At 39.3% G+C, this 72,089-nt stretch overlaps 3 protein-coding genes across 3 annotated transcripts; all 3 read left to right on the forward strand.

Moving 5' to 3' along the window:
* Nucleotides 1–7,764: 7,764 nt before the first annotated feature.
* pcdh8 (protocadherin 8) lies at nucleotides 7,765–11,293 on the forward strand. The gene is made up of 4 exons (XM_067516418.1): nucleotides 7,765–10,183; nucleotides 10,313–10,383; nucleotides 10,617–10,750; nucleotides 10,882–11,293. Exons 1-4 carry the CDS (start codon nucleotides 7,820–7,822, stop codon nucleotides 11,229–11,231), a joined length of 2,919 nt encoding a protein of 972 aa, XP_067372519.1. The 5' UTR covers nucleotides 7,765–7,819; the 3' UTR covers nucleotides 11,232–11,293.
* Nucleotides 11,294–25,539: 14,246 nt separating this feature from the next.
* On the forward strand, nucleotides 25,540–37,398 carry LOC137133479 (protocadherin-17-like). The gene is made up of 4 exons (XM_067517141.1): nucleotides 25,540–29,137; nucleotides 30,314–30,372; nucleotides 30,525–30,694; nucleotides 36,139–37,398. The coding sequence occupies exons 1-4, from the start codon at nucleotides 26,669–26,671 to the stop codon at nucleotides 36,714–36,716; spliced, it is 3,276 nt and encodes a 1,091-aa protein (XP_067373242.1). The 5' UTR covers nucleotides 25,540–26,668; the 3' UTR covers nucleotides 36,717–37,398.
* Nucleotides 37,399–61,113: 23,715 nt separating this feature from the next.
* slitrk5b (SLIT and NTRK-like family, member 5b) lies at nucleotides 61,114–69,290 on the forward strand. Its single transcript, XM_067517105.1, has 2 exons — nucleotides 61,114–61,580; nucleotides 61,986–69,290. The coding sequence occupies exon 2, from the start codon at nucleotides 62,041–62,043 to the stop codon at nucleotides 64,642–64,644; it is 2,604 nt and encodes an 867-aa protein (XP_067373206.1). The 5' UTR covers nucleotides 61,114–61,580; nucleotides 61,986–62,040; the 3' UTR covers nucleotides 64,645–69,290.
* Nucleotides 69,291–72,089: the final 2,799 nt, after the last annotated feature.

A 72,089-nucleotide genomic window follows, 5' to 3' on the forward strand; every position in this document is an offset into this window, starting at 1 on the left:
CAGCCAGGTGTGCGCTTGCGTTTGTGTGAAACGATAAAAGTGAGGAACGTAAACCCCCGTTAGGTTCCTCGAAGACGTTAAAAAAAGACAAGGCACTAGATAAAACAAAAATGTAGCCATTAGGTTAAACAAATGGGCACCTAAAACCTATGTTTACAAGTGTGGCCTGCATTAATGAGGGAAGACTGATAACGTGTTAGCCAATTTACCCAGGCAGATGTCATTGACTCATAATATGAAATTAATTTAATGCTTAAAAAATCAATTAAGCTAATCTGCCCTTCACAGAAAACAAAGTAGGCAAGGGAAACATAGCTGTAGAGCTGGAAAGAGAATTTCTTAATCTCAGATAATTAATAACTAGGCCCCCATAAAGCACTCATTTGGTTTTGCTCTGGAGGATGTGAATCTCTTCAAATGTACACCAACAATATTCTTTATCAGGCTTGTTCTGTAAAAGCACAGCGCCCATATTCATTTTTTTATGAGAGCTTACAGTATTCTATTCATAGAGCCCTTTAGAAATAGCAAGCATTCATAATGGAGCTAGGATCTGATTAACCTCCTCGCTTGCCGGCACAATGGCAGGCTACCCTGAGACTCAGCCTCGTAATAGAGTCCGCTATCACCAAGCACACTCCAAACATTCTTCGCACCGCAGGACTCGACCACCAGATTGGAATCCTTTAACTCCCCTCTGCACTCAGCACACAGTGGGGAAACAAAACATCCTCTAAGCTGATGCCCCTCACTATAAATCTATCTCTCTGCTCCACTTGTGCACATGTACACACAATACACTGTAGGCACTCTCTTTAGTGCCTTTGTTGCAATCCTGCATTGCTAATTGTAAACTCCTGTGACTAAGGACAGACAAATAAATGTTGTCTCTATACAGTATCTGTAACCACTGCTAGTACAACAAGATCTTGTCTTGATCTTATACACAGTATAGAAAGTGTCTGTCTGGACAGTTTCAAATGTAATGCACTTAAATGTAATAGCTCTTTCGGTCATATGTATTTACTGTGATCATTTTTGGCCATACATTTTTTTTACGAGGTCCTTGTTAATGTTAAAATAACATTAAATATAAAAGAAGACAATAATGTGGAAATATTCTTCTATTATGAAAGATTGGATTATTTCATTCATTTTTTTTTATTAATTGTCATGACTGTTTAATCCTTGCTCGCTTTGTTTAGCCTCTTATATGATATGAGCCGTTACAGGGCTGAAATGTTTCAAATGTGTATCTTCCACCTCGATGTTGCCATCTCCTGGTCTAACAGAATTAAGCAAGATGTTCACACAGACCTTTCTGTTAGGGACCAAATGGAGATAGTGTGCCAAATATGTCAGAGGGAGTGATTACACCCCTCAGTGGCCAGTTGGCCCAACAGTCCGCCCCCAGTGGCCAACCCTGTGGAGGCTGTCAGGACCAGGCAGACTGGAGCTTGGTAAGGAGCCAGTCTTTCGTTTAACAGCCAGCTCCTGCCCAGCCCAAGTGTCATCTGCACCTGCCAATGGGAAACAGTTCTCACCCATCAGATAATGGCTGAGAGGAAATTGCTTCAAGGAGGCGACATTCTAGGATGGCAATATGGAGATGTGAAAAATATTCAAGGAGGAGGAAAGGGATCTGGTCCGTGAAAAGGCACAAATTAGCATTGACATATCACACACGCACCACACACAGAGACACATATAAATACATTTATGCACACACAGTGTTTTATATTTGCATGCACATAAGCAGGAAGGCTATATACTTAATCATCCCTGCTTTGAATAATATAACCATCCTAGAGAGAATCAAATTTATTCAGAGCCTGTACTACCAAGCAAATTCCTATTTTCCTCACCTGATATAGTACCAGCCAACAACCCAGGGGAACATGGATTGTAAGTGTGTACATCCTGGCTGCAGATACACTAAAACAAGGGCTTTTTTGGTACTGTATATCTACACTGACCAGTTGAAGAGAGAGTGGGAAAAAGAAAATCAAAGTGAAAGTTGGATGGGGATGTGTCAAGTCAAATATAGTACGTCCCTGCAATCATCACATGCAGAATATCGCCAGAGGTTAATTTGCAGGCCTTCTGGATCTTTTGGGGCCCTCATCCATGCAGCTTAGGGTGGTGAATTTCAATATGAAGCATGAAATGTGGAGTAGTCATTATAATTGGATTGACACCCATAGTGGATCCTTTACCCACAGAAAGTAAAAAGCAAGCCACAAGGCCACACTTCACTCTAAGAGGAGAGAATCTGTTTTCAAGTAAAATTGTTTGGTTCACTGTTTTGAGGTGTCTTGTCTCTGCTCTAATTAGCTCTGTCAGAACCAAGCATTCCCCCAGACTGGAGCTTCAAATATTGATTTATCATTTATTAGTGAGAGAGTTATAGAGCTGTATCTGTTTTCTGGGGGAAAAAGTGCACATTTCAAGTGTTGTAATTCTGTGGGTGTCATCTGAAGTTAATGTGGGAAAGTTTCAACCTGTAGATGGCACTCTCATCCCTGGTTTTAATCCAAACCTTAAGGGCCGTCTTCCCATTTTGAAATGACTGGCCTCAAACCCCCAAACAAAACTGTGTTTTGCTTTGTTGTTGTCATCGTGATTCCTTGGCAGGTTGTTTTGTTAATGTTGGTGACATTTTGTACATTTTACTCAGAGCTTAAATTATAACGGCAAATATTCTTCCGTTCAGCCGTGGCATACCTGTTCATACATATGGTCAAAGCATATTCAAAACCGCTTATGCATAATGAAGTGCAACTAGCAACTGTTGTTCCAATCGTTCTCAGGCAGCAAGCATTAGTTACACAGTGGGGAATGGTTGGAGTTGAGTGGGGGTAGAGGAACCTCAGCCAAACATGATTTGTCTCTGAATACTAATGCCTCTTTTGATCTGCCTCAGCTTTTAGGAGATTTAAACAAGAAAATCTGTCTTTCCAAATTTTTTAATAGACACAGCCTTTTGTGTCCAACATGAAGAAATCCTAGAAACATGTTTACACTGCATCCATATTAATGTTCTGGATTTGTTTTAAACATGTTGAGTCCAATGAGATCTCATTACAGAAAAACCCTGTATTATTCATGCTTGGCCCTAATAGACTAATTAATTTATCGTAAAATAAGAAGGCATTTTTATGATTTCTTATGTTATGCATTTATTTCCATAATTGATCTTTGTTTTACAAATACATCTTTTTACGTTGCCCCTCACGTGTCCTACATTCAGTAACTTTGCAGAAGAGATTTCATCCCCCCCTGAAATATTTCTGAAAGCACTGATTAAGTTACAGAGTTGAGACAAAAAAGAAACCAGCAGGAAGAAAAAAACAATTAAACCTGATAACATTAAGGCTGTAAGTTCCTCTGTGATTTATATGGCCCTAAAAGCTATTTAGGAGCATATTGTGACAGAATGCTAAGTGTGATTAGGGACAGTATGTTAAACATTTGGCCAGTTGTAATCAGTTGAGGGCTGTGAGGATGAGCTGTGGTTGGGGGGTTATCTGTGCCTGTAATGCCACAGGAGGTGCCAAAAGCAACAGAGACCACTAGCCAGTCTGAGTATTTGGCACCTCCACAGCTGCTGATCAAATGCTTCCACCCTCTCGTCTCACCGAGGGCCAGCACCAAGCACAGGATAATCTTGTTTTATCTGCCTTTCAGACAGTCCAAATGGCTGAGATTAAACCCTCCACATGACCCTCACGGCCAGAGCACTGACATGTATACCCCCAGTTTATTAGAGCACCTAAGGTTAAAGTGAGATGAGGAAACTGATAAGGCTCTGGCTTTAAAATAGCTGGATGAGTTTTCAGCCTTAGCAAAAAAAAAAAGGCTGTGCACATCTAGATTTAATCAATTCAGATTTTGTGTCATGAATACAACACTAACTGGTAATTTCAAGTTTTTTTTTCTTTTTTTAAATAAAAGAACCCATTTAGATATTTATCAGCAGTCTACAGGTTGTTAGGACATACCAGTGAACAGATGATTTTCTATTACTGGAAATAAAAGTTTTATTACGATACTTTTAAAATGGTTTTTAATGGTTTAGGTTTGGAAATTGAACAAGTTAAGATCATTAAGTTTGTTTAACCTTTAACTAAAGCACATGTTTTGCATTTCACATTTAATACCTGGTCTTTTAATTCAGTAATCTATCACAGAAGACTAAGTAGCAACTGAACTCACGAGTTAAAAAAACAAAGGTGTTTTGTTATTTTTTATTCTTTTAAATTTCAGTTTTATGCAGAATAGATTGTTTACTACTCCATTGATGCACATGGTGAAACTGTAGACAGCTGCACATAAATGATGACACTATTACATGGGTTTCAGTGTCTTGTCCAAAGACTCTTCAACATGAGGTCAGACGACACAGAGAATCCAACCACCAGCCCCTGGGTTGAGCTACCAATTGAGCTACAGCTGCCCTTATTCCTTGCTAGTGTATATGTCCAATTTGTATGTTTTTTATTTTTCTGTATCTTCATGGCACTACAATTGTGTCTCCTGTAATTCTATATTTTTGCAGGCATGTTGTATTTATAGTTTAGTGACAGAATAAATGCAGTCATACCCAAACTCAGAAATAAAACCCAGTTCACCTGTTGCTAACTTTGACTTTATGTTTTGACAATGTTCAGAAACCCCACAGTGTAATTCTAGCAAGGTTGAAAAAATTCGAATATAAAACATATAAAGAATAAAATAGGTAAGATGTAAAGAAAATAGCATTCTTATTAAAGCTTTTTTAAGATTTTACTGTATCTCAATACAGAAAAAAAAGGAACCTGGAATCTCAAAAACAACAACAACACACACACACAAAAAAAACCTGGCTGACAATTTTCCAGCACTGGGTGACATGGTGGCTGTTATCCAAAAGGTGGGCCTTTGAGACATTTGGTCCCCTTGGCATATGCCAGGATTACTGCTCCCACTGTCACCAAATGCTTTTCCTGTCTTCCTACCTGGTGGAGAAAACACAATCTTCAAATGGACTTCAAATGATGTCAAAGACTACCATCATTATGATTTCTGACCGTGATTATGATTTCTGTGATGTTGACTGCCAAGGACAGATTAACAATATTCTTACCATTAATTAAAATCACCTTAGTGAACAGAGCAGATGGCCAAACCCATTAATCTGCTGCAATGCACTTACTGTCACCACACACGTCTTAATCAAGCCGTGATCTGCATTAATCACCTGACTTAAGTGACAAACAAGTATCACTCCTGTGTTAACCAGGCTTTGTTTGTGGCTAGACCTCTGTTGACCTTGTAATGATGTATTGATTAGAAAAAAATACCTAAGACATGCGTGGGTAATGTTTTAAACCCAAGCAGTTACACAATGTAGGTTACATTAATAAAACATTAAACAAGGCTGTAAAGCTGCTGTTTTAATCATTAGACCTGTGCTTTAATTTTAGACTGAACTCTTTTTTAATTGACAGCTTCGTCATTGTTATACTTTGAAACCATTGCAACACAATGTGGTAAGTGTGTGAGACATTTGATCAGATTAAGGGGTAATCCTCTTAGTGGCAAACAACTAATTTGGCTAATAATTCAGCAGTACCTTCTGACGCTTCATAGCCATAAAATCCAGGATTTCAACACCCAGCCAGCATGAAACTCTTGTGCTGAAGGCTTTGTGTGTCTGGTAATGGCAGAAAAGTATCTTATGTTTGATCCCCCTCTGGCTCAGTGTTCATATGTTCAGCATGATCTTGCTGTTAATAAAGAATGAAAACAGAGATTGAATGTGAATAAAAATACCAGGAAATTAGTTTATGAGCTATACAAGCAGCATTTCAGGCTTGCATTCCACTGAGCCGAATATTTAGCGCTCAGTGTTTCGTTCCAGCGTAATGATGCAGTGCTGCTGCACTTCTAAGGTTAACGATTTAAGTTAAGTTTTAAGTTAAGTTTTGTATTGGCCTGCCTATAGTCGAAAACACCACTTAATTTAATGATTTGAATCATAATGCGCAGCATAAGTGGAAACCTACTTGTTGACTTGGTGCCTTGTGGATTTGAGAACAAACTCTAAGCATTCACTTCTGCTGTAATGTAATCTGGCTGAGGCACATTCCAAGTTCAATATGTAAATACCGCAGCTCTCGATAGCATACATTATGAATTGGCCTACTCTGTTACAAAGGGTTTTAACAGTTTGCTGCTTTCTGTTAACTGCCTGGTATTCATGCCAAGAAAAGCAGGCACCATTATTTGAAAGAGAAATTCAATTTTTGCATTTGGAATTTAAGCAAACTTGGGTTTGTGTAACAAAAAATCACTTCAAATATGGCAGCACAGACCTCCTTAATGCCTCTTGCTGACACAATATCTCTGGTCTCTGTGGCTCTTTATTGTGTGCCTTTTAACACCTTCCTGTATGTGTCCTTCGGGGGGGCTCTGACAAATTTAACCCAAACTTTTGTGAGGTGTCAAAAGCCTTTTGAAGGACCACAGACGCCTTTTAATCAGCAGAAGCTAATCGCCCATATGTTTGACAAAGGTCTGGTTGAGTCATGCTTCATGGGAGCTGTTACTGGTGTGTGTTTGTGTGTGTTCTGGGGGAGTGCTAATTATTCAGTATCGTTTATCCTTCCTGGCGTCTTTATTCCTCTGACTTCCTAGGCTCTTATTTTAGAACTATTGTTTAAAGGGTAAATTAAATACAATTGAATGTTTATTACAATAGAGATGGTCTTGATTATACAGGCAGGTTTGTCCCTCAAACATAGAGCCACAGTGATATTCTATGTGCAATTAACATTGTGGGTGTCCAACACACAACACTAATCAAATGACACTTGTCTGGCTTTGTGTGTTTTCTGAACGGTGTTACATTGAAATTCCTCCTCCACTGTTTGAACAAGTGAGACAGCATCTGCAGCTGCTCAAAAGAAAGAGACATTTCTTCTTTTGTGCTTATTATGCTGATTATTTATGGCCAGTGTTTACATGAATACATATGATTGAGTGGGGAAAACACTATTAACATAAATATTTATATGGATTCTTATTTTAAAGACTAAATGTCAGAATAAGAGCGGTGTGGTTATAATATATAAGTGCATATGAATAATAATGAGAGTCAGCATTCTCCAAGATTCGATGTATCCCCATTTTCCTATTTTGCATTTATTTACTGCTCTTAACCAGTAGTTGAAAATAACTTTAACAGTGCTTTAAAATAAGTAGTAAAGTGTAGTTTTAGCCACTTGTACTTTTACCCTATATGTTAAATATTATACTTTTATTCTGCTAGAGAAAAAAACTAAAGTTCTGGCCCCCACTCACAGAGAATAGAACAGCTATTTCTTTGTTATTTGGCAGAATATATTGAGAATTGTGAGTTTTATTATACACTTGCATTGACCATTAGTGGTCTTTAGGCTATTCATGGAGATTTCACACTCCTCTGATGGCATGTGGGCATGTTATATGTAGTTTCCTAAGTAATTTAATTAGTTAATAAATTGCCATATACCTATTTATTTAAGTCACATTGTTATCAGCCTAAAGCTCCTAAATCTGTTTATCTAATGAACCATTTGAACGTAAACCACACAACACTTTGGCTGCAGAACCAAACGTTTTCCTTTTGGTGGAAGGCCATTGGTCGATGGGGCAGGATATTTGCATATGCCGGAGCTTAAAGTCCCACAGCAAAGTCAGAGTTTAACACATTAGTGATTTGACCTGACAAAGCGCAAGTGGTGGAGGGTTTGCATCATTTATGAGTATTTTGGGCAGCCGTTTGTAAACCTTCAACATGGGATTTTGCAAGCTTGCAGGAGCGGGTTTGTGCATGGTGCTTGCTTTATTTTCATGCACTGCTGAGTGTACAACTACAAAATATTTTACCTATGAAGAGGATGCGCCCGGGACAGAAATTGGAAATTTATCTCAAGATTTGAAGATTGATCCTGCAGATGACCCTGACACATCGTTTCGCTTCATGCAAGAAAATAACTCCTCTCTGATCCAAATGAGGGAGACAGACGGACTGTTGAGTGTTGCAGAAATAATTGATCGAGAGCAGCTTTGCCCCAGATCTCCCCGTTGCTTCATCACCTTCGACATTGTGGCCTTTTCCAGGGAGAAGTTTCAACTTATTCACGTGGAGATTGAAGTAAAAGACATCAACGACCACTCTCCTCATTTTCCGCGCAACGAGACACATCTGGAGATAGTGGAAAATGTACCTCTGGGCTCAAGGTTCCCACTACAGATTGCTCTTGACCAAGATGTGGGTGAAAATTACATTCAGAACTACAACATTTCTGCCTCCAGTCATTTTGCCGTTGAAGTGCGCGATAGAGAAGATGGGGTGAAGTTTGCTGAACTGGTGCTAGTGAGAGAGCTCGACAGGGAGGTGGAGGACACCTACGCAATTGAAGTTATTGCATCTGATGGAGGAGTGCCTGCAAAGTCCGGGTCAATGACTGTAAATATCAAAGTGCTGGACTTTAATGACAACAGCCCCACGTTTGAACACAGCTCTCTGAAAGTTGAACTGAACGAAGACTCTCCTGTAGGTCACCGAGTCCTCAAAGTGCACGCGTTTGACCCCGACGACGGCATTAACGGTGAGGTGATGTACGCGTTTGCTGACGGGTTATCGCCAGAAGCTGCGCGAATCTTTCACATTGACCCCTATTCCGGGGACGTGACTTTGAGGGCGCTGGTTGATTTCGAGAAGAGGAAGTCATATGAGCTGCACATCAAAGCGTCTGATTTAGGCGCGAACTCTGTCCCATCCAGCTGCAAAGTTGCAATAGATGTTGTAGACGTGAATGACAATGCGCCTGAGATCAGCATTAAACCTATGACCTCCAGCAGTGACGGAGTCGCCTACATCACGGAGGCTGCAGCTGCCGAGAGTTTCGTGGCTCTGATCAGCACCTCGGACAGAGACTCTGGCTCCAACGGGTATGTGCGCATCAGTCTGCTCGGGCACGAGCATTTCAGCCTCCAACAGGCTTATGGGGACACCTTCATGATTGTTACCACCACTGTGTTAGACAGAGAGAGGATCCCAGAGTACAACCTGACTGTGGTTGCAGAAGACCTGGGAAGCCCACCTTTTAAAACTGTCAGACAATATACCATCCGGGTAACAGATGAGAACGACAACACTCCTCTTTTCAGCAAGTCAGTTTATGAAGTTTCAGTCCTGGAAAATAATATCCCAGGTTCATACGTGACCACCGTTGTTGCCCGAGATCCGGATATGGGAAAGAATGCCAAAGTCTCATACAAACTCATAGATTCAGAGGTACCAGGAGGGTCCCCAGTGTCCACATACGTTTCTGTTGATTCAGTGTCAGGGTCTTTGTACACTTTAAGATCCTTTGATTATGAAACTCTTCAACAGATTGAGCTGGTCATCCAGGCAGAAGACAAAGGATCCCCCCCTCTCTCAAGCACATCAACAATCAGGATAAAGGTTGTTGATCAGAATGACAACTATCCATACTTCACCTTCCCTGTCCTCCTCAATGACTCGGCTGACATTCCTCTGCCTTTTAATGCACCTGCTGGATACCTCGCCCTTCGTGTCTCAGCTGAAGACGTGGATGAGGGAATAAATGGTGAGATGTCCTACCAAATTGTACAAGGTGACCCAAAGATTTTTACAATGAACAAAGACACCGGAGAGATTGCTTTAAAACAATGGCTGACAGCTGAAATTGGAGAGGTGCTGGAAATTAAAATCTCAGTGAGTGACAATGGCAGGCCCCAGTTCTCAAGCAGTGGCACTATTAGGTTTGTTGTCTCAGACAAACAGCCCTCTGAAGATCAAGTTGTCATTGTGTTGCGGTCAAATGACGAAGAAGGCTACAGCTTGGATGGCTCACTAATTATCATTATTATGCTCAGTGGGGGCTGCGCATTGTTGCTGATTGCAATAGTGGTTGTTGTTGCCACATGCAAACTCCGCCGAGGGGGCAGAAACCGTAGATTCAAGAGAGATGTTTCTCACAGCCTGTTTGACAGCAGGCCAGTGTCCATGCTCGGCTCCAAAGAGCCAAACATATACACAGGTCAACGAGACTTCTTCCAAGAGAGGACCTCTTCATCTCTGGATGATTCCTGTCTGTATGAGGAAAGGAGTGGGGACTCCGAGACAAAGGTGAGTCAACTACAGGAGTATTTTCTTCATCTTTTAGTTTTATATTCATATTATGATCCCAAGTGCTACCTTGATCTTTGTGCCAGAAATGGAAACTAAGCTCTCTCTCATTATTTTGTTTGTTCTCAGATGTTCCTGCCCTCCAAGCATTTCCAACCAACATCTGTGTGGCAAGGTGACAAATACTGCTTGCAAGTGAAGTAAGAGAGCTAAATTGTATTTTTTAAATACCTCAAATAGGTTATGCTTTATTCACAGTCAAATCTCACTTAGCAGAGAAGATACTTAACATGTACCCTACATGCAATTTGTTGCTTGTGACTCTCCTGTGGAATGAGGTTAGATGGGTAGGATGGAGACAGGCTATGTATGTGAAAAAGGACATCAATAATGAAGCTAATGCTCATACTGTATCTGTTGATTGAATTTGCAGTGGCAATGGCAACAACGACCAGCTGAGCGTGAAGGACAGTGGAAAGGGGGACAGTGACTTCAATGACAGTGACTCTGATATCAGTGGTGACGGAGGCAAGAGAAACTTCAGCACTTTCCATCCAAGGCTAAAAAGTAAGTTTTAAATGTCTGACCTCATACAAGTGAATACAACATAAGTATTTATTAGAATGACAAAAGAAGATACACGGTCTGAAATCATGTTGGCATCAACAATCTCTCACCTTTTTCATTATTTACTTCAGGTTTATCCAGCACTACCAAGAGCCTGTCAGGGGACTGCCAAGGCACCTACTCCGCAATACAGTCACAGAGCTACAAGGCCTCCGGAGACAACACCTACACAATAGACTTCTCCACCGCGCCAGTCTTCAACAGTCCTCATGGCTATCCCTGCTCATGGAAGGACTCTGGTTATGGCACAGATCAGCGAAAACCCAGAAGCGGCATGCAGAACTTCTACAGGACGGGGACCCTTCCTTCTTATTTCCCTCAGCCCCAGCGTGAGGCTGGTGTTGGAGGCGCTGTAATTCACAAGCCGAGTCCAAATATTTTAACTGTGGCTACACCCTTAGAGGTTGCAACTATCTTTTAAAAAAAGGAAAGGAACTAATTGTAGATGTAAATAATTGATGTAAATCTAGTTGTCGCCATATGGTTTGCAGGTGTACATAGTTTTTTGCTGAACTGACTTGTCATTTGTAAGTTTATTCATGTTACGTTATTTAAGATATTTTAATTTCAGTATCTGTGATGCACACTGGTGTTTCTTTCCCCTAATAAAAGTGTGACTGAACTAATGATGACAATGATAAATGTCCATTTATTCAACAATTTACTCAAACGTGATGATTTGACTCATGTAACAAGACAGAGACAATGAGTCACAAGAACTGGGAATTATTGCACTTTGAAGATTAAATATTATTCCCCTGTCATTAGAGCCCTCTGTCACAATTTGTAAACATGTAGAACTCTTCCCCCAGCTTGAATCTACACGATCAAGTCAGTAATGATCAGATGTAAAATCTCAAGCTGCTCCATTACCTGGGAGACTGGCTTTGAAGACTCCTAGGTTCCTCCAATGAGTTTCATGCATGCAAATGAAAGAGCAGGGCTGGTTCTCAAGTGGAAAACAAAGTTTAAACCATTATTTTTTACATAATCATAGGGTGTGCTGTAACATAATCTTCAGCTCTTCCAAATCATACACTGTAGGCATGGTATGACATGTGTTACATTTCTTGACAAAAATCCTGTCATTTGTTGCTCTAAGGTGGAAAGCTCTTGCATATAAATTAAGCTGTTTCAACACCAGGAAATGTGATGAAATATACAAACACTGAAAGACGTGTGTTAATTTAACTCCGCCTTGAATACTCAGTATGTCTTGTTGTCATAGCTACACAACAGGTCACTTTTATTAAGTAACACGACCATGAATATGTAGGCCAAACTGTCTCTGGTCTAGAATGATTTATTGATGAGAGATTGATGAGTTTTAAAACTATAACCAGCACTGAACAAACATCAGTCTGAATGCTGGTTATCAGTTCATTAGAAACGTACACACCCTAAAGTAGAACAGCAACAGGAGTGTATGAAAGCAAATCGAGGACACGGAGCTGCAAGAAACCAGAAAGTGTGCAACTAAATTATGCAAGATAACATCAAATAAATACATCTTTCAATCACAGGAGCCTGTCTGTGGGGAAGTGCATAGGTTTTCATCAACAACTTCAAATAAACAGCCCGACTTTATTATTGCTTTTCATCAACATTTTAGAACTTGTACAAGTTGAGTAGCGGAAAAATAAATCTAAAATATCCATTTAAACAATATTCAGTAACTAATGATTTCCATCTCCTCGTGTACAAGTTTGTCACAGTATTCTGTTCTCATTAGGTTTAAGGTCACTTTAAATGAGCCTCTGTTATGTGACAGCAAATGAGAAAAGAGGAAAGCATTGTTACAAATTACATAATAACCATCCAAGGGCCAGTCCTGAGGAGAAAATAAACACTTTCCAGATCTGTTGCCAAGTAAGAGCTATCAGTGGAAGCTGATGGCAGAATGAGACATTATTTTTTTCAGTTTTCTGTTCATCTGCAGGAAAAAGGGACTAAGAGCTCTGCTCATTTGCATAAGCATAAATACCTGCTTTTGTGGTTTTTGATAGCTGTGATAAAAGCTGGAATAGAGTGGATTAGATGCCTTTTACATAACTATAAAGCATTAAACAGAGTTCTCACACATTACCACAATATGCCTCATGAACAGAGGACAATGCTCAAAACTCATTCCATATTTAGGCTGACCTGATCACCTCTTTTATTTAAAACTTCTCTTCTGCAAACTCACTACAGTTTTGAAACAATTACCTTTTTTAGGCATAAAGTCCAATGATGATCCAAGGCCATGCAGTACAGCCCTAAGAAAGGCACTCATATTTGTGTCCCCACTGATGTGCACCGGTCTGACAGATAACCAATTGTACACAGAGGGAAATGCATTTATCAATCAATACAATATGGTTCCCTTCATCATTGCATTATGTGCTCCTTGTAGGTCAAACACTTGTGCATTGACCAGACTATTTGTGCCACGAGGTATACATGTTCATGTGCACAGTTAGCAATAAAATGTGTCTGTAGGAAAAGCCATTGATGGCAGTCACTGTGTTCATTCACATCCAAATGGACTTCACATTAATGTCCTGCAGTAGCTCTCACAAAATATCTCAAATCTCCCCAGGTAATAGAAAATGAGTGTTTTCAGCTCATCTGCAGTCTAGTGGCAAATGAGTCAGATCTGCATACGTCATTTCTAGCCTTTGCACCTGTTAGTGTTAGGTTTATTTCTAACAAATATCTAACTGTATGACTATGATTATACATACCATCATGGTCTCTTACCATCTCAGCTTTAACACACAAATCCCGATTGCACCCAGCACGCATGGATGCAGCCTCTCTCAACTGATGTCACTTGATGCCACAATGCAGTGTTTACTGTAGCTTCATCGTGTGTGTGTGCGTGTGTGAAAAAATGGCCACTTACCCTCACTCCACCATGTCGTGTAAAACATTAACAACTACTCGGTGTTCAGTGTGATATGCTCATGATAAAGTGATTTGCCGTTATGATGGGATGTGCCTCACAACAAGAGAAGAAGTTGCTTTCTTGTTGCACCCAGAAAATACTGAAAATACTAAGTTAACTTTTTGCATCTCCTCTGGTCAGGTTGCAGGTTTAGGGTTTTGAACTGGTCTTACGGTTGTTACTAACCTAGTCTATTCACGTAGAACTCATTAAGTGGCCTGGATTTGCACTTTAGTCTATTATCATGCAAATATATACATATATTTGTGATAATGAAAAAAAAGTCACAAACACAAGATTAGTCTTTAGCTAAGCCTTTGCCAGCTCCATTTTTGTATTAAATGACCACAGTAGGGTCTCATCTAACAAAACAGCTTATCAGCATATTTCTCATAATGTTGTACAAAAATGCATGTGTTAAAGACAAAGACAACGCATTCTTCTGTTTTCTTGCTCACTCAACTTAGTCAGATCATTCATATCTTCATATTCCAATCCGAGCAGAGAACATTGTTTTCTGGCCATGACAGATAATGCCATATCCTGCACAGGTGAGACTACAAAGCTTTTCAGGTGAGTATCTGGGTCCACGATTTTTTCCACTGTATTATACATCTAACAGGTTACAGTGGTTGTGGTAAAGACATATCGTTTTATATTATTTTAAAAGCCTAAATATATGGTTTTGTTTGTGATGTAAACTGCAATAAAACAAAGTAATTAAAAAAAAATCATTAATTCAAGCATTTACATAATCATTTTGTTAAACTGATATATGCTTTTTGGGACTGTGGAGGGACGACAATGAAGACAACAGAATGCAACTGAATGTACGTTTTTGATTAGTTATTGCAGGGATAATTTTATGAAAGGTTGGTATTGACACATTGAGGTATGTTGGTTTAGAAACATTCTAAAATGTTAACATGTGTTATCATTATTAGCTTTTGGTGTGATATTTGTCAGACTGAATATATTGCTGTTTTGTCCAGTAAATGCTAAACTTTTAGTTATAAATATATATTAAACATAGATGTAAGATATAAAAACCCAAAACATTTCACTTTAATTCATGTTGCTGTATCATCTTAATAATAAAATAATAGTAGGCATATGATGTTACAAGGGTAGAAACATAATTTAGATAAAGATTAAAAATAACCAATCAGATCCTGTGTGACATTCTCTAAAAACATTTGTGCTTGCATGCATTTAAATTCAGTAATTTGCTTTGATTGATTCTGTATATTTATTGCCTAATATGACATGTTAGATTTCTTTCATATCTCAGCTGCCTACTGTCAGATACAAATAATGAAAAGGAGAGAGAAGTGGTGAGATACTAACATCGGAGATAGTAAAAAGAACCCATTTCCAAGAAAATGTTGCTAGAAGATATAATGCGGTGTCTTGCAGCTATTTCAGCTCCCCCATCAATCATTACTGTTTTTATAGTTATTACACATTATATATGGCTACATGCCTCTTTAAAACCTATTCTAATTTATTGTGGGATTTGTTTTGGTGACATAAATCCTGCAAACTGTTTGGCAATCCTCGATTCATACAGTTGAGCTCAAGCATACATGTTCACTGGTAATAAAAGAAAATAATATTGTCTGATAAGTATGTGGATACTACACAATATGTTGCCTATGGCAGCATTAAATTACATTAATAACATGCATCTGTTCAATTTTGATTCTTATACCACTAGGGGGAAACATCATGCTATGCAACTTCAAAGAATTGCAGGCTGCCCTAAAATAATTTCCACTTACAGGCCATCACAGTTGTGTATGTATCCAGCAACTAAAAAATTATTAATCGCTGTTGGGATTAGAACCATAACATCTTTCTCTGCAAAAGCAGGGTAGTGTTATTTATGGGCTCTTGCTATGCTATTAAAACTTTTTTTTTTTGGTTTTCTAATAGCATCAGTCCTGTAGAGTGTCAAAGGAAGCCTGTGTTCAACCATAACATCCAGTAATGTAGGAATATTGTGTCAGTCCGTATTCATTCTCGCTCCCATTACAGATGTGTTCCTTCTTTGCATGCCTAATGCTTTCAGTGACACACTCAACAGACAACACTATTGTCCTGTTTACATAATTCCATTAAGGGCTACAAGTGATTTGAATATCCCAGATAGTGGTGGCATCATCTGGAGGGTTAAGAATATGCTGCATTTAAGTCTGGTGAACAAACAAAATATGAATACACACCAGGGAACTCTGGCAATCAGACCACTGAGTGCTCATTTTTGGCTGAAGCACATCTATGATCTATTCAATGGCACGTGTCCCATGGTTGCCTCTTTTAAATTTATCTTAAACAGAACCAAAAGCTCCACACAGTGTTTACAAAAATAATTCTTATTCTATTTTACCCTTTTTACTGCAAATATTATTCATAATTCCATAGCAAATCGGGAGATAACTAATTGCCATTGCCATTGAGTGTATCGGCAATATTGTAAAATAAAAGCTGAAATCCTGAACGGGCTTGTACTAGATGAGCTGTTTTTTATGTATCTTTATAAATAACCAGTGTTATTGCATGCATCACTGAGAATGTTACCTCAGTGACAGAAGAGGAAATAAAAAATAACAATAAGCATAAAAGATCTCCCTTTAAGCCTCTTTGTAATATGGTGTCTGTATAAACCAGTCCAAAACAGAATGCTTCATCTCATCAGGGCGACAGCCACAGGAATATTAATTTAGTTTATCACTCAGTAAATGTACACATAGAGTATCTGCACCTCAGTAACCGACTGGTTGACCTCTGTCTTAAACAGTAATGACACTGCCTGCAGTTCTCTATCTACAGAGTGTGTCAGCTCACACATAGAGCTTTGGTCCTGAGCTGATGATGATAAATCTGTGCCAGTTGTTCACCAGTTGATTGTGGTTTACTGCTGTGCAGGGAGAGTGTCTGGTTGTGTCAGTGCTGGCCTGCATGGAGAGAGCTGCCAAAGGAAACAGAGCCTTTATACTATTCTTCATTATATGGAAGAGAAAATTAGAGAAAGAGAGAGAGAGAGAGAAAGAGAGAGAAAGGGAGCACAGAATAACATGTTGCATCAATCAGTCTAAATGACTTGCTTATGTAATTAGCTAACAATGTTTTTTATCTCTGGTTCCCTGAAGTTATTAGTGGTTCACAGTTAACCTTGAAGTAATTGGAAAGGCTTGGTTGATGTTTTCCTATCTGTATGGAACTGACAGTTTATTTTTTGTCTCCGGATGGCTTCCCTCCTCTTTCATGTAGCTACAGTATTTATGAATTAGTTTCCTGTCACTTTACAGTACAGCCTAATACTAATTGGTGGTGAGATATATGGGTTATTCACCTCCCACTAGGTGGCATGCTGTTTTCCTTCCTTCCCGGCATTAACATGACTGAGAATTGTCGAAACTAATAACATGGTGTTGCTCTGGTAATATTGCTGCACAAATTACACCTTCCTGAAAATGGCATAATCTCTAACATAAATTTAAACACTAGTGCTCTGCTGCCACTGCTTCTCCAGCTAGTCCCTGACATTTTAATTTGATGCTTCATCTGCAATTAGATATGCACTTCATAGCCAACTGGTTTATTTTTATTTTGTGAGAATCAAACGTTCACTTTTGGACTCCTCCTAATTTAAAAGGAGAGACTGAGCCAGGATAACTGCAGAGGTTCTACTCTCTGTTCTTATTAAGTATTAATATGTTGGACAGTGGTTCACTGTCATTTCACTGTCAGCACAGCTGTCATGGTTTTGATGATCACTGACATACCATAGGACACTGGCACCAGACTGTTGGTCCACTTGTCAGTGAAAAAGTGAAGATGGTGAGTGCATCAAGTGAGAAACACTCTGCTCCTCCTATTTAAAATGATAAAAACAATCAAGACAAAAAAAGCACAATCCGTTCGGGAACATCTTAAAATGTTTATCTAGCTAATGTTATGCTTGGTTTTGTTCCATTGCAATTTCACACACACAAAAAAAATCTGTTCATTTTAATTTTCTGATAGTCCCTTGCCTCTGTCGGCCATTTTTCTGGATAGATATCTGCCCGAGAAGTTAATTTAAATGACTTTTTGAGGATGGTGATTGATCCACTGCATACTAAATAACTTTCCCGGCCTGAGATAAAGTGCCAGTGCAGAAAGAATAAGGAAATGTCATGAGCTCACCCAAATCATGCTGCTTTTGTAGTCATCTATTATCATAGAGTCCATCTAATTAGGAGAGTGTTGTTCATATGACTCTCACCTTCCAGTAATCCCACACAGGATACAGAAATGGAGTCAACACTGTCACAGAATGTATTATAAATTGATTGCACAGTTATGTGTATGTACTCAATCTTTAATACCCGGCAATTTTAAAGGGCGTTTTCAAGGGCTTTAGGCTCATGTCAAATATTTAAAATATATGAAAACAAAAGAAGTGTTTTGTTTGTTGTTTTCTTTAGGATTGTCAAGGAATGTAGAGGCTGAGACAGGTTTTCTTTTGTTTACCCAGCAAGATCACAGCCTGGGTCATATTAGAGATGTTTACTCCTCCTGTCAAAGGATAAGTTGTAAATTTTAGCACACAGGAAATGAAAGATGTAGTGGCATGCTGAGTACAGACACCAAAGTAATGTCACCTTGAGTGAGCATTTCTCTTGTCTAGACTGACAGGTGATATCAGAGGATAAACTCCATTTTGACCTTGTGTTCACTCATCACAACAAAAACACAAGAGCAGAGCAGCACGAAAGAAAAAAAATAAATAAACAGTCACATTTTAAATATTATTGCTTCAGTCAGCTGATATCACCTGGCACGCCCCAGATAACCACACTTCATTCTGTCTGAAGAAACGGATGGATAGATTTGATGTTCGCACTGTTTTTAAAAATGCACACACACAAAAAAAACACCTAACATAATCTTCATTAACATTCAGTGCCAAGAAGGTGTGATTGATTCCATCATCAACCACGTTATTTTCGTGGCCAGCATAGGAACATCAAACGCCATGACCTCCATTATTTCCCCTTTGAAATTGCATTCGCTTTATTCGCCTCCCTGGCTCTCCAATACCTTGAATCATTTCTCCTGGGAGGTGTTTTTTTTTCTTTTCCTAACCTGCTGCTTCTCTGCTGGTCCTAAGAGCAGTGTAACCAGCAATTCTCTCACACTGTATGTGGGACACTTGAGCTAAGAGTGAGACAAGGCATCTGGCACAACCTTCAAGACACTATGCACCAGATTCAGCTCAGTGAAATTCATACAGAGGTCCCAAAAATAAAGTGACACACGTGTTATATTTATCTTGATGGTACTGTATATGACTTGTTTGTAGCACAAATCAAAGTAGTGCTTCAATACTCAGTACTGCTTTGACAAAACTCCTACCTCAAAAACCTCTTTAGTTATAGACTTCATTCTATAATAGGATTGTTAAAGGAACAGTTCAAGGTTTTTGGCAAACGGCCGTTGCTTTCTTTCCGAGAGTAAGATGAGAAGATCAATACCACTCATGTTGTACTGCTGTAAGTGGGGAAGTGTGGAGCTGCAGCCAGGAGGAAATTAGTCTAGCTTAGCATAAAGACTTGTAGCAGGAGGGAAACAGTTGTCTAAATTTAGGAAACATGCCTAGCAGCACCTTTGCAATTAACTCATTAACACAATACATCTTCTTGTTTGATCTCCACACAAACAAAAAATTTAAAACAACCATTTGTGGCTTCACAGAGAATTGCTGTATCATTTTGTTGCAAATGGATAAAGAAATAATTTCAATGTGTGACCCTCAATCGTTTGTAATGTTTACATCATGGATTGTGTATAGATGAATCAAATATGATCAACTGTGATATTTAGTAAGCTAAGGATGTGTAGGTAAACACTTTTTTGAACTCACCTGCTATACTATGTATCACATCCTTATGCTAAACTGATTGTCTTTTACTTCCAGCTCCATGCAGACAGCACAGATTTGATAAGAGTGGCAACAAAATGCAGCGTAGGTTTAGCTCCCTGTCACGCAGCCCCAACTGCACAAGTTGAAAGACAAATCAATCAATAGTTACTAAACACAATTTGCAAATCTGTGTGAAGTTTGTTTTGTATATATGATGGCAGGCCCCATTTTACAAGGTTTTATGTGCAAAAAGCAAAATTAGCAGTTGGATTAATGTAATGTTCACCCATCAAAAATAAAATAGTGTAAAAAAATGTCTAGTGTTTCATATCATAGGGGATTCTACTTACTGGAAAAAACTACATTCACACGAACCACAATACAATGTTTTCTATTTACTGTAGTTATGTGCTCCTCAACATCACAAGCATCCTACTGCTTAGAGAAGTCAGTTAGTTTTGCACATTGTGTGACGTTGGCCAGCAAAGTCTATTTCTTTTTTCGACGCTCCTTTTCTGCACCACAGGCTGTGGGTTTTCTCTTTTTCTCCAAGTTTTGTTTGATAGCACATGCAGTGTTCTGCCTGAGTGTCAGATACCTTGCAGTTGTAGTGGAAACAGCCTTCAGTTAATACAGGTTGCACCAACCCTGTTAAGGCAGCTAATATGGTCTATTGAATATCTATATAGGCTATGTAATGTCTAAGGGTTTGGAGGAAAAAATAAACACATCAGCCAGACTTTGCCTGTAGGGGTGCCAGTCTTCTCTTCTACCTCCTGCCAGGAAAGCAAACTATTCCTTTAAATATCAGACAGCAAAAAGGTAATTCGTTAAATGGCTATATAGGGAGCCACAATTAAAAAGAGGCTGTTACGTGTTGTCTTTACAAAGTGCTGCGCATCACTAGTGTTATTTTTACTTCTGGAAAGCTTGACTGAAGTATAAAATTCATCATAATACTATAATAAATCCTGTTTGTGTTGGAGGCGTTCTCTGTTAAAAGACTGGGATCTTTACTGTCGCATTTCTCCAGCCATTTACTGACTGTTAGTCTGTGACCTGTGAACTCTTCCCAGTTGATGGTGTTTCTGGTGTATTCACTGAAAGCAGATATCTTGTGTGTTGGGTTTTCATTCAGTCTTTAATGTAGGGAGCTGTCACATGAGATGTCATACGCCACTCCTGTTTCTTCTTCCAGGTGGCTCTATCATCAGGATTAGCCAGCACTGATTTTTAAGCTTTTTAATGGTTAGTAACAAAGGGCAGACATGACCTTATGACATGACATGTCATAAATCTGCTGGACAAAAAAATACCTTCTCCTGAGTGGTCATCAATAGGTATAAGCCTGGATCAAAATGTTATCCTGTATAAGATTCGTATCATCATTAAAGACATCAGGAATAATTGCATTCATTAACATTTGTTGTGAGTCTTTTGAGTCTGTTCTGACATTTGGGCTGTAAATTGTTACTGGAGTTCCCACAGCTACTTGGTGGATTTTAGAGTCCTAAAGTCTAACTAGTTAGGACATGAGGTCATTACTGAGATGAATAATCAATGCATATTCAGGAGGGGGTGGGGGTGGGGGGGGGTTATTTTTTCCTTACGGTTGCAAAAGTGTGGTCTTTCCAGCTCAGGCTTTTTACAATTATGTGCCTAATTTGTAATACAAATCCCAAATTCCCCATTAAAAGCCACATAATTAAATGGCAAAAAGTACAGATTTGCTGAAATATTTACGATGCATGTGTTTTGTCACTATTATAATACTGTGACCATTTCATATTTACAACTTACAACAAGAAGCAGAGTCTAACACCTGAATGTAATTGGACTTCTTCTATTGTTATGTAGCGCAAACTAAAGAACTGTGTAAAGAAAATGTCTTTGTGTAACTCTGACCCCTGAACATTACTGTATGTTCAGATACTGTCTTTTATTCACTGCCAGTACAGACACTCAAGGGGAATTGTTAGGGCATCACAGGTTATGGAGTTTGTTTTGTTGTTTCTTATAATTATATTCATGATTTCTGTTTCAAATGTTCAATGTGAATTGAATGTCAATTTTGTTCCAGCAAGTACACGTTAGCTGCACAACCCAAATGCATCTTTTGTTTGGATCAGAGCAATGTAGTACACACTTGCTGTCCAAACTGATTGATGATCAGGTAATTTGTAACTTTTTAGGTGCATATTTGCATAAACCTTTTAAAAGGCACATTCTCAGCAGACCGTCACTCTCCCAGGTCCTATCCTTCGAAAATGCAGATTGGGTTCAGAATTTATTAAACCCATCTTACCAACTACCATCCAAAGCTCCACTGGATGCTATACAGAATGCAAAATTCTTTCAAATCAGACTTTAAGCTTGAGAATTTGGAGTAAAGCTGTCTTAGCTCGTGGAGCTCCAGAGAGTTTCTTTAAAAATCTAATGAAAAGACATTGACTGTTTAACCATGGGGAAACTCTGGAGAGCAAGGTTCAATGCCTGAGTTTTGACTGTTGGAGTATTTGCACATTAACTCCTGACATACAGAAAAATTAGGTGGGATGCAGACATATTTGGTCTCTATCAGAAATTAAAATTTATGATTTATTATTAGAAATGATTAATTGTAACATTATAAATTAAGGCTAATGTTGGTGCTTCCAAAGTCAGGTGAGCAATCCTGCCTGTAAACATAGATGTAAAAGACCCATGTGAGAGTTGTCATCCCACTGAAATGGAAGTATAATGGCCTGAAAGACCATAATAACCTAAAAGTGGACACACTGGGTAAAGAAAATCAATGATAAAAAAAAAACGATCCCATATCTTAATGAAATGTCAGATTCAAATGCTTGCAAGTTGAGCTTGACATGAATGTTAATACTGCACATATCTGTAATAATGTCTTGAAAACTAAATCCTGTACGATGGAACTAAAAATAAATAACATAAAAAAAGAAATTGACAACAGCTAAACACCAAGTTTTACATTTTTTAAATTTTATACTAAAATACATTACTAAGATGCATTGTGCTGCACATATTGTATAACCATGGAACAATCCAACCTATAATTTAATAACAAAGGTAATGAAGATCCTATAACATTTAAGCACAAACGTTTTTAGAGAATGACACTGAAACAGGAATAAAGAGCACATTTGTATGGAATTATTTTCAGCTGCTGATTAATGCACATTTGGCAAGCTAGTAAATTTTGGTAGCAGGATAATATAGGTGTGATTGACTAAGAATAAATAGCAGCCATATCCATTTTAATTAACATGCTACTCAGTGCATTGTCAATATCCCACGACTGACAATTTTATACATCATACACAGAAACTGGACATATTTCATTTGTCGTCTGCCTAAATATACAGCCTTCCAGTACAATATTCACTTGTTGGGACTACAGCATCATGTGTTAATGGTCATATTCATACCGTATGTCTGGGCAATGATTGTGGCCTGATTCAATACAGAAAAGAAGTCCAGAGTGATTTAGGATACAACATTTTTACATTTACCTGAAACCATATTTTTCCTCTGACCTTAACCAAAGTGCTGTAGTTACTGAAATCCAATGTCAGATGAGACTGAGGACTGATCTCTTGTGTAATAGCTGTGTGCAGATAGTGTCAATTTTATCTGCTGCAGATTCTGATTCCATGTCCCATTCCGACCGAATGGAAGTGAATATTTTTAATAAACGTGGTCAAAGCATTGCAAAATTACACGTAACAAAAACATGTCTTTCTAGAAATAGTCCCCATGGATTCCCAGACCCATATGGGCAGTTTTCATTTGAACAACAAAACATTTTCAACATCGTGTTCTCTGGATTGTACAGAGGAACTAGGAAAATGCCTCTGAAAGAAAAATATGCCACAGATGAGTTTTTCAAATATATTTTCATCAATTCTCTGAGCACTGAAATTGAAGTTCCGTTTACCTCAAATATGTTGAATAAGTTTCAGAGCCAAATTTCTCAAAACCTTGACACATAAAACAAAAACTTTCTGCATGGCTACATAAGAAAAAGGGAAAGGGACTCCGCCACTCTGTCTTTCTGTAGGAATGAATTACCTTGTTAAAATGAGTTTTCTGAGGACATATGGATAATGCAGGGAGGTAGTGGGATCTCTTTAACTTGTTTATTTTCTGTGTTTACATTGACAATTTTAATATTTGTTGTCGTTTGTGTGTTTAATAAAACCTAATAAGGGAAACATCCTAACATTCTTACCTGTTTACTCACCATAAACCGCACACCTGTTTTTATGTATTGAAGCAGCACGTTTACACAGTGTCTTATGGAGATCTTTGTTTCAAAGAGAACTTTGCTGTTTACTTACAGTATTTACAGCAAAATTCAGTAACACACGCTGATCATCATCTCCACTCACCACCATCAGTATTCCACTGTGCTGCTTCAGGTGTAGTGTGACCAGCAACGGGCGCAAAAACAGAATGATAAACAACTTAATCTCATCTCTAATCATGCTTGTGCACAGTGGCAAGTGAATCACATGAAAGAGATGCCAAGACATTGCGTGCATGCTTAAATGAGCATAGCTACTGTTTGTCATTTCACCTCTGTGGAATTACAACAGGTATGATTTTACACCAACAGAATAATGTGCTTTCAAGTAAAAATCAATTCGTCATGTAACAACTGATGCAGCCGTGTGTTTTACTGCCAACAAAGCAGCAGAGATTGTGATTCATTCCGGGGCAGGTGCAGTGGTCTCATTAGTGAAAGTTATCCATGGCAAAGTCTTGACTTTGTACAAAAAGAAAGCAGCCAAAGCCACACATTAGGATGTGGCCTATTTATTATGGATATGAACCACCCTTGCGTTCAGAGTTCAGATCATATTAAATGGTATGACTGTGACAATGCAGACACAGTTGTCAATAGCAGTCCTTTCCTGAGGTTTTAACATACACTGAATGATAATTAGTTTCCCTTTGTTGTTCTTATCTCTTACCTGCAGAAATGGCCAATTTATGCAGGCTGCACCCTGGCCAGGCAAAGTTGATGCTCCCAGAGGAGAAAAGCAGCCATGTTTCACACAATGGAAATGAACTCAGGGACAACTCAAGGTTGATTTAGATCCTGGGCAACATGGAATTAAATGAGGAAATAGACCACACTGATCGTGACCCAGCGCTGACATGGCTTCCTCGTAGAATTACTCTCCCAGTGTAAATGCATCACCAAGAAGCTCCCATGCGTCACTGAGATCTGGTCAAGTGAGAATAACAATGCAAATGTCATATTGTTGAAATGCTGAGTGAACTAAATGTCAGTCCATCTTTTCAATATGAGATATGAGATTGATGTGGATAGACTATCGAAGGCAAGTGTGATAGCTGCAGAAGGCACGTTATACCAACAGCTGTGATATTTGAGCTTTGAAATAAGCCTTGTTTTTTTTTTCTCTTAGAAGCAGAATAAGCAATTCTCCTATGTCCTTTGCAGAGATTATCCTGAAAACACCCACAGTCTGTCTCTTCATTCATCTCGTGGCTAGATTTTCTCAAAACTAATGATAACGAGGCACAATGCAGGAGACAGCCAGTATTGTTTTCATTACTGGTAGAAGTCTTTACTCCTGAATATCCACAGAGCTCACTTGACACTGAGAGCACAGCCCTATAGGAGAAAGATACCCAGTTAGTCATTAAACATTTTGTCAGCTTTAATTTTACATTGTTCACACCATCTGAATCACCTCTCCCCAGAAAGACCACTTGTCAAGCCCTTGCTGCTTTTACTACATCCCAGCCAAACACATTTCATCGATCTGGTCAGAATCCCTGATTCACATCCACATATATTAGGTGCAACCTCCACCAGCACGTTTTCCCTCTGATGCTGCTGCTCTGTGTGCGCACATCAGTAAATGAATCACGTAGCACTAGAACAGCCCTTCTTCATGCGATCTTGCCAGACCTATTGGAGAAGCCCCCCCAAGGCAAGATCTGTCACCGTTCACTCATTTGCTGGAAGACGATCAGAAACTATGTTAAATGCACCAAGAATTAAATTGCAGTCTGCTATAAAGGCGTCGAGAGGATTCCAGTCAGATCGCGCTGAGAGGGGAGCAGGTTTCAACAGTTGACGCGGAGACAACTGAGCGCAGGAAAAGCGATTAATTTTGATTATCTGAAATCTTCGAGCACCTCTTTCGCGTTTTTTCTGGCAATATTCACGGGGGCAGTGCAGATGAGCATTGCCCGAATGAAGGATGTAAGAGCACTGGGTCCAATTGGACTGGATTATGGGATTACTGGACTGATTATAGGACAATCATCGGGCAAAAGTCGCAGCCGTGCTATAGATGCTCTTGAATGACAGCAACAACAAAAAAAGGTTGGACAGGAGTAACAGCTCTTTGTACTGCTTTTATTCTACTTTGTGCCATGGGCAGCCTGTGTATGCTACGGGAGCGGAACCCATATGCAACAGTGTGTCGCACAGGAGGAAAAGTAAATGCGTTGTGAATGGTAACATCGGGCAATGCTGCATTTTGAACGGGCATGTCAGTATTTGCTGTAGCCTAGGTGTAGATGTCGCATGAGGGCAATGCGCTTTTGTGAGCTACGGTCCAACCTTCACCACAGAGATTCAAACGCTTTAACCTTGGATGCAGTAGGGAATATTAATACTTTATAGTCATCGATTATTCATTAAGTCCCCCTTTGAGGAAAAAGACAAAGCATTTCTCGTCCACTATGTGGATTTTGATCTTTAATTCATGCCTGAGGTGTCATCGGGCGGTCATCTTTGTTTACAGAAAGAGTTCATCATAGCCGAGCGGCATGTGAAACAGGTTCAAATACCGATTGGAAGGAGATAACGGCTTTTAAATCGATTCAATACCCAATTAGTGTGAGATCGGCGTCGACCCCGCGCCTGGTTCTGGTTTAATCCTCTAGGTTTGCCGTAATCAACAGGTTGAAAGTCAACGAGGATTTTTTTCTGTCTGCCACTACCGCATATCCAGTTGAAGGGATGCGTCTCTCTGTACCCATTTTCATTCTGCTGTGGGTTAAAGCCCTGACATTGAAGAATCTCAATTATTCCGTCCCGGAGGAGCAAGGACCTGGCACTGTTATAGGCAATATAGCAAAAGATGCCGGATATGGGACCATGGATAGAGGAAAAAAATCAAACTTCAGAGTACTGGAGAATTCTGCACCACACCTGGTTGATGTTGACCCGGAGAGTGGACTAATCTTCACCAAACAAAGGATTGACAGGGAAACGTTATGCAGGCGCAACCCAAAGTGCCAGCTCTCTATGGAGGTGTTTGCAAACGACAAGGAAATATGCATGATCAAGATTGACATACAGGATATAAATGACAACTCGCCCAGTTTTCCTTCAGATCATGTTAATATTGATATTTCAGAAAATGCAGCGGCTGGGACACGCTTCCCTCTGACTATTGCACATGACTCAGACTCTGGGGAAAATGGGATAAAGACCTACCAGGTCACAAGAGATGATTACAATACGTTTTCTTTGGATTTAAAAGTCAGAGGTGATGGGACTATATATCCAGAGCTGGTGGTTCAGAGACCTCTGGATAGGGAGGATCAGAGCCATCACACCCTCCTCCTCACAGCAATTGACGGTGGGGAGTATCCAAGATCAGGCTCCATGCAAATCAATGTCAGAGTGACTGATTCAAATGACAATAGCCCAGTTTTTGAAAAATCTTCCTATACCATAGAGATTCCTGAGAATTCCCCGCCTGGAAAAGTACTCATAGATTTAAATGCTACTGACCAAGATGAGGGAAGCAATGGGCAGGTGGTTTATTCCTTTACTGGATATGCATCTGAGAGAATCCAAGATTTATTCTCCATTGACCCCAATACTGGCGTCATCAAGGTCCAGGGAGAAATTGACTATGAAGAGAATCCAATAATAGAGTTTGATGTGCAGGCTAAGGACCTGGGGCCCAACCCGATACCAGGTCACTGTAAAATAACCGTAAAAGTGCAGGACAAAAATGACAACTCGCCCATAATAAGTTTTGTTTCTGTCCGGCAGGGAGCCATCAGTGAGGCTGCCCCTCCCGAATCTGTCATAGCGTTGGTCAGGGTGACAGATAAAGATTCTGGCCGAAACGGTCAACCTCAGTGCCGGGTGCTGGGAAATGTACCCTTTAGACTGCAGGAAAACAATGATAATTTTTATACGCTGCTCACAGACAGACCCCTGGACAGGGAAGTGAAGGATGAATACAATGTAACAATAGTGGCGAGAGACAATGGGATCCCTTCTTTGAACTTCACTAAGTCGTTTACTGTGAAAATTTTGGATGAGAATGACAATGCACCACGCTTTACAAAGACTGTGTATGTGCTACAGGTGCCTGAGAACAATATCCCAGGGGAGTATTTGGGCTCCGTTCTGGCCCACGACCCAGATGTCGGTCGAAATGGAACAGTGTCGTACTCCATTCTGCCGTCACATATAGGAGATGTTTCTGTGTATACCTATGTGTCTGTTAATCCCACTAATGGAGCCATATATGCCTCTCGCTCTTTCAATTATGAGCAAACTAAATCTTTTGAATTCAAAGTTCAAGCTAAAGATGGAGGATCCCCTCACATGGAAAGCACTTCTACAGTTAGGGTCAACGTGCTCGACGTTAACGACAATCTCCCTGTTATTATTTTACCCCTTCTGCAGAATGATACAGCTGAAATCCCTGTGCCTAGAAATGTAGGTATTGGATACATCGTGGCGACAGTCAAAGCGGTGGACCACGATCATGGAGAAAGTGGCCATTTGACCTATGAGATCACAGAGGGGAATGACGACCACCTGTTTGAAATGGATCCGGTGGGAGGAGAGGTCAGAACTGCCCATGCACTCTGGGAAGAGGTTTCCCCAGTGGTTGAGCTGGTGGTCAAGGTAACTGACCATGGCAAGCCCCCCTTATCTGCCGTGGCTAAGCTGATCATTAGGGCGAACACAGAAACAGCAGTGGGAGGAGGTTCCAGTGTGACTGGGGAACAGCAGCACTGGGATGTATCCCTGCCCCTCATAGTTACCCTCTGCATTATCTCTGTCATGCTCTTAGCAGTCATGACCGCAATCGCTGTCAAGTCCAAGCATCAAGATAAGGAGAGTGGGAATTATAACTGCCGCATGGCTGAGTACTCCAATCCTCCAGTGGGGAAGGGTAAAAAGAAAAGGATCAACAAGAGTGACATCATGCTGGTGCAGAGTGAGATGGAGGAGAGAGATTCCGCGAGCCGGATGAACGTGGTGAGCAGCCCATCTCTCATCACTTCGCCCATATGTTTTGACTACCAGAGCCCTCTGCCACTCACGCTGCCGAGGTCAGAGGTCATGTACCTGAAAACCACCCCAAACAGCCTGACGGTCCCACGGGCGGGTTGCCACTCCAGCTTTGCCGGGCTTAGCCAAGACACTCCAGCGAATAGGATGTCAGTGATACAGGTAAGGAGGATGTTGCACTGTATTCTTTATCTGCCCTTTATTCCCGCTTATCTGCACCCACTGCTTTACCATACAAATCTGACAAAAGGAGAGTAATCGGCTGGAAAAGAGAAACTCTGTCACTGAGAGTAGACATCATCATTTTCCCCTTTTTTATTCTATGTTATGAAATTTACTATGAAATATACTCTGAATATAAAGAACGATTCGGCAACTTAGCGTTGGAATGTATTCATGTGTCAAGAATGGCATTTCACTTCAAGAGAGCTTCTTTTTTTTTTTGGAGGAATCAGAATCATTTTAGAAATTGCTCCATTGTAACTCTTCTCTTGCAAAATGGTACAGGTGGCTTGCATAATCAGAAAGTCTCACAGTTAGACACTCAAACAGTGTGAGTCTTGAACAAGGCTGCTGTGACCCTGCCAGATCCACTCCTATAGAGTGAAAACAAAACCTTGCCTGAAATGTGGGATTGGACAGGTGTTTGAGCAGCTTGTCCGATCACATTACCGAACCAATGTGCGCCAGACAGCTAGATGCACACGGCATAACCTTACAATCACATTTTTCGCTCCCTGCAAATATGGGCCAGATCCATCCATCCACATCTAAAGTTGGCACGATAAAGCCATTAATAGAGTCCAGCCTTGCCTTGTAGAAATGGTAGGGTTGAATACACAAGCCAGCTAACATGCTAATTTGACAGCATGGGCTTGTAGTGCTGTTTAGAACAGCAGAATTATCTGTTGTAAACGATGTAAATATCTAGGACAGCCTCACAGACAGTCTCATTTGGCGATGATAACACAGATGACAAGGCCTGGCACTGTCACCAGTCACTAGGGTATGTGGGTGTGATCAACACAAACACATTATTCTCAAGATAGGGGAAAAAGGATGCTGATGACAGTGGCTAATGCTTTACTTCTTTGCCTTGCCAAGGAGGCACATATGGTCACAATGGAGATTTGTTCTTATCACGCCCTCATCGCTGACAGGTGCTTTGCAGCTTTTATTGACATCTTTAAGGTCCTTTGATAAAGATACAAGAATCTGACACCCAGACAAGAATATTTATTTTTCTTTCTGTTTTTTTAGTTACTACAGACCATTGTTGAATATTGCATAAACTTTTAACATGGTCAATGCAAAATATTCTTTTTCTTTCATTTCTAGACAGAAAATTTCCCCTCAGAGTCCAATTATGCTGGCAGCAGGCAACCATTTATACAGAGGTAAGAGCTCAATCCAAACCCTTCCTGACCAGTACATTTGATTTTTCTATCTTTGTATCAAGCCAGCTGACTACGACTATCAGACAGGACTACTCACACAGAGGTAATGGCAAAGTATGTTTTTTTCCCTCTCGCTTTTAATTCTCCTGCAGCTCAACATTTAAGGATGCAGAACGAGCAAGCCTCAGAGACAGTGGCCATGGTGATAGTGACCAGGCTGATAGTGACCAGGATACTAATAAAGGCTCACACTGCGACACATCTGCCAGGGAGGCCCTCAAGATGAAAGCAGCAGCAGTTAATGGGCAGCCTTTTGAACAGGGTGAGTGGACACACTCTCTTCCTGACATCTTGAAGATGCCTAACTGACTCTTGTATCAGACATTGTTTATACTTTATAGACTGAGAACATGCATGCCACTCGCTGGTGTTTAAGCGGTCCATCACACGGGTTACTGCCATCACCAAACAAACGTTCAAGTTGGAAGTCGTAAATCCAAAGCCGCTACTAAATGCGAGTAGTGTTATGTTTTACCACTTTGCATTGCACAGAGCCTGAGCTGTGTTGCAAAGATGACACGAAGGAACCAGCGTGGAAGGCAGATGATAGTTTGGGATAAAAGAGTTCATTGGCTGAAGGTAGAATGTTCAAACATCTCCAGTTTGATTTATCCATCAAACAAACTCATATGCATGGCAAAGTGCACCTCACTCTGTGTCTCTTTTGATCATGTCATTATTTGAACACAGATTCGCCGCATGCATGTCTTGAATAACGCGACAGAAACAAAAAGCAAGATAGACACTTGCAGTGCAAAATGACAGGTATTTCTGGTCTAACATGACAGAGTGTTTCCACCTTTCACTCGGAAAGATTTTCTCAGTTATTATCGGTTTTGCCGCGGTTGCACTGTTTTGAAAGGAACTTTGCTTTACAACTGAAAATAGAAATGTTGAATTTTATTTCATAAATCTGAAACTATCCACTCTGCCACGAGTATAATCATAGATGATTGTCAAATCTGTTGCTACCTGGCTGACCTGATAGACACTGATATATTTAGCTATTGTGGATATAAACTGAATATATGAGAGCAACTCTCACTGGTAAGATAAAAGATAATGGGGGACTTGAGTGAAATGGTGATTTTTTTTTCTTTTTTTTTTTCTTTTTCTTTGTACGAGCCTTGGAAGAGAATGTCTCTGGTCATCCGGTCCCTGTGCAGTACTTTCCACACCATTTACATTGCTATGAACTGTTTGTTTGTGGCATGCTCAGGAGGGCAGAGATGGAAACACTCTTGTGGCTGCCAGAAGGATGTGTGAATCTCTCTCTCTCTCACACGTTTGTGTATGTGTGAGAGTGTGTTTATGTGTATGTGTGTGTGTGCTATGGGGAATTATGGCAGACCAAACTTGACTCTGTGGGAGGTGTAAATTCAATCACAATTTTTGCAGCACATTTCTGAATCTGAATCAGCCCAAGTTCTAAGGCCAATCACATGCAGTGATATTGAAAGAGATTTTTTATACATGCTAGACTGAATATTTACATGTGCCGCGCTGACACTTGCTTGACAAGAATGTCAGCTATAGACCTGCATTTGTAAGATAAGAGAAATGCAAAGAAGTGAGTCGTTGCTTTTAATATTAATAGCTTTTGCTAATGGCTTTCCTGTTTGTACAGTATGTGAGAAAAGTAATTAAAAGAGCAAAAACAAATTGTTAGATTAAATGGTGTCCCCCCCTGTTGGTCAGTTGGACGTTAAATGGTGTCACTGTCTGCTGAGTACAAGATGGAAGATCTACATTATGCATTACGCCTTAGACATGATCACACAAAAACATCGCCCTCCAACCCACACACTCCTTCTGTCTAGCGCATTTGCGCGCACACACACACACACACACATACACACAGAGGTACATGTATTGAACAACAAAGCCACTGTTTTGCAGATTTTGACAAGATACCGCTATTATCCAAAATGGAGACACCACAGAATTTTAGTTCCAAATGCACCAACACAAAAGCTTCTGGGTTAAGTAGTATTGCTTTTATGTCTTTACCTTTACCATCCCTCTAGTCTCCTGGCTGCTTTGATACAGGTAATATATGCACCTGTGCAGCTTCTACTATCATGCACTCAGAATATTTATTCACTCTTACAGACACCAGATGCACAGTGGGTATGTTGGTTGGTTTTCTCTGATTCTATTTATAATGGGCAGGCAGTTTCTTTGTCTTTGAGAACATGTTATTGTTCCCTTCACATTGCCCATAAGATCACAGCTATTTCGCCATTTTGTCATGATTCTATTATGCAACTGTATAAATGGTAGTGGACTATGAAAAGCCATTGTATAATTCTGTCATTTCAGAACTATTATTCAACAATTTTTTGTTCAGTGAGGAAACAGAAAATGTCTAAAAAGCTAATGGCAAGCATAATAGATAAAAGCACCATACATCCTCATGCTCTTCTTTCAGCATTTTTAAAAATACTAATACTAATAGTACAGTGACATATTTACCATATTTTACAGTTATTTGCTTATTAATATACACTGTTTTGTAGCGTATAATCATAAAGATGTGATTGCAAGGAGACTATAAGGAAAGTGTTACTAATGATCAGAAATTACATTTTATCTAAACATGCAGACACACACCTTAAATGACTTGTGTTTAAATAGATAAACACTTTAGCACAAATGACAAAAATACCTTGCCGTGTTTTTGCAGAACCTTCCAAGCACATAAGTACATCCCTTTGCATCAGCGTCATCTACTAGCTCCTGTGCAGTGGTGATAGGTACCATGGAAATGAATTCAGCTTTTCCCTGCTTTTCCTTGCTTATGCTTATTGTTTTGGCCTCATGCATCTGTGACTAAAAAATACTTCTCTATTCTTCTCTGTGTCACTAGAACAGAAATGCACACGATACTGAATTGTAATATAGAGTGCAGATGCTTCAAAGCATAGCACTTGTAATAAGCAGAACCTGTGTTACAGTTTTGCCGAAGCAAAAGCCACGATTTAGTTCTCTCTCTCAGTTGTTTTAAATTTTATTTATTTATTTTTTTGTATGTTTGACCTGACGAAGGTTGCACTGGAATTGTTTATGTTAACAGCGTAATAATGTAAGTTCACCTTATATGTAACATGACAGAAAAAAGGTATAAAATGGTATGTATGCAGCTGAGTAATTAACATCTCAGAAATGTTAGAGTAAAAGTGTAGTGTAAGTAGGCACAGTTATGGTTTGGTGCACCACAAACATAACACTAAGGTTAGTAGCCAACATATTATGAAAAATGTACAGCTATTACTTTATTAAAGCAGTAATAAATCGAAATAGGGCTCGAAATTTGCAATTTGAGAATGCAATATTATGCTCACCTGTACAGTCTTTGCAGCTTCAGTAGATCTATGGTTTGGTTGTTATAGCTAATTATTTCCTATGGCTGCTACTGAACATGCAGCATGGGTTTGTTTGTGTAAGTGTACATACACTTCAGCATAAGTGATCCAAGTCAAATGTACTTTTTAAATGAGCGTACACTGTATGTGTACCTCATAGTGCTGGTTTTCACATCAATTGGGGGTTGTGGCACAGACACCGTTTCTTTTTTGTTTGAACATCCTCCTTGGGTTTGTTTGTCCTCCAGCAAACAAGCTGAGGCCAGTATATGAGGAACATATTGTTGTCTTTGAACAAGAGGATCTCCCCACCTAGTCATGTGGAGCTTCCCCTTGTTCTAGGCTGATATTCTCCTCATCAGAGCGGGGTTCCAAATGAGATCAAGTGCCTCATTCACAGTTACTCACTTGTTCCTGGTCTTTGATATCACAGAATGATATTTGAGCAGAGAAACCTTATTTATAGACTAAAGGCTGTGAGAGCTGATCAATGAAATCATGTTGTGATTGAATGGAATAATGTGATTAATCCCAAAAACAAACAGATTAAATGCTGTGGTTGGATTTTTGTTTGGTTTCTGTGTGAGGAGGTGGCAGATATATGAGAGCAGGAGAGTTGATTTGAAGTATTAATGTGTGACTGTATCTAGATTTGAGAAATTTTATATTTTCTGTCATAATGTTTTACCTCTCCTCAGGGGAGAGACATCTACATGATAGGAGAAATGTTACAGATGTAGCGTGTGTGTGTGTGTGTGTGTGTGTGTGTGTGTGTGTGTGTGTGTGTGTGTGTGTGTTTTGTCTATCTGCCTTTGTGTGTATTAAAGGCTTATTCATTATTTTGCATGGTTGGACACTCATAACAGGAAGCAAAATGTAAAACAAACCAAATAAATTATTTTATTTTGTATATCTAGCGTGAAGGATGTCATTGCAACCCCATGGCAATCGTGGCAAAGAAAACACAATTATTAAAGTTAAATCAGTCAACAGAACAACAGAAAGATTAAATGTATACTTTTACAAATGAAATTGGTGTTTTGCTTTCATGTATAACAAATGAAGGAAAACAATCATTTATGACCAATTTGCAAAGAGACATTTGACATTTTGCTTCATGCCTCTACATGCAAAATACCTTGATGCATCATTGTCAAATTAATTTTGATAGCGTGGTGTAACGGCTACAGAAAAATGACAGTGTACATCATAACACCATGGAAATTGGCTCATTCTATGTGTCACTCTGTTTGTGCCTATTTCTTGTCTTGTAGGCTGAGATGTAGTATGAAATGTAAGAGACTGAGTTAGGGCACAAAGATAAAGCCTTACACATTGCTGCAATTTCATTCCTGACACTATTACACAGTCACACAAACACGTTGAACAATTCTGTGGTCTTTGGCTTGGTGTCAGTGAGGTCCTCTCGTGGCCAGGACAGGTCAAAATATGAGTCCACTAACAAGAAGTGAAATGAAAAATGGCTTGGAAATGCTAATGAGCTGCTGAATATGCACCAAAGTTGCTCAAAGTAATTACAAAAAATACTACAGGTCAAACTGATTAAGGTTTCTGCTATTAAAGGTGTTTCTAAAGTCAAGTTTTACTTGGATGTTTTATTCTAAATATTGATCAGATTTTCAGCTAATTTTTAAATAAACATTAACACCTAGAAGATGTTACGCAGCAGGAAAAAAAATAATGCACGTGTTGCAAAACACGTGCAGAAATTCTTACTATTTTCAGGTTAGAAATAGTGAGTAAAGTCACACAAATTTTACCGCATGTATTTGTATTCATTCTGCATTAACTGCTGCAGCTGGAAATGTAAATGAAAAAACAAAAAGGAAGCATCACTTTCTTTGCACCAGATATTTTTCAGGTAACACCTACACAGGTTGTTGAGAAAAGATTTAATGGATATGTTGAACCATTTGCTGCAATAATTAGCAGAAGCATAAAAAAGGACATTAACTTTTGCTGTATGACATTGTTGTGTGTCATTCTTTAGGTTGCATTGTGAGTAATTTCTAGAGGAAAAGGTTGTATTTGTAGTAAATCAAATTGCTTCATTTGAAGTCTCCCATACCTGTGACATCAGCTTGCCGATTCTTTTGTTATTCTAAAAAAAATATTGATGCATTGTGAAGAACTTGTGAAGCATATCAAGAAAGATGCTATAGTTAGCAGTGTGATTTCAAGAATAGTACAGGAATTTGTGTTTGTTTGCAGTGTTTTATAGCTGTTGCCCATTCTTCAAAATGTCATCTACATTTTCTTCTTGCTTGTTTATTCTTACCTCAGCAGGGTCCAATAACAAATGTTTAACTGTTTTTTGCAGAGCAAGACAAATCAGTCCACTGCACCGATGAATGTCGTGCACTGGGACATTCTGACAGATGCTGGATGCCAAAGTTACGGGTAGGAAGCCAAGCAGACAGTGCCGATAATCGCACCAACCTTTTCATCCCTGTGGGAATGGATGCCATGGTAGAGACAGAGATTTATGGCACCCTCAGCTGCAGCAGCAGAAAAACCCTCAGCACATTTGGAAAGGAACAGCGGGACAGTACAATCCTTGTGGCCAATGTCAAACCTTACTTAAAATCACAGCGTGCACTAAGCCCACCACTACAGGAGAGTCCATCTGCATCCAGTAGTCCCACCAAGAGTACTATGCCCCTGGACGTGGCTAACCAGGAGTCCACTAAAGAGAGGGAGGGGGGTTCAGACAGCAGTGCCTATGGCCCTCCAGATGGCCAGTGTTCCCCACTGCACACCGAATTGGAGGAGCCCTCCTACCTGACCTGTGAGCTCAGGCCTAAGTCCCTGTCAAGCAGTCTCATTCACAGCTCTGTCATCAGCCAAGAGTGTGGGGGGTCAGATTGTGCTCTCGACCCACGGGACTCTGGCAACTGACAGGTCAGATGATCCCACTCGCTCTCACCTACCAGGGGTGTGATGATGATATCACAAATTAATGACCAAGAATTATTTTTTTTTGTTTTGTTTTTTGACCCACAGAGGTGTCCAGACATGCATTGTATAACCAAAAACCACCTGCTTTATATGTTTTTTGAGTTTGTGACTTGAAATATGTGTTTACGTGAAATATGTGTCCTTGACTGCTGTGAAGGTTTTGGGGGAAAATCAGCGCTTACCTGACTTCAAGTGTTTTCATGGTGTACTGTACCTGTCAATTTAGATGTCTGTATTTTACACATTTCAAGCTCCAATTTTGTGAGGGTATTGAACAAATTGCTACTGTTAAGCTATTGAGTCCTGTCTGCTTTTGTACAGTGAAGCTTTCTGTCTCCATTTAGTGTATAAGGAACATCTCTCTGAATATCACAGGCAACTGAAATACATATCAGTGACGTTAAATACAAAAGTGAAGTGTCTTATGAACTGTTAATGGTGGTGCAATGGGGAATGTCCCTTTTCATAAAACCATTTGAGGTTCCTATAAAAACAGTTTTTTAAGAATGTATTTGTAATTTTATTGTTGTCCTCTGCGGTTTATGTGAAAATAAGCTGAGCTTACACGTGAATGTGGGCTACTGTACTTGTTGTGTATTTTATTAAATTTCTATACACTGTGCGCATGGTAGGCAATTATTTCTGAGTGGTGACAACTTCTGAAGCTGTCATGTTTTTTTTATGTGAGAGAAGTGCACATTGTGTAAGTCTGCAATGTGCTTCATGTGTGTTAATGGCAAAAAGCCAACATTAGCTATACACTGTACAGTATACCAGCACATATATATATATAGTAGTAGTTTAGATCCTAGTTTGTCAAACTGCAAAAGACATTGCAAAAGACTCAACATTTTACACAGCTATTTATATTTGAAATCTCAAATAAAAACAGGCACTGTGTATTAGTGCACCCAACAGAAAATGAGTGGACTTCCTCTGCTCAATGCTTCTATTATATGTAGGTATCATAAGGTGGAAATGGAAATCCTGCTCAGCCTTTTAAAATATTTTTATATGCTTTTATACTCTCAAATGCAAAGTCATCAGAGATGCTGTCAGCTAATATCTACATATGATTATGTTTATTTAAATATGAATGTGACAACTGAGGAGACACGAATCTAACAAAAAATTAATAAATAAATAAACTTAACATTCAGCTGCATCTAGCAGTCACAAGCAAAGACTTTTTTGCAATGAATTCTTTGATTAGATAAAATGAAATTTTAATGATCCCTGTGGGGGGGAAGTGGGTCATTGCAGAAGCAAAAGATTGAACAAATAGCAGATTAAAGGTTATCACAAGTAAATATAAAAAAAGACTGTGAATTAAGCAACCCAGAAAATCTAACCCAAGTACAAAAAGAGCATCTTCATTGAAAACATGTCAAGGTGAAAGGACACTGGAGCATTTCAAAAGTATTTGTATAGCAGATTTCAGACCAAGAGGCAAGCCAAAGTGCCTCACAAAGTAAATACTTAAAAGAATGAAAACCTTAAAATATATAAACACGAATACAAAATATTTAAAAATACATTGAGCTATAGTCTGCTGGCCAGGTACATGCAATTGTAGATTGGACCCCATAGAATTACAGAAAATGTAATTACACATAATTAACAGCAATGGCAAAGAGTTTCGCATTTAGTTTGGACTTGAAAGTTGTCAGCACTGTCACAACCATAAGCTCATCTGGAAGTGCTTTCTTTATTTGAGCAGCATAGAGGCTAAACGCAGCTCCTCCGTGTGTAGTTTTAACTAACCGGGTCTGCAGGGCTCATTACCAGGTTTGGAGAACTCTCACAATATGTAACTAGGATCCATATATTTTTAACGATTTAAGAAAATGACAAGCAATAGTATTTTGAAGTTGATTCTCTGTGAGAATGTGAGTTATTTGAGAGCTGCAGTGATGTGCTGTGCTTTTCTAGTCCTTGCTACCCTGGCAGTAGCATTCTGGGTCAGCTAAAGCCATCTGATCACTTAGACCTGTGAACAGTCCATTACAGCAATCAACGCTAGTGATAAATGCATGTGCATGTTTCTCCAAATCAAGCTTTAGCATCAAACCTCATAATAATTTAAGGTGATAGAATGCTTATTGGGTTATTGATTTAATCTGAGTATTTAAATTTAGGTCTGAATCCAGGATAGTTTTCTGGATGTAAGCATAGACTTAAAGCATTTTCTTCATTGGCTTCAAATACGGTGATTCCTGATTTGTCCTCATTTAACTCGAGAAAGGTTTGGCTCATCCAGACACTGATTTGGTTTAATACATCTGTTGATTTGTACCCACTGGGTGACACAGCTATGTTTATTTGTATGCCATCTGCAAATGTGTGGTAACAAACCTTAAAATGTTAAAGTTAGCAAACAAAGGTCCAAGAAGTAACCCCTGTGGAACGCCACTTGTTGCTGGGAATTCTAATAGAAACTATTTTACTTGAAACTATTCAGAACTATATATGTTTGATCTACCCAGGCAATGTTTATATCTGTCTATTATAGTATGTAAGCATGCATGTCTGTATGTATACATCATCAGGGCTTATTGGAAGACCCCTGAATACAGTCAACCGTGGACAATCTACAGTACATGTACTGCTCTGCAACTAAAAACCTGCTAAAACATATGTAGGCAGAGAGTCAAGGCAGCATGAACAATTTCTTCAAGAATTTTAAGGTTAATGGCATAAAAATGAGTCACCCTTGACAGATTTTACGTTGGCTGAATACTGCAATAAGTTGTTTAAATCTGAAAAAAGCAAAGCCATTACATGACTTTTGAATGAGGTTCAGGAGGTATAAGCACGTTGTTTATCCACATTGTCAAACAATTGTACATGTAATATTAGTCCCTCTTACTAATGAACTGAGGGAAGAATTATTGTCTTAACCCTTCCCAGCTCTAATTTGTAATTGTAGAAGCTCTTTTTATATCAATCACAATGAATATGAATTTTACTTTTTTGCCTGAAATGACTAAGTCAGAAGTGATTCTAATTGGTGCAAATTTCCATGTTAAATTGTAAGATTTTAGCATTAAAATTGTCCTGCACTTCATTTGCTAAACCAGGCAAAAAAGAAATTGTGGCACTTGCCTAGGAAACTGCCCCACTACTGTTTTAACTGTTTCAGACCTAATACAAATATAGTATATGCTGTGACAGTCATATCAAATAAAACGCAAATGATCTGACATGGCAACATCGGGGTCAAAGGAATTTGGTGAATTGAAATCTCTGAAAATAACTATTTCCAGTGTAATGACCCTGGCTCACTAGGGGTAGGGGAAGTAACAAAGGAAAATCCCAGGTGTTTAAATGATTGTTTAATGTAAGGAAGGAGGTTTGAGTCCAGTGTACAAACACAAAACAAGTAAAGAAACCAAAATGAGTCTGAAAACAGGCTTAAGGCATCAATCAGCCATTATGACAAAAGTGGACAAAGTGGAATCAGCAGGCAACAGTAATCTCCAATAAAACAAAAGAAACACCAAAACAAGGTTGTGTCTTTACTTTATAGGCACGAGCAAAACAGTGGTCTCAAAGTTAAACTAAACAAAGTCATTAAGCTCCAAATGGACCTAACACACAGGCTTGAAAATGATCACAGGTTGTCAAAAGGATCTTCAGAAAACACCACATACCTGTTAACTTTAAACCCACCAACACAGTGAGACAAAGACTCGTCCACCCCATAAGACCATACACCTAAACACAAGAAGAGTAACGTAGTGTATGCATTCCAGTGCAATTAAGAGTGCTCAGAGCTCTACATTGGACAAACCAAACAATCTCTACACAAAGGGACAATCTAGCACAGGAGAAGCAATACCTCAGGACCAGAATCCTCAGTGTACCTACACCTGAAGGAAATTGGACACTCGTTTGAGGATGACAATGTGCACATTTTGGACAGAGGACACAGATGGTATAAGAGAGGAGTATGTGAAGCCATTTATGTTCACATGGAGAATCCTTCTCTCAACAGAGGAGGAGGCCTCAGGCACAACCTGTCTCCCATTTTTTATGCTGCCCTTTCATCCATCCCCAGGAAGATTAAGACAACACACATCCACCAAGAGGGCCACACCTAACGACCCCCATCTTAGGGGTTTAGGGTCGTAATGTTACATCTTGATGACTCCACCCTGTTGCAACCTTAAAGAGTTTATTCAGTTCAGGGTGGAACAAACGCCTACTCTGCAGTATACAACTGGGCTCCTAAGACACTTTATTCACACTGGAGAAGCAAAACCTTTGTTACCTAGAAGAAAAAGTCCAGCTGATTCAATCTTCAGATAACCAAACCTGGCCGACTGAGAATCTTCACCCACATAGGCTTGATAGCATTTCTAACTAACAAAGCACATGGCACAGCAGTGGCAAGCTGCTCACACTAAATCACAACTGGCCACTGAAAACACTGAAAGACAACTTTCCACACACACACACACACACACACACACACACACTATACCATTGGAGGAGAGGAGAAAAGGCCGGAGGCCGTAACATCCAGTGTATGGCTTTTTGACTTTCTTTGTGAGTCTTTTACATGCAGAGAAAAGACCAAAGTTTTGAAAGACATGGGAGAGTTCTTGAGCTTTTCGATCATTTGAAAGTTAACAAAAATCTTTTAGCAGAATTATTGAATATAATAAGGAGTATGGTATCTGTAATTTCTATGGAGATCAACGATGAAAAAAAGGATTTGCCTGCCAGGCTTCATCACGGACAGATGAATGTATTATGTCAGGGTCAGGATCAGAGATTGTCTGTTTGCGAGCAATAACATTAAGATTTTAAAATGGTGCAGACTGAACTAAATATGTCTTGTTGCCTCTAGCCCTAATCAGGACAGGGATTTTGATGTCACATGATCGAGGATGATGTCACATGGCGTGGTGCTCTGAGGAAAACAATTGATTGAATGAACCTAAAATTCTGTGTATTTCTGTAAATAACATGAGACACTAGGATGAGAAAGCTCCAAAATGTAGCCTTTTCACTGAGTGCACACAATGCTCGCTATTTGCTCTCTTCTTCATTGGATTTACAGGAGCACATGTGCAAATGTGTTGTTTATATGCATTGTGCACGATTTATTATTCAATCAAATGCAGAAAGGGTGGGTTTAGTGACAGAAGGCCATGGACAGCAGACATACACCATTAGCACAGTGCTCTCTGCAATCCAGTGGCTCATTTCTTTCCAAACATAACGTTTTCCAAATATGACTGCTGTGTATTCAATCCATAAATGTTGCTGTGAATATAATAATGCTATTTAGAAAACCCAGAGTGTATCCACTGCATCTGTTAGACATATTCTATATGGAGTGATTATAGACACGGGTATGTTTACCGAGCTAGATCACTAAACTTGGGAATCCTGGAAATGTTGAAATGTTTTCCATTTTTCATCTGTAAAAACAATTGCACAAAAGCCTCCTCTTTCTTTTTACGTAGTTTAGTTTAGTTTCTCCATCTGGAGACACTGACTTTTGTACCCCATCTCGGTGAGCGGTTTGAGAATGCCTTGTTTTTCATGAGCTCTGGATAACAGCATCCTGTCATCTACTGAGAGCTGACTATAAGTACGACTCAGTTTCTCCTCAGGGAAAACACATTAATTTGGATTTTGATTTGCATTTGTTTTGGTGCTGGTATTGACACAATTCCAGACCTAGATGTCTCATCTCAGCAGGCAGCTCTGATGAGCTCATCTGCATAAGTTGAAATACTCTTTGAGAGGGAGATTGCGTGGGTCACAGCAACTCATTCCATTGAAATACAGACAGAAACATCACATCATTTTATCTGTATCAGTCCCAGGGTTTTCAGAACACAGGGGGATGAAGACAGGTGTGCAGAATGTCAAGTAGAAAGGGTTTGAACCATTTGCAGCGACACTTACACTTCCAATTTGGTAACACTATATCACTTAAGGATGTAGAACAGGTTAAACTTCCACTTCTGACATAATTATGTAGAATTTGCTTTGAAGTAAACCCTTTCTTAATTAACACAACGCTACAGTACAGCTGCTTGACAAAAAAGTGCTATGTCGTTGAGGGGAGCTGAATGCAGATTAAGGACTAGCATGCAGTGTTGGATGAATATGACTTGTCTCTCAGAATGATTACAGTCATAGTGAAAGGGAATTACAGACAATGAAACTGATCTGTGTAATACCTCCATTCTTCTACATTTTACATACACAAATGATCTATTCAGATGAAAATGGAATGAGCAGTGTACCATTCAGTTGTGAAAAATTGACATGCTCACCCTGAGTACTTAAGCTTTTAATTCAATAATTCAATAACACAGCCGATTAAGAGCTTGTCTTCCACCTCCACCAAATGCTATGGGAGATGGTTCCACTTGGCTGAGAACTGTCGGTGGGGAACAACAGCGAACACATAAACAATATTGAGAGTGTACTGTAGTTTTCATTTTAACCGAGAGACGTCATTGAACACAGAGTGCATGCCTTCAGGGCAAAAATGCAGCTCCTAGGTTTATTTGCATGCTTGTTTTTTATGTAGAAAACATATTTGCACAACAAAACTATACCTAATTAGACAATGTAAATGACGCCTCGCTGTTTATTGTTAGTTATTAATTTAAGACTCACTTTGTATAATACACACTAATAATTAATTATATTAGTCATTCGTGCATTGCCGCATGCGTTCAGTTTTAATGAATAAAGTGTGCTGGAAATGCTCACTGCTGTGAAGCCCTTCTCTTTACATCTAAATTGTCACACCAATGACTGTGAAATTAGATGACCAGACGGATACTAATAGGTGTTTTTAGAATAGCAGCTTTCTGTCGTGCACAAAAAGAATAGTTTGACTACAGCTGAGATGAGAGAATCAACTGCTTTCTTGAACGATGAGAGCCAGCAGCTGTTTGTCTGGAAACACGAGGAACTAGCGAGCCTAGCTCTGTCCAAAATATTTCAAAAATGCCAAACAGACAATGACTAAATATTCGATGTTAAAGACCAAAAACAAAAACAAAAGACAGCAGGCTGTGGTAGCTACCTGTTGACCAGCTCCTGCATTTCCAGTTTTGATGCTAAGCTAAGCTAAGAGACAGCTGGCTGAGCCATCAAGAGTGAAACCAATATACACTATAAAGCCTTCCCAGAAGAGATGAAGCTGTTTTAGCTGCAAAGGGTGGGCTGACGTCATATTAAACACTATGGATTAAGAATGGGATGTCACTAGTTCATATGGGTCTAAAGACAAGTGAGCGAATACTTTTGACAATATAGTGTATCGACAAGTCCACAAGTCTGCTAACTAAAACACTCTTCTTCTGTTAATAGTAAGGGATTTTTCTTTGAAAGTCTTAAAATATGCCATCCATCTGTTGCACAGTTTTAGACCTTGGAATCTTCACAAAGGTTAATTGAGTTACTTGGAAAGTAACAAAATTCTACATGCAAATACATGGCCACTCTTTAGTTTATCAACAGGTTTTATAAAGCAAGCTGTATTTCCAGAAAAATCTTGAGCATTGTGTTACTCACTCAAATTCAGTTTATGCAGTAGCATCATGTGTGCACTGACGGACAACACAGTACTTTGAGGCTCGTCGAGGGAGATGATTGTGATAGCCTCCTACAGACGCACTGAGAAATAGCCAAATGGTTAACCAAGTTGATTAATGTGTTGTTAAATTTATACTGAACACAGTGACTTGAAATAAATGTAAATGCCAACTTTCTCCATTCAGTAATTAAGTAGCACTGTAATAATATTCATGTGCAACTTTCACAATTTATTTTGCCTTTGTGACTGTAGACAGAGTTGACAGCAAAGTCTGGGAGGCTTTTGCAAAATGCTCTCCTTTAAACATTGTTCTGCCCCCGTTCTTAGATGAGTGTGACAATGTTGACTGCTTTTATTTTTCGTTCAGAGCTACAGAAATTAACAGCCCTTTTATTGACCCTGACACAACCATTTCTTTTGTGAGTGTTAGTTTAAAAGGAGTTAACTTATGGCATTCTCATCTGAGAGGACTTCAAGTGCACGTCAGTCTGTCAATCATGATTAATGCGTAACGCCAAGTAAGGATATAGCACGAGGGAGCAAACCGGCAGGGCTTCACACAGGTTTCACTATGTGTTACTGGGTCATGACACACTTTCCTTACTTTGAATTGGGCAAAAATAGTCCTCTACATGCCTTTTTAGTGACAAAGTGGGCCAATATCTGCATAAAGTGGAAAAGCTAACGCGCTCTGTCATATGCTCAAAAGTCCTGAGTCTAAAAAGCTTCACCCTTTTAAGCGCTTTGTCTGTCATCACAAATAAGATGGAAATTCATAGGTGAGACAGAGAGAGAAAGAAGGCACTAAACAGAGATGGCCAGTCCCCTAGAAACATGTAGAGCCTTTTAGAATCAATAGACTTTAGTTTATTAAATCAATACACAGTTTGGTGTAGTGCAAAACCTGCCTGTCTGATAGAAGTGGTAGATGCTGAATAGACCAGATTAAGTGTCATGCAGGCATAAGTGCACCATCCTTGGGCTTTTCAGACACAGCAGATAAGTTGTTTGTCACTGTGATGCTAACAGTAATGGTAAGCCTGTACAGGCCACATTTAAATCGCTATAAAGATGTTAAAGAGGAGAGTTCTCATTAGCATATGTGAGTTTGGTCTGCAGTTAATAATGCAGCCACCGTAGAGGTGGCTTTAATGTGTTAGGTGGGCTTTTTTAAAAGTCAGCATGAGTTTAAAATGCTTTAACTATGTATTTTAATCCATACTGGATTTCAGCTATTTCAATTCAGCATCCAGGTGATGTTGTAGAGGATTCAAACATCTTAGCAACAGGTGATCTACACTGTCACAGGGCACATTTATGTACTTTTTTGTCAGTGTTTCTGGTCTTGATGTTGTTGCAGTGGTGGATGTACAAAACGTCCAGTCATTCACAAACATTTCTTGATTTGAAATTTGACCTCTTAAAAAACACAGCATTTGTGACACATTTTGTAAGAAAATCAATCTCAAAAGGCAAGAAAAAAAAGGAAACATTAAGGTTGTGGAAAGGATAATGTGCTGTAAAGTTACTTTTTTTCTTGCATTTAAAAAGTTTGCTGTTTTGCAGCAGTTCCACTGACATTAAAGCCCTGATAAACCTGTGGTCCACCCACACAGGTGTTTTCACTTATTTTGGCTGATTGAACTTCGCCTGAGGACTGCGTGGGTGCCTGCAGACGAGTGCTCAACTGGCATCCCCTTAACTCTCCTGTTAGTTTTATTGCACCTGTTAGGGTCAGCCAATTTACACCTTTATGATTATTAGTACATCGAGATTTGGGACCTCACATAATACCCAGCAAAGTTCCGCTCAGAAGAGCTCTGGTCAGGCAGAATAACTGCGAACACCTTTAAGGCATGGATGTCAGAACATCACTGAAGGGACCACATACAATAAACAAACGTGAACAGTAAGGAAAGTTTACTTTAATGGATTACCGTTCTCAGGCATGTTTCCTCTAATAGAAAACATGTAGATAATCTTTTTATTTATTCTTTTATTTTCTCACCCTAAAGTGAGTAAGAGGGCTCAGTTTATTCCTCAATCACCTTTTCTTCCACTGTTTTTTATATTTGGCCCTAAAAAGCTTTTTGCTCTGGTGTATAATTGGCTTAATTAGTTAGTTTTATTTGTGTGTTTGTTCAAACATTGTAAATACTGTGGACTGTGATACTCAAAAGACAAGCTTAGTTTTTAGAACTGATGAGGCATAGATGAATCACAGGCTGTGTCCGAAATCATTCACTACTCACAATACAGTGCACTATCGTGCGTTCACCATTTTGCTGTAGTATCCAAATGTTGAGCTCCCCAAAGCATTGCATATAACACAATGCAATGCTCCCCGTTTTAGAGACCGCTGTGTGGCTCAAACAGGTGCAATGCACCAGTTAGTAAGTATCTGCTCACTATTAGGTAAACTACTTAGTGTACATTATATAAGGAGTAAGCAGGGGGTGATTTCGGACACGGCCACAGTCTTACCTTAGCCTATAAAACATTAAACGTTTGCATTTAAGATAGTTTGACATGTTTGTCACAATAGAATTTGTTAGCAGCTGCAACTTGGAAGATTATCACTGCAAAGGATGGATTTTTACGTCTCCCCACCTGTTAAATATTTTTTATTTATACTATTTGGAGTTAAAATGTCAGTCAGTCATATATTTTACATTTCTGACACTGAACAAATGCTTTATAAACACATTATTCGACTATTAATATGATGTGAATGATTTCTCTCTTTTGAGCGAGTGCCCTAGTGTTGCCACCCCAATAAAAAAATTTCTAGATCTAGACTGAGAAATTCTGCAGTAGGAATATGGACATTGTTTCTCACACACCAGCCTGAACTTTGTTAGGGTACATAGATTAGGCTGTTTTCCTGCAGCTTTCACAGGTACTGTCATCATAAATAATGTATTTATGAATATCTTTATCCACCTATCCTGGCGTTTCACCGACAGATGGATCAATCCGTTGGCAGAAAAGTATGAAAAGCAGCTGCCAGCTACCCCCTCCCTCTTCGAATGAGCAAAAGTAGGTTAACTATAACGCTGTGCAAGTCGAGTAAATATCACAGCAAGCCAAGCCTCTTAACCTCATAATGAGAGCATTTGTCTATATGAACTATTATAGGCCAGTTATAGTAGCTCCATTCATCAACCTAAAAGTGAGGTTACTTGAGTTACTCAGTTAGAAGAAAGATTCCCCGTGTAAATATATGTGACACAGTTCATACACTGGTTCAGAGAAGAGAAAAACACATGGAGAAAATCTGTGTTGTCACAGTAGATCACATTATTGTGGTGCTCATCATTGTGTTTAACCTACTTAGTTGTGACACACGCGACAAACAGTTTAATTTACAAGTGAAGCTTATTTATGTAGAAGAGCTGATGAGTTTCCCCAGCAGCTGCTTGATGATAGAGTCTCACAAAATCCATTCATCAACTACAACAGAAGTTTGAGATCCACAGATTTGACAGCGATGTCCTGTGGTGCTGTTGTTTCAAAGCACAGTGCATTTAAAGGTGTGTAACGGATTAATTCTGAATGTAGTTAAGGTAAAATGGTTCCCAAAACAGCCAATAATGTTTTAAGAAGTGATGCCAAATCTAATAATTTTGGCAGCAGCAGAAATACATGGAAATAGTGTGACCTTACGCCAGGATAAATATATGATTTTTTTTTTAAAGCAGTGCATGACAAGGTGCCATGGCACTTGAGTGGATTAGTACAACCCTCTGGGAAATCATCCATTTTCAGCTTTTGCATGGGTTTGAATCTAATTGCATGCTATGCTATTATATCCCTCTTCTCAATCCAGTTCACTTAAACTTCTAAAAACCAAACCAAAAATGGTAAAGACAGAAGAATTCACTTAGAAACCTCTATCTCTTTGGGAATAGCTCTTAAAAAAACAATAAAAGCACTTTCATCAGGGGTTTCTGCTTCTTTCTATCATGTTCTTAAAACTTATCTTTCACATACCTGATGTAGGACCTAAGGATGCATTGATCTATGCTTCAGCTTTTTATACTCATTCTTCTTCTGTTTACCACACCTCTGAAAGAGCAAAAAGAACTGTAAAGGTCAATTTGCAAAGATTCAGTGACCTCTGTGTTCAACCCACAATGGTAATAATAGCCCATAATTGAAGTCAGGATCCTCAGTGCTTGCATGGTGCTACAGCTATGCTGATTAGGGGTTAAAGAGGTTTCAGCCCCGACCTGAATTTTAAATTTGTGTCAGAAGGGAAACTATCAAAGCAATAAAACCCAGTCAAAGAACAAGCTGATAGACAACATGTCAAATGCTAAGTCATCAATAATTTGGAACATCTTTTAACAGCATCCACACTCTGCTGGGTAAAGGCTTACTTTGTCTTTCCAGGCAATAACTGCAAGTAAATTTGGATAAGAAAATGTCTGGATCAGTGGGAGCACTCGGATCAAAATTGTTTGTGTTGGAGTCGAAACACTGTTTGCAGTATTGACCCCAGAGCTGTGACTACAGTGGGATCCAGCTTCATTGTTATGTTTCTTGTCCATCTGGCTGCTCTCCTCCCGGAGTTCGTCACAAAACCATTCTTCAACTGCATTTTGAAAACTGTCCTTTTGTGGAATAATTACATTGTCACGCATCCAAAGTCAGATCATGTGAGGTCTGTTTACTGTTTACCTAAAGCCAAAAGCATAGGCAGCTCAGCTCAAATGAGCTGCATTCCCATTTCAAAACTGCATGCTTTAACTGGCACTGACTCCACATTCGATTGTGATGCAATACCTCCTGTCCAATCCACTCTCATTTCAATTCTCACCGTGGCCTGTCTGCTACAAGGATGCCGCATCTACCAGAAGAAATAAAAAAAGAAACACTATAGTATAATCACCCTGAATATTATAAGCTTAGTAATGAGACAACTATGTCTCCAAGGTCACTTGTTTTACTGCTGATAGAAAAGGTTTTCATGGCGTCAATCAAAAGCTTCACTGACAAAATGTGTGTGTCTCTTCAAGCCCTGAACGCTTATCACCAAATCCTAGGCAGGATTTCATGCAATTTGTGAAGGAAAATGTGTTTCTTTTCACCATTCCCTTTCCTGAAAACTCCACGTGTAGATGAAAATGGCAGAAAAAGTGGAGTTTCATTCTGGCTTAGATGAGGTGAGGGAGCATTTACATTCCCTTGATCCCTTATTTTTGCTCCCTTTAGTGAAGGATATGAAATGTAACCATCCAGCATGGCTTTTAAAAGCCGCAGACTAGCAGCTCTATGAACCTTCCTGCTGATCTAAACAAATGATTCATATCACTGATTGAACCCAGATCAGTTGAAATTAATAAAGAATTACTTCAATGTATAATTTGCCTCAATTAAATTGAAATGGATGGCCTGTCAGAGAGCTGGAAATTCTTACAGCCACGGCAAGACAGCAAACCTGTTTCCAGGTTATTTGATTGGTCGACATGCTACCACAGCACCCCACTGGATGTGCACCAAAGGTACAATAAATGGGAAACTGAACACATTTTGAGCTGCCTTGAACAAATTGAATGTTTATGAGGAGTTTCCTTTGGGGATTTAGTTCTTGCACCAGAGGGTGGAGTGATTGCGTGGGCTCTCGTCATCTTTTTTTCCAATCCATTATAAAGACTCCTCCGTCATATGTGATCCTTTCCCTCCATGGTCTTGAGAAAGGAGATTATAGCTGGATCTGAATACTCCAAAGAATTATGCACCCCCCCCCCCCCCCCCCCTTCATAACTACAGTACTTCTTTTTGACTTTGATTGAAACGTTATGAGGTCAAGAAAATGTGCGGCAGAGAAATCTTAAGTTGGGGACAGACGAGCAGAGTGCTGTAAAATTCCAGCTAGAAGAAAACCTTGTCGTGTAATGAAGTGACTGTGGTTGGGGCGGATACGTGAATTGGGTGTCATCTTTACCATATGCCTGGAGAAAGGATGTGTGGGGACAGCAATATCTCTTTTTCCTTTCAGGACACTCTTGTTTTTTAGGCTGAAGGAAATAAAAGTGAGCACTAACGGACCTCATATGGGAGTTTTTGCCATGGACCTCAGTGCAGCATCTGACAGCCACTTTAAAGAACTTTATCTTAAGGCAGTTTTGCATAGAGCGCGAAAGTCTCACCCCTATTCTACGCTAGTCTTTGTTCTACTGGCCTCACTCCACAATACATTTTCTTGCGCAGAGGCTCTTTTATAGTCTTTCTGACAAGCTGTAATATAATAACTGGGGTTTTCTGTCCAATATTCTAAGTTGAATTTAACAGTTTACTCGCTAGTGAGGATTTGATAACCTCATCTTTTTCACCACTAAAATAAAATATCAGTTATTCTGTCAGCAGCTCCCCCCGACCCCCCATGATGATTTGATAGTTGCAGTTGTCCCCAGCTTCCATAGGCCAAACACTTAGTAGAGGCAGCATGACAGAAGCAAAGGTACATGGTCATTGCAATGTAAGAAAACTAATTTAATAGTGGAACATTAACAAAATGTGGTTCACAGAAAGAAATTGGCTCACAGTGTAATAAATAATACATTTTTTGTGACCACCTTTACATCTGCTCTTTCAGTCTATTCAGACAGAATGGCACAAACACATGTTTGTACTACCGACCCACAAAAAATGTAAAATAAAACACCTTTCAGTTCAACCTCTCATCCACCCACACCACCTCGCTCATTACTCTTGCTTCACATGTTTCTCTAACATCACCATTTTCTACAAACATACAAATGGCAGCAGTGTATAATTGACACACAATATACATGTGTGATGAATCATTTCCACGAAACATGCATCTATAACAATTAGCCAGCACTTTATGCTGGATGTATTTCCTGTGACTAGTGGGGAAGAAGAAAAACAAGGAAACAAAGGATAATAATTTTTCTGTTGTGGACAAGTTCTAACTGAATTCCACTTTATTTATCTGTCATGGTTTGTGTGAGAATGCTGGAGATTCCCCAGTCAATTCAAAGGAGTACAGCAGCCAGAGGAAAGTGTTTTTACCTGACTGAAATGCAGCTTCATTGGCAGAGGCAGAGTTACTTCTCATCAGGAAATGCATGTGACCATGAAAATCATGACAACAAATACTTTATGGAAATACATTTCTTGCCTCCAGATGTATGATGTGCGGGAGATATATCATGTTTCAGCACACTAGCCTTTATATATATCAAGGTTATTCTGTTTGACAGCAGTTAATGTGCCAACATAGAGTATCAGTCAGCTTTTGTTTCCTGGACAACTTTATGTGCTCTGGAAATTATTATGTATGGCTGGAATGATTAAAGGCCCAGGCCTGTGGAACGTGTGTGTAATAGCTGTCTATTTCCTATTTATTTATTTATTTGTTTGTTTTTGTTTTTGGCTGAAATATGTCTGTGCATATACAGCAGTGTTACTCAAAAAATCAACAAAGTTAACTAGCGATATCAAGACCACATCTCCAGTGTGTGACCTTGGTTTGTCAGAACAATCTTTGCTGACAAACCTGATATGACATTTTGAGTGTCTTGGGTTATTCTATGAATGAGAGTTCAATCATCACATCATTAATGGGTTTGGAGTGGGGCCAGTCATTCATGACACTGTGCTTTATAGCTTTGCCAGAAATCTCAGTGCTGAAATGAGAAGGTTGTAGATATTTTCTATGGAGCTATTTCCTGACCAGAGGGTGCTTTTGATTAATGGCTTTTTGCCTGCAAAGCCATTTAGGTAATCCAAAAGAATAATCTTCTCATGTCTTTGAAACCTTAAACTGAGCAGGTTGACCAGGGATCGCCGTCCCCTCCTGGTCAATTAATGGACTAATTGGTATTTATGGTTTTTGTCAACCAAGATGTATAAAGTCAATTATTTTTGTCTTTTTTTTTTTCATCTTGTGTGTCTCTGTGTGCACGTAAGTTCAGGAGTCTGTATTTGCTTCTGCAATAATAGTCACATGTAAGAACGAGGTTCGAGATAACCATTAAATCTACAAGGGCTATTGTGCATGATTATATTACCCAACAAAAGCAGTTTACAGTCATATTGATCATGGTCTTTGTTTTATTAGTTGACAAAATCAGTTTTTATCAGTCAAGGATTTATTTTGCTCAGGAGAGCGCCCCCCCTGTGGACTGATCCTGATTTGTGTGAACTCAAGTTATTCTTTTCTGTTTTTATTTCTTTTGAACTTTATAGCTCCGTCATTCTTCAGACTGTTGTAAGGCTTTATAAAAATTCCCCTCCCAAATCCATCTCAGTAAGTAAATATAACTGCGTCCCTTCAAAGCCTGTTGAGTGCTTCTCTTCACTCACATTGACTGGCCATCGCCTAGGAGACTCCGCCTGTGCACTACACCACAAGTGTTAGCGCCAATTAAACCCCTGGCACCACCCTGTCATTCTCCGCATTCTGTGACATATGAGTGATAGCACAAGTCCTTACCTTCAGCTCTCATCTGATGCACATTAAATGGCACTAGACTCTTGCGTTTCCTGACATTTTGCAAAAATCGATTGCAATTTAATCAGCGTGAGCATGCTGCTATCAGCCACGCTTGTACCAGCTGCTTTGTGTTCCCTGGACTGAGCTCTTCTTGCCCAAAAAAAAAAAGATTTCAAACTAACATTGTACAATTCTCATTAAATAAACCAAAAAAGGACAAGAACACACCATCAAAGTTGGTAATAATAATAATCACAGATTTTATGCTCCTGTGAAAGCATATTTCCATTCAATTTGCACACTATTAAATTCATTGTCTATTTTGAACACTCATTACTCCATTTCTCCCTTCCAGCCTCTCTCTCTCGGTCTGTCTATCTCAGTGTGCGTTTCCCTCACCCCCCTGCTCTTTCCCTCTGGTGGTAAGTGCAATAATTATCCCATTATACTTTGAAGTTTTTGTAAAATCCAAGGCCCCAAAACAATCCCCAAATATATGAATACATAGTCCTTTTAAGTATCTGGGGACCTGTGAGGTAGCCCACAGCTGGAATATTCACTCTTTGAAATTCCACCGGGTCAAAATAAACTCAAAAAGAACATTGTTTTAAGAAAGAAAAAGTGTGGAGCATGTAATTTCCAGGAGCTTAAATGATACACAAACCTTTCCTTAAAGCAAAGGTGCACTGAGGCCAAAATTAAACCTCCAAAAGATTATCTCTGAACTTGTATCCTCATAACACTACTAGTTACTCGGGGGTGTGGTGGTGGTGGGATAGAGATGTCCCACGGCAACCATAAATACAGTCAGAAGAGTTCAGTACTGAAATGAATTGAGTGAGGTTAAAAGAGTGATTGGTACCAATTTCCAAAGGATTTAATGTGGTGAAATGAGAATTTGTTTCTTTGTTTGAGGAAGACCTTGAGCTGCATTGCTGGCTGCAGATTCACACATTTCTACATGTGCAGAAGCAGCGTATTATCTCCACATCCTCTGAAATTTCAATTAGATATGCAATTCCCTCCGTCATCTTATCCAGAGATTTTAGGCAGACTGAACACATTGGCATATGTTCCTCTTTCTATGCATATCCAGATGAAAGACTGATTAAGAACGGCAAGAAGAAACCTGGGCTATTAGGTGGAATAATATTTCACAAATATGCACGCTCACCTTAATTGAGTGGAGACATTAATACGTCAGTGATGTACAAATATCTGAGTCCTTCCTGCCACTAGGTATTACTCTGGGTTACTGCCTGAGGCTGTACAAATATGAGCTGAAAATGAAAGCAACTCCATAACTGTTTGGTTGGTGGATGGTCTGATAGACGTGATAGAAATACTCAGGCTGTTTACGTTGTCCCAGCCAGTGCTCTTCCCTGGTTTATAACTAAATCCACATGGGAGCAGCGAGCGCGATGATGGTCAGCTGAATGATCATCGCTGGTGCGGAACAGGGACGAAACACCGAGCAACAGCAGTGCATGTTTGTGAATGCATAAAAATACACATAAACCTCTAAATATACAGTGACATGCTGTCAGACAATGTGACACAACATAAATGAAAAAGTACATACTGTGAACTAATTATCATGCCCAAACAAATGAATGATACAACATGTTTCCCATCATAAATGAGCCAAACATGTGCAACTTTATAACTTATTCAATACTGAGAATCCATGCAGTGTGGGCTGGATACTATCATGGCTGCAAATGATCACCAGAACGATGTGAGCAGAGGCTGTCATTAAAGGCACAATGTGTGTTACCGTGGCAACATCATAGAGGCCTCCATTTTTTTTAATGCCGTGGTTGTGAACAATCAATGTTGCACCCAATCCCCCTGCGAATTAAAGGCACACAGCTAAATAAAGCTCAAGTGCTCCGTTGCCACACTTTTACAATCCACTGTTTGTCTCTTCTCTGTAGGGAATTCTGTAACAACCTGTTTCTGTGGGGGAAAGTAGGCAAAGTGGCAACACTCGACAATCAAAGAAGAGCTGTGTTAGCCAGAATATAATTTTGAAACAATTACTTTGAAAAAACAAAAGCACAAAAGTGTCAAATTTTGATTGTCACACATGTAGGTGACAATAATTATTCTGTATGACACTGCTGCATCTGTGTTGGATCCTTTTCTTGCTGCATTAATACAGTCACAAAGCTGGTGTATTCTTTCTTTTCTTGCTTTCTCATTCATCGTCCTTGCTCCGGCTTGGTTAAATGTAACTAAGTTCAACTCCCTGCACAGTTACTTTTCCATTATGTTTCACATCCGACCTCTCTGACCAAGGTAATTACCTCAGCTCTTGAGCCATCGGAATTGAAGATAAAGCCCGCAGAGGTCTTTCTGCATCAGATTAGTGGTGTGGTTTTTGAAATCCTCTGAGAGATGCAGCACAGTTGTTCATTCTAGACTAGCGTGGTGATTTTTGCTTGTTTGTTTATTCATTAGCATTTGATCTGTCAGCCAAAGAAAAGATGTCTTTAGTTTGCTGGAGACTCTTGTCAGCAGGAGGAACTGAGATAAGGTGAATGTAGTATTTAATTAAGAGGGCAGGAAGCCCTCCTGGCATCTGGGTACATACAGACACCACACAGCAATTGACCTTAGTGAACATGTCAAGACTTTATCTTGCTCCTATCAGCCGCAAGCAGGAGTTGTGAAGACAGTAAATAGCTGTTCTTTCACACGGCCTTTTGATTTTGACAGCCAGAGCATGTACCATTTTCAAATGGAGGCTTACAGTGTTTTTCAGCTAAGCGAGGTGACATTATTTAATGCCTTACTTCATTTTATGCATTATTTTGTTCTTGTCATACTCTTTCTCAAATATTTAAACATGAAAATGCAATAAAGAACTGTGTGACAGAATAAAGTGATTTGGAGAGAATTATCTAATTATGAGAGGGAGGCAGAGGGTCCACGCACTCGATCTACATTGTGCTACTTTTATACAGTCAAACCATTACATTAACTAAAACCCAAGGTGCAATTCAGAGCATCAAGCATTTTATTAGGCATTTTATCATATGACACATTTTGGACTTTATTCACACTGATTCTTTTTGTTTTCTTGACATTTCAAGTCTAAATTACTTGATCACTAATGTTCCCCTACGATAGTGACGAGGGGAAACAAAAGGAAGGAACAATGAAATAGAAAAATCCTTTTCTAAGTCAGCAGTGACCCCATGCGGTTTTAAGTAAAAGTACATGTACATTTTGCTTTACATTACACATTTGCTAGAGCATATATTAAAATATTGTTCTAATTCTAACAAAAGAATCAAAAGGGGAAAAATCTGAAAGAAATATAAAATATATTACAGAAAAGATAAGTAGAGTAGAATAAAGAACGGATAGCTCTGCTCAGATATTTAAAGTAACTGCAGGCAAGTTCACCACTGACTTCTTATTGTACAATGCAATTGTCAGACCCCCTTCACCTTTTTGCCATTTTGTTATGTTGCACTATGATGCTACAGTTGATCAAAATCATTTTTTTTCTCATTAATTTACACTCAGTACAGCATCATGACATCACCTGCCCAACACCATCCCTTAAGTGAAGCACTGTGGTGGCAGCTTCATCCTGTGGGGGTGTTTTTAAGTAGCAGGGACTGGGAGACTGGTCAGGGTTGAGGGAAAGCTGAAGGGAGTAAAGTACAGGGATGTATTCAATGAAAACTTGTTCCACAGCGCTCAGCACCTCAGACTGGGCCGAAGGTTTGCCTTCCAACATGAGAACCATCCTGAGCACACACCCAAGACAGCACAGGAGTGACTAACTCTGTAGCGATGCCAGGGCCCTGAAATTAACCCTATTGAATGTTGCTGCAGACATCTGAAAAAGGCTGTTCACCAATGGTCCACTTCCAAACTGCCTGACCTAGAGAGGATTTGCAAAGAAGAATGGCAGAAAGTCTCACAATACAGGTATGGAAGGCTTGTCACATCATACCTAAAAAGACTCAAGGCTCTTATTGCTGCCAAAGGTGCTTCAACAAAGTACTGAGTAAAGGATCTGAATACTTAAGTACATGATATTTCTGTTTTTTCTTTTAAATTAATTTGCATACATTTCTAAAATTCTCTCTTCACCTTTTATACTGAGTGTAGATTAATGAGAAAAAAATTACAAGTTTAGTATCAGGCTGCAACATAAAGAAATTGAAAAAAGAGGGTCTAAAATACTCAGTGAAATAGCCTCTTCATTTTGACCATGACTCAGTGCTGTTCTTACTTCTTGTTGACCATAGCACTATGTCAGTGGTGCACTGTTATGGTAAAGAAATCAATTAATCTTTTATCAGTTTCCAGTGTAACAAACGCATGAGCTGCTATTTAATTTAACCCAATCTGTAATAAATGTGTTATTATTTAGATTGTTTTTGATCTTATTGACCAATTGTGCAGAGAAACAGCACCAGCACAGACTGACCTTTAACTGCAAAATGCATTGTCCTTGTTAAACTGCATGTGGGTAAAAACCAGCATAAACAGCTCAGGAATTAATTCAGTTCATGCAAAAATATTGCATGAATATAATGAGTATTTTTATTAATGACTTCTTTAAATTAATTTTCTCTAAAATGTATGTTTACCCAATCTGCTCTTTTCTTGTTTATGGACAAAACATGTAGAGGGGAAAAACACTGTTTTTTTATGCTCTCAGGAGATTTAATCATTTCTGTTGTTCTGCTGTATCAGTGACTATTGCATTTGTTACTTATCACCAATAGGTGGTGCTGTAGTAGTTAACAAATAAAAACACTCCTTGGACTGTCACAGTTCCTTAAATTGTGTACAAGAAGCAGCAGACAAAATTAAATTTAGCAGGTTATTTTCACTTTAATGTCACCTACTGGGGAAGAAAACATATAAATATCTAAATATTAAAGAACCAATGCTGGAAAGCATTACAGAAACAATTCTGTAAAAACACTGAGGAATTATGACTGTTTAGAAAAATAAACCATGTGTTTAAAAAACACAATGTGTACAATATAAACATATAACAAAACAGCACTCAATTTTCGAGGTAAAGCAAACAAGAAACTATCTCAATTTGAACTTATTTGAACTTGCTAATCTTACATGAATATGCCAGTGGGTTCAATGTGCGTGCTAACTGTAGCTTTCTAAGAAGCCAAAGACAAAACAGACTGAGACTCTGGAAAAATATATCAGATACTACAAGGGCACAAATTCAAACAGAGACACTCACCCCTCAGGTATCTGAGGGTGCAGTAGGAGCTGGAGTAGAAATAATGGCAGTTATAAAACAACAACAGGAAGTCTGCTCAAGGTAAATTGGAAAAAAGCCCAAAAGCTCAGTTTAATATCAGTCCAGGGTGTCAGGTTGGTGGTGTTAAAGGAAATGCCAGCGGTTGGAGCAGATGAGGTAAGTCTTTGCAGTTAGGTGGAGTTATGTTATGTTATGGCAACTTGAAAGAATGAAAGTAATAAGCTGCAGTGTGTAAAACACACACACACACACACACACACACATACATATATATATATGTGTGTGTGTGTGTGTGTGTGTGTGTGTGTGTGTGTGTGTGTGTGTGTGTGTGTGTGTGTGTGTGTGTGTGTGTGTGTGTGTGTGTGTGTGTGTGTGTGTGTTTTAAAAGTATATTTACACATATATCCTGACACAGAACAGTGATGACTGTGGCTGTAGTGTCTCAGGGCGGCAGAGATGAAAAGCATGCTGTACTTTTTGAAGCTGCCTGCCTTAGAGAGAGCTGTCCTGGTCACTTAGGAATCCTTGTGAAAGGTGAGAGGTGTCATCCCTGATTGCTGATAATGTGCCCATCATCTTTTTCTCCCCCACATTCTTAAGGGAGACAAGAGATACCTTAGGTGGCATGTTCTCAGACTGCCTGCTGTTAAATTTCTTGTACCAGAGATGCCCTCACACATTTGTTAACATTCCTCTGCTGCACTCTGTCCTCTGTTTTACTCCTGTAACAATTTCTACCCTCCCTGATCTTACTCTTCCACTCCTTCTGGACAGACCACATTCTGTCTTTGTTCCTCATAAAAAAAAAAAGGTTTCCCTTTGTCATTCAGCAGGGTTTTCATTTCAGAGTAGACCCAGGTGTAAAACATTGCTCCTCCCCCATGGACATGGTGGTGTTGAAGATTATGTATTCACTGATGTAGTGTGTCAGACTGTCTGCAATGTCCTCCACTTTGCAGTCTACAGTTCCTTGTGACTTTCTTTGAAGGGCCCTCTCTATGGCTCATATCACCGCTTTTTCACTGTGGTCATGGTTTGTTTCAGTACTGGGGGCCTGTGCACAGAACTGCAAATACACCTTCAGCTGCCAAGCAACAATACACTGTGATTGCGATTACATTAATATTTTTTATCCCTTTGTACACGCACTTCATGTGCAAAATCTTATGTGAGGTAGTTCTTTTGTAGAAGCAAATAAGTTATTGCATAATGTGCTTGGATTAATTTTCCCAGAGAAGGACAGACTTATAATGCCCTGACATAATAACCTTAAACCACTCTAGTGTTGTCTAGTTGTTTGCTGTGTAACATCACTTCTGATCATATAAAAGCCTGCGATGTTGTAACAGCAATGTTCCTGCCAGACAATGGCAGAACAATTCACTAGGATGCCGATTGTTCTTGTGTGCTCCAGCTGGATGACAAAGTGTGACACGCCATCTGTAAGGAACATATATCAGAAGCTCTACCCATCATCGTCTGTGGCACAGCTCCAACTCCATTTGTGTAATCCTGACCTTGGAGCGCATAATTGTTAGTCATCATCATTTTCTTCCACTTGTTTGTTATTCTGATTCCTTTTTGCATGTTTGTGTGTGTCTGTGTGTGCGTGTGTGTATGTAGTGTGCCATCTTCTGCTCCCAGTTGGTGAAGATTATGTTCAGTGTCATGGAAAACTTGGAGAGATAGTAAATGAGGCTCATATCATGCATCGCCTGTGTGTGTGCCTCATGCTCCCTCTGCACATTGTGACCATCGAAAAACATAAAATATTGTGCTGCACAGAGAAGCAAACATTTGCACGAACATAAACAAATTCCAAATACACTTCACTCAAATTTGAAGACAAAAAAATATTGCATTAATATTTTAAACATTCCCTCTATAACTGCTATGACAGCTATTTCAGTGCAATAAGGTGTAAGCCAGCTGCACAATTTGCTTGCCATATTGCCACAAACATAAATGCTAATGTATGCAGAAATAGTGGTGTCTAACTAATGCTGGGGGTGTAGCCCAATATGCAGCACACATCTCTGAAGGCCGAGGAAACACAAGCACAAATGTATTTCATGCAATCAGAATGCAGCCTTCATGCTCTTCAATATGAGCCAATGTCCCTCATGTGCCTCTGATCCCATGTGAGCAAGTGGAGAGGATGATGGATACAGCTCAACGAGGACATTGCAGTTTCAAACAACGGTACTTGTCGTGTTTCCAGATGAGTGCCACTGCATCAGGCCGAGAAGGCCATGACAGGTCTTTGTCTTTACCTTTTGTTCCATTGCTAAACTGATGTGACATTTTGTATTGCGCACGTGCCACCGGTTCAGATGTGATAAATTAACATGAGCGAACGGAATTATTCTCTATAATTATACCCCTGTTGGAACTCATGACAGAACTGTTTGGTTTTCCTTATAAACAGGTGAAAACACACACAGTAAGAGCAATGAGTCATACTCCGTGTGACTCATAGTTTATCATTAATTCTTAATAAACTAGCAGGCGGATGTTGCACCATTTTAAGACTATTACTTTGCTTTGTTTAATATCAACACACTGTCAAAGTCACAGCGCGCTAAGGTTTTGTACAGTCAATCACATCATTGTTTAAGGTGTTCTACACAGGACACATGAGCTTTTAATGCTGTTATAGATGAGTTGAAATTGGATGAGTGTGACAGATAATTGACACCTGGATTTAGACTAAATATTATGGCTGAACAATAATAACCCACCAACCTGACCTATAATAAACAATGTAGAGTCGGATCAGTCAAGCCGGGGCAGTGCTGAGATGTAAAACAGGTGGAGAGATGTAATCAGCCCCTCTCAGGTGAGAATAAAGACTTGGTGCCATGAAGGTTTTGGGCTAAATCTGTCGCTGGCCATAGTAACTACCATTACTAGATTGACAGATTATAAAAAGCGGATGTAACTTGACATTCCTCCGAAGGTTTTAGTTTGCAGTGGTGACTGACATGATAAGCGGTTTAGCATCCGTTTGTGCGCAGGAGCGCTTCTGGCGAGGTTAAATTATTATGATTATGATTATTATTATTTTGTTGTATTTAGGTCAACATTTCTTGGGGACTGTATCTATGATGGTATGATGCTCCGGTGAGCTTATTCTTTGTGCATGAAGTGACTTGACATCACCGCGACCACCGAGTGACCGTGCGTGCGTGCTGTGCGTGTGAGCGTCCAGTCCATGCACACACACAGAGAGAGAGAGAGAGAGAGAGAGAGAGAGGGAGAGAGAGAATAAGCAACTTTGTTCCCAGGCATAGCTGTGTATCCTCCGGTGCAGCGTGGTAAAAGAGAAGCATTTGGCAGATATGGTTGATCAGCGTTTCTTTCATCCGTTCCGGTGCATTAGAGGCGACGATCGTGCTCCAGTTAAATAGGTCCCGTTTCCTATTTCGTCTTGACGGATTAAAGATACAAAGATGCGCTGAACATTCCTAACCAGCCCACATCTTCGTCAATGTGCGTGAGGTATGTATTTCAAGCAGGAGTTAGACAGAAATTATGCAGACTGTCTTGTGTCTGAGAAGGCGTGCACAGTGATGCAGGATTTCAGCGAACCGTTTGTAATTTATACAGCTTTTGATTCAGTGTTTAAGTGCATCTTAGTGTTTTGAAGAGCTAATGCGATACGACTTGACTTCACAACGGATATAAACATTTTTTGTGCTTATTTCTTGCTTTGACCTTGCTTTTTGCCATTTACAGAGCTCGCAGGAGTTGCATTTCATCCTGATTTGTTTGAACCATTGGCCACACAGCCAGAAGTTACCTCTGGGTAACAGTAAATGAAGCCTCGGCTCTACGGCTTGTGTAGAAGTTGTGTTAATAGCAGTCAGTCTGTTTTACACTGCAATGTATGTCCTTTATTTCTAGGTGACATTGATGATACCTTAGCAGGACTGTGAGCTCGGCCATCATTTGCAGGAAGATGCATCTTTGGATGTCATATGTTTTTCTTAGTGCAACCTCAGTGTGCACTGTCGAGCTGTTTAGCAGTTATGGAGACATATGTCAAAGACTGTGTGCCTGTGAAGAGAGAGAGGGGATACTTACAGTGAGCTGTGAAAGCAGAGGAATTGTAAGTCTCTCTGACATAAGCCCAGTGTACTTTCCCCAGTATCATCTGCTGCTCACAGGGAATCTTTTAAAAAAGCTATCTGCCAACAATTTTATTCAGTACAAAGGACTTACAATATTACATCTGGGAAATAATGACATATCTGAGGTTGAAGCAGGGGCCTTTAATGGACTTCAGGGATTAAAACGATTACATCTCAACAATAACAAAATTGATGCCTTGAAGGAAGAGTTTTTCTTTGGCCTTGAAAGTCTGGAATATCTACAAATTGATTATAACTATATCACACAAGTGGCGCCGAATGCTTTCGGCAGACTTCGACATCTGGAGGTCCTGATTCTAAATGACAACTTGATATCTACTCTGCCTGTGAACAGTTTCCAGTATGTACCACTGACACATTTGGACTTAAGGGGGAATCAGCTCAAAGTGCTTCCCTACGCAGGTCTGCTGGAGCACATGAACAGTGTGGTGGAGTTACAGTTAGAGGAGAATCCATGGAACTGTTCCTGCGAGCTGATTGCTCTCAAAACGTGGCTCGAGAGCATCTCCTACACAGCCTTGGTTGGAGATGTTGTTTGTGAATTTCCTTTTCGTCTTCATGGGAGAGACCTCGATGAGGTTTCAAAACAGGAACTGTGTCCGAGGAGAGCCATTGCTGAATATGAAATGCCACCCCTGCCACATCTGAGCACCGATGCATACTACAGGACGACGCCAGCTCTAGTTACAGCCTCTCTCACCTCATCTGGGGTCGCTCGGTCCTCATCAAGACCCACTAAGGGACCTAGACAGTCAAGCAAATTAAAATCAAGACCCACTACGCGAATTCCTTCTAATAAACCACAAAACTATGGCCAAATTATTTCATATCAGACCAAATCGCCTGTGCCTTTAGATTGCCCCACTGTCTGCACCTGCAATCTTCAAATTTCCGACCTGGGTTTGAATGTGAATTGCCAGGAGCGAAAGATTGAGCATATTTCTGACTTAAATCCCAAACCTTACAATCCCAAAAAGATGTATCTCACAGGCAATTACATCCCTGTGGTGCGTCGATCAGATTTTATTGAGGCAACTGGATTAGATTTGCTTCATCTCGGGAACAATCGAATAGCTCACATACACGGCAGAGCATTTGGTGATTTGACACATCTAAGAAGACTTTATCTTAATGGGAATTTGATAGACCATCTTACGGCTGAAATGTTCTATGGGTTAGAAAGCCTGCAGTTCTTATATTTAGAATACAACGTCATTAAAGAGGTTGCTCCTGACACCTTTCAGCATCTACCCAAACTTCAGCTTCTTTTTCTAAACAACAACCTCCTGAAAACGCTACCAGTGGGAACATTTATTGGCCTGACATTAGCCAGGCTAAATCTTCGCAACAACCATCTGCGATATCTGCCAGTCAGTGGTGTACTAGATCAGCTTACAGCCCTGGTGCAAGTTGATTTGTTTGAGAATCCCTGGGAATGCTCTTGTAGCATACTGGAGTTGAGGATGTGGCTGGAACAGCTTAGCACAGGCACTGTTGTAAACAATGTCATCTGTGGCTCGCCTAAGAGACTAGCTGGGGAGGATATGAGATACATTAAGACAGCAAATTTCTGCCCTAATAAATCTGAGATACTTGCCTCCATGATCCCACCCTCGGAAGAAGCTTTTCCTGGCAGCACTATCACCATAGAAACATCCTTGGACTCTGACACGCAAAACAGTGCCATTCCTTTATCTGTGATGATTCTTGCCCTTCTCCTCATGTTCATTGTGTCTGTGTTTGTAGCTGCGGGATTGTTCGTGGCAATGAGAAAAAGACGTCAAAAGTGTCAAAACCAGCAGAACAACTCAATGAACGCTTGCATTAGTTCTCTAAACATGGAATATGGCCTTTACAAAAAAGGATCCATTCCCAAAGTCAGAACATCTGCTGGACACGTATATGAGTACATTCCACCTCCCACCGAGGCCACATGCAGAACTACTGGGCACACCCCAGTGGACAGTAAATCAGTGGACAGATTTAGAGACTTTGATGAGCTGAGTGGCACTTTTCTCGGTAACTCAGATGAAGAGGCAGTCAGTAATGTAATAAGCTCAGAATACAGTGCCAGTACCCCAGACCCTTTGAACAAGTCCTCCACAACTCAGCACGACGATCCATGTTACCACAGAGATGCACCTGAGGCTGACAAGCACGCGCGCAACAGCAATACGTTACCGTGCAGGCATACAGCACATTCATCAAGTCAGTATACCTCAGACTTTGATGCCAGGCATCAATACATGCACCCAGAGAGGATACAACAGACAATTTTGTATTGTACAACACCAAGTACTGTTTATGTGGAGCCCAACAGGAGTGAGTACTGGGAACTTAAAGCAAAGCTTCATATTGATCCTGATTATCTTGAGGTTCTCGAAAAAAGAACCACATTTACACAGTTTTAAGAGACTTTTAAGAGGACACAGACCCCTTGGTGTCAGAGTGGATGCACTGGTGCAATGTATCAATTTTAATCAGGAATCGAACCATCTTTTAAAAAAAACGCATAATTTTTTGTCTTTTTCTCAGCTATATTATTACAGTGCATTGTGATCTACAATATGCATTACTGGGAACTTTCTACAGTTGAATAAAAAGGGGAACACCACTCATTTTACACAGTCAACTAACACTTTATACTTATGCTGTGTGATTTAAATGATATTTGCTGTCATTTTCTATATGATTAGTATTTTTCTACAACTAACAAGTTGCTTCCACTCATGGTTTCTTTCTGCCAATCTCCAATCTGGATTTTTTTTTTCTCTGCCTTCAATGTTGCAATAAGCGAGAGTTAACTGCACATGTGCAGGATTTGCACTATTTACAGTCATCTAGCTAAACAAAGCAGAGCTCGCACACAGAGATTTAGTCTTCAGGCACCGAAATGAGGTATACTGGACCAACAGAAAAAAAACATATTCAGGCTACATCTTTTATAATGAAGCAACATTTTACCAGTGGAGCAGATGGTCATAGTGATTTGTTTTTTTAATCATTTTTGAACAACAGAGGTCTGCGACACTGTCAAATAAGCTAATTGATGTTGGAGACTGAGACAGAGACCATAAGTGGATGCAAATCATTGTTTTTCTTTAGCCTTTGAATGGGGAATGTTAAAAAAAAAAAAAACAATTAATATAGAAAATGAGCTTAAAAATGTGTAAACATGAACAAACAACTACAGTTTCAGGGCTCTTATGACTCACCCCATCACAAAAATATATCCGGGAGTTGTTTCATTGACAGTATTGGGAGGCTGAGAATTTACTAAATTAGCTGCCTTTAATGGGTGTTATTAAACGGTGCAGACGATATGTTCTCATCCCAAAATAAACCAGCGATTTATATGGCATGTTTTATGTTTTATATGGTGTGTTTATATGCCAACCAGTTTTGTCTTTTTTAAATTCAGTCAAAATTAAACTCACACATAAGACTAAATCCATTTAATTTGCAAGTAAATGTATCTGTGACCTGCATGTAGGTGGAGACAAACGTCACACAGCCTACATGCGTGTTTAGAAATTGTGGTCCAATGAAGTACTGATTTATTTTGAAAGTAGTTTGCCCTACAGGATGCATAACACTGGCTATCGTTAAATCCATGAGATAATATAACAGAGGCTGGTATCACATTTCAAAATAAATATTATGAAGAAATGAGTCAGTAGATATCTGCTCTAATGTTTGCTGACTACGCAGAGAATACTAGGGCATATAACGTGAGGTAATCTATGAAAATCAGTGGTGTTCCCTCCAAGCCGACCCCTTCCCAAAGCCACCTGCACATGTGAAGCTGTTATAACTAAAATTTTATAATCACAACTGTGTTCAGATGTATTGTAACTGAAAGAAAATGTGCTCATCATTTCCTCATAATTATGTTGTAATGAATGTCTTTATTTGTGCCACTACCAAAGCACTTTTCAGAAATCAGCTGATAATATATGCAAACCATGCCACTCAACATATGAAACAGTTTTTTTTACCCTTTCAACCCCAACCCCCCCTTTAATTTCTGGATCAACAGTTGTCTTCCAGTTGCAATACATTTGAGATTAATTACAATTCACTAAGAGACAGATGAACCTTAATTTATGTTTAAAATCTGTTTGCCTTAGGCCCATGACATATTTTAGGTGACTGCATTTTTTTAGATATATTAACACGGATATTGAGGGTTTATTTCATTTCCTTAAAAAAAAAAATGCACTATCGACTTCTACTGGTCAACAATGATGTCCCTTTCTAAAATGCACAATATGCCAACACGTGCATATAGCCATAGAAGTAGGTTTGACTATTGCATACATAACACATGTCAAAAAGTTTGCACTATGCATAAAAATACATTATACTTAGACAATCTGTACAAAATGACCACAACTCATCCCCTCTTTCATTATCAGTTACTCATGATATTTAATAATATTCTACATCTCAGAAATGTTCATTTGAAACGTAACACACATGACTATTCAGTTTTCCAAAACTTATTTTTAATTACGTAGTTTTGGGTGCATTGTGTTACAATGAAAGTCTCATCTTTTTGGTGGGGGTTGAATGAAATGTTACACTTTTACGTAATTAGCAGTCTCTCTTTCTCTCCTTTTAAAGAGGAAATGATGGGGACATATGTGTAAAGGTCTGTAAAAGCTTTAGCTTTAGATTGAAAAGCACAACAAATGTATGCAGAATCTGAATGGATAGAGTTGTCTTTATGCATAATGTTCTGAAGGAAAGTCAGAACATCCTCCAGTCATAATGCAGTCTAACCAATTCATGATTTAATAGCGTAAGCCAGGAAATGTGACTTTCTCTGAGAGCTTAATACACAGACTAAATTCACATCATGTGGAGTATTATGCACTGAACCGGTCATCTTAACTCAGCTAATTAGAGGACATGGTGTATCTGGACCCTGTCTGCATGTCACCAAGTATTACACTACAGCATTAGTCATGTTGTTTATCAAGGATACACTCTTGGTTTGTTGCCTTTCAAATATTCAGAGTCATTTTGTGATAATTATGTCACTTGACTTGTCTCTGCTCTCTGGAAACTCCTCAAAATTAAATGAAATCTACACAGAGATGCATGATGTAAACCTGCAAAGGTTTGTACATTGAAACATGTTGCGTGTAAGATTTTGTTATTAATATGTTGCTGTGAAGTTAGTGGTGAAAACACTGTAAACCTGAAAACACGCACAGACAGAAACACATAAAATGTTTTTGTTATTGTGAATAGTGGCCGGCATTTAGTGAATTGTTTCTGCTTTCAAATTCCTTTTTTTAATGTGCAGTAAATTTGAGAAAAGAGAGAAAATTCTACTGAGATGAAATGTAACTTTATTTTCAAACAATATTGCAAAGGTAACTAAAGTAATTGAAACTCATGTTTTTTCTCGCTCTTAGCTTTTTGTAATCAGTGACCAAATCTAGACATTTGTCACATGTGACACAACAAATACTTGATAATCCAAAAAAATACGATACTTTTAAATGTGACTGTCTTGTGTATTTGTGCAAATGTTTGATTTGCAAAGAACAAGAAGTCCAGTCAGTGTCTTATTCTTATTCCAATGCTTATTTATGCTTTTGTTTGTTTGGGTTTCATATGAAACAGTGCTTTTTTATGTCAACTTCTAATTTGTAAATAGGACACTTCATCAGCATTTCCATGCAAACTTGCTTTGGCTTTGAAAAGCAAAAACCTGGTCTCTTACTGCAAAAACACAGTCCAACTAGGAATATGTGGGGTAAATATATCTACAATGTGCCGTTTCCTTAGTTGTTATCTAATGAATAAAAGATATGCATTAATTTGATATACCCTTGTTTCTGTGTTCTCTTCACCCTCATGGTATGTGCGGTAAATAACATAGTTCACATGGAGTACAGATTTGAAATGTTGCACAGAACCCCTTGGCTATTTTCTAACTATAATTGCAATATCCAATTCAAATGTTCAGATCAAGCCATTATCGTGCGGTTCCACTCTGGAAAACAGAAAATAACATAAAGGACTGTGTTACATAATAACACTGGTACTTTATGATGCGTTAGTTTTACTCTGTATCACCCAAAGACATTTTGACTAAGAACTTAAATGATCAGCTCTCTCATGTATAAATGAAATAATTATCTCAGAGTGCTCAAACGGCTGCACAAATAGCAGCAGCAGAACAGGCCTAGGGCAGCATTACAAAAATGTGCGTACACCAAATTTGACAGTCTTGTACATGTTTGAAGTCTCATAGCAACAAAGGATGTGCTTGTTATGTGTATAGAGCCAAAATAAACTGATCTGACCTAACTGTAACTGCAGCGCCAACACATCTGCATGTGTATGCTAACAGACACTTGGAGAGAAACTATATTCTTAGCAGACACAGCTTCTCAGAGGCCCAGTATCCATGGAAACATCCAATTACCTGACACAAAAAAACAATTCTAGAGCTAGAGGTATGACGCAGACGCAAAGTGTGAACTAATTTGCAACTAAGCTTTTTGACATCTCTGCCATTACACTGCATATAAAGGACAACTGCCTGGAATTCCTCTGATGTATTGAGGGTTACATCTGTGAATGGAAAGTGTCCATTATACTAAGACAAGCTACCACTGTGGATCACATTTGACTCATGTGTTTGTCAGTTTGTGGTGTTATGTTGCTTAGCTGCTTGAAGACCACAGTTTTGCAAGTGAGAGGGAAATATAGGGCAGATCTCCATTATGTAAGCTTGAAGAGATGTGTCAGGCACTGTGAAGACATGACAGTGAAAGCATTCACCGAACAAAAAAAAACCTTTACTAACTGCTTACATCAGCTAAACACATCAAACACAGTGGAAATACCCCTCACTCAAACCTATTTATGTCTCAGAGTAAAGACTATGCTATGTGAAAGTAAAAGAGAATCTCACATGTGGTGACATATGTACAGTTTCCAGTTGTTGGTCTCAGATTGTTTCTGTCCCTGAAGCTTTTTTAGTCTTGTGTTTCTCTGAGCAGCAATGCTGTTTCTCTTTCAAACTTTAAGTGTGTGTGTGTGTGTGTGTGTGTGTGTGTGTGTGTGGGGGGGGGGGGGGGGGGGGGGGGGGCAGGGCTTGAATATGTGTGTGTCTTTGGATGCATAAATTATTGACTCAGTGTGTATTCATCGTTGCCTCAAGGATTAGCCAACCAAAATGGCAATACCTTCATCCTCTACTTTTTTCTTTCAAGGTTTTTGTTTCAAAACCTTAACACAACTCTCAAGCGCAGGTCTTCAGAAATAATTAATGTATTACACCTCGAACATAAACTGACATTTATCTATGTGCAGCATGTTTCTAAATAATGTATGTCAGCATAATGTCCATTGTTTTAGATGGATTTGAAGAGAAATAGTATGCAGCTGGGGTGAAGTTGCATTCACAAACCCAGAGAGGGGATTTGGATGTGGGATGTGTAAAACTTTGCCAGTATATTTGCAGCAAATAGAAACAGTATGTGTGAGACACACTAATATTTATGAGGGCTTATCCAGGCTTAAGACTGCCAACCTGAGAAAACTGACAAAATCCCTCTTCATCCTCCCATTTATAGTGCTCACACTGAACATGAAAATGATAATTTTACATCAAGAAAAAAGCAGCTTAGGCAAAGGCAACATAAAATGTGTTGTGAATACAGTGAATTGCTGTTTATAAGTGTTTTTTTCATGAGTGCTCTGTATTACAATGTCAGACTGTTGTCTTTATGCATGTCATTGTCTGAGATTTCCTGCAAGTATCCAGTAATAACATCTCCCGATTCAAAATGATCTAACCTGCATATCATGTTTTCCCTCCTTCAGTAATGGCCCACTGCCGCCCAGTAAATAACTCCTCTCAAATTAACCTTTGCCGATGCCAAATGCGCAGAGTCTTTTATCAGCCACTTTTCCTCATGGCATTTCAGCACATCAAGGGCATGTCTTTCGCTGTATCGTGGCCTAAAGTGTCACTAAAACTGCTATGACAGAGTGACATGCCTGTTGCCCTAGAATGTATTATGACAACAACTAGCTGGACCAAGTGTCGCATTCACAAATGCGATACCTGGTAAAATGTCCTTGTGTCAAAATACAAAATCCTTTTTTCGTTTCTGCTATGCTGAATTTGTTTTTATCCCCACCAGTATGATGCATTGCATCAGTGTCTCATCCTAATTCGAAAAAGATGTGACCTGAAAGGGCCCTGTTTGTGTTTCTTTATTCAGTTGAGAGAGGGGAGAGACATAGATCTCCCACTGAAAAAGCTGCTGTGCCTGAAGAATAATGGTACTCTCAAGACCAAAGACAGTGGCAAGGATCTTGATTTTCTACAGGGGCAATGGCAACAGACCATTTAACCAAAACTGTTGCATAAGATTATACATTTATTTCTGAAGTCCGGTCTCATTTTTATTGACAAATGGCACGAGTTAACACATATTTTCCCAGCTAAAACTAATTTGTGTCACCGTTTGTATTATTTCCACACACTAAGATAAATCTGACTTGGCTGTGAAGCTTTTGAATTAAGTGCTGTGATGTGGGAGTGGACTATTACAGATTGTCCATGTTCTGTGGCAGTCGGAATTTAAATGCAGCTTCTGCTGCACTGTTGCACATTTCCCATTTTGCTTTCCCGACCATCTCATAAAACGAAACTGACAACTGCAGGAAGGTGGCTAACCTTGTCTTTAAATGTTCAAATGATCCGATTGTTCTGAAAAGATAACTATTCCTATTAGGGTTTTGATTAAGGGCTATTCTTACATTAAAAGTGAAATTAAAATTGCTGCTACATTGCCTTAAAGAGCTTGTGTAACATTAAGTCAGTCCTGTAACTCTTCTATTAACCAACATAAATAATTTCAGGTTTTGTGGTTTAAACCTTATAGTGAATAGTTTTACATAATAGCCTGTGGCAGAGGTGGCAGCTTATAAATGAATGTGTCATTCTAAGCTACTATGATTCTAAACATTCATTATTGTTAGACTCAAATTTTATTATCATCACTTGTGTTTTTGAAGACAGGAAAGTATTTCATCTTCAGTGCATTCATGTAAATATCTGAAAACCTACCAAGAATAGAATCAAATAGATTAGAATAAAATATACTGCTTAGCCAATGTTCTCAGTACATGTAGCTATGGACATGTGTTGAAATGTTGAATTGATTGTGGCTGTGAAGCATATCTGCCTTTAAATCTCATTTGACCACCTTTATTTTAAGTTAATTAAAATATATTCAATGTATTAATGTCCCTTTGGAAATTTGTTCTCTTGCAACTAAATAAACTACTTTCAGCAAGTGTGAGTGAAAATCCAGGATGGTTCTTTCATTGCTGCACAGTGTCAGATAAAGGCTGTGACACTTGAGGGTGACAGAATCTTTAGTGACCCTCATCAACATGCACGCTGTTGGCATCTTGTTCAGTAAATTCACACCACAAGGTTTACAGACGTGTTAAATAACCCCCTGACATTTCAGATGCAACTGCAACTGCTCTCTTGTCATTGTTCTCTTTTGCTGCTGTGTATTATCCAATGTATTTCTATATTTTCGTGTTTAAAGTCATTGTCGCCCAAAATTTGCTGTAGCTTATTGGTTCAAAATACACAACTCGTGGATAATATCAGCTCTGTAACTGCAATTATATATGTCATCTGCTATAAGTATAACCCCATGTTTCAGTGCTCTCTCAGCACACAGAGAGAAGTATTTGTGTACACAATATTGTCTGTAAACACAAAGAAAAACTTTTCTCTCAGCACAGTGGATGGCAACTCAGACACTATTATATTTAAACTTGAAGATAACTTTCTAAAGCA

Source organism: Channa argus, chromosome 9 (assembly GCF_033026475.1).
Source record: "Channa argus isolate prfri chromosome 9, Channa argus male v1.0, whole genome shotgun sequence".
Lineage (NCBI taxonomy): Eukaryota > Metazoa > Chordata > Actinopteri > Anabantiformes > Channidae > Channa > Channa argus.

Coding starts and splice junctions, on each gene's coding strand:
- pcdh8 (XM_067516418.1), top strand. CDS start 7,820: ATGGGATTTTGCAAGCTTGCAGGAGCGGGTTTGTGCATGGTGCTTGCT. Junction 10,384..10,616: donor AAATACTGCTTGCAAGTGAA/GTAAGAGAGCTA, acceptor TTGAATTTGCAG/TGGCAATGGCAACAACGACC. Junction 10,751..10,881: donor TTTCCATCCAAGGCTAAAAA/GTAAGTTTTAAA, acceptor TATTTACTTCAG/GTTTATCCAGCACTACCAAG.
- slitrk5b (XM_067517105.1), top strand. CDS start 62,041: ATGCATCTTTGGATGTCATATGTTTTTCTTAGTGCAACCTCAGTGTGC.
- LOC137133479 (XM_067517141.1), top strand. CDS start 26,669: ATGCGTCTCTCTGTACCCATTTTCATTCTGCTGTGGGTTAAAGCCCTG. Junction 29,138..30,313: donor ATAGGATGTCAGTGATACAG/GTAAGGAGGATG, acceptor TTTCATTTCTAG/ACAGAAAATTTCCCCTCAGA. Junction 30,373..30,524: donor AGGCAACCATTTATACAGAG/GTAAGAGCTCAA, acceptor ATTCTCCTGCAG/CTCAACATTTAAGGATGCAG.